This window comes from Patella vulgata, chromosome 8 (assembly GCF_932274485.2).
Source record: "Patella vulgata chromosome 8, xgPatVulg1.2, whole genome shotgun sequence".
Classification (NCBI taxonomy): domain Eukaryota; kingdom Metazoa; phylum Mollusca; class Gastropoda; family Patellidae; genus Patella; species Patella vulgata.
Window position 1 is genome coordinate 44,786,476 of NC_065886.2, and position 72,089 is coordinate 44,858,564.

A 72,089-nucleotide genomic window follows, 5' to 3' on the forward strand; every position below is an offset into this window, starting at 1 on the left:
GTCCCGGTAGTACTGGCCTGTAACACGCCCTGCAATAACATGTAAAGCCGTTCTTCCAGCAACAGTGATGCCTCCCCACACCATAACAGAACCACCCCCAAATCGATCATGTCTGATGACGTTAACGTCTTGGAAGCGCTCGTTTCGACGACGCCACACCTTATACGTCTGTCCAAAAAATCAACAGTGAACCTTGACTCATCTGAAAACATCACATTGCTCCAGCGTCGATTATCCCAGTGTTGACGATCCCTACACCAACGACGTCTTGCCTGAATGTGATGATCTCTCAAACAAGGGATCACGCGAGGACGTCGGCCGCGAAGGTGACCCCTATGCAGTCGATTCCGAATCGTCTGGCCACTCACTCTCACACCAGTGTCTGTTTGAAGACGAGCGCTGATCTGATTTGCTGTGATGACACGATTTCTCAAGGCCAAGGTACGGATAAATCGATCCTGGGCTTGAGTTGTCGCCCTTGGTCGACCTGAGCGTGGTCTGTCCTGTACAGATTGTGTATAACGGTATCTGGACCATAGCCTGCTTATGACAGACTGAGAAACATTCATCGTCCGCGCCACAACCGCCTGTGTTGTGCCGATCTGTAGCATGCCAAGGGCACGTAACCTTTCATTTTGGGTAAGCCGACGCATATCAAAATTTGTTTTCTGGTCACTAAAACAATTAAACTGATGTTTCCACCCTGGAATTCAATGCCACAATGACTGTAACATTCAAAGTCAGAGTCGTGCAAATCTTGGGTTGGACCCCCATGATGGTCCCAAGCATCACCTGCATTCCATGCGGTAGCTATTGGTGCGTTTGGGCGTCACATGTAACTGGAAATGTTTCTTCTGTTAGGTTCTATAGTGACTTTTTTCGTAGTCATTTGCATTTTTTAGTATTATACCCCCAAAATCAAATATCCCCTACTTTTTTTGAATAGTATATATACTATTCAAAAAAAGTAGGGGATATTTGATTTTTAAGTGTTATTAAAGTCACCTAATGAAACTGACGAAGAAACAAATGACAAAATGAAATGAAGTTCACATTCATCGATTTATTCCAAATGATCGTTAGACTAAGTAAGGCACAGACTGACCATTATAAGGGTAAAATGATACCCGGGGTCAAACAGCAAAGTTACCACAGCATCACAACCAAGTCAGTAACGGGTAAATCCTCCTCTGTTTGCCAAACAAGCATTGATCCGACGTGGCATACTCCTAATGAGACGTCTAAGGTCATTTTGGTCCAGATTGTCCCATTCCTGTTGCAACGCAGCAGCAAGTTCTTGGACATTGGCAGGACGTTGTTGACGTTGACGTAACCTCTGTCCAAGCATGTCCCAGACATGCTCGATGGGGGAGAGGTCGGGACTCAGTGCTGGCCAAGGTAATGTGGTTATGTTCTGTTGTTGGAGGTAACCTGTAACGATCCTGGCCCTGTGACATCTTGCGTTGTCATCCTGGAAGATGAAACGGCGGCCATGACGTCGTGCGAACGGCACAACATGGACTGCCAAGATGTTGTCCCGGTAGTACTGGCCTGTAACACGCCCTGCAACAACATGTAAAGCCGTTCTTCCAGCAACAGTGATGCCTCCCCACACCATAACAGAACCACCCCCAAATCGATCATGTCTGATGACGTTAACGTCTTGGAAGCGCTCGTTTCGACGACGCCACACCCTCCTACGTCTGTCCAAAAAATCAACAGTGAACCTTGACTCATCTGAAAACATCACATTGCTCCAGCGTCGATTATCCCAGTGCTGACGATCCCTACACCAACGACGTCTTGCCTGAATGTGATGATCTCTCAAACAAGGGATCACGCGAGGACGTCGGGCGCGAAGGTGACCCCTATGCAGTCGATTCCGAATCGTCTGGCCACTCACTCTCACACCAGTGTCTGTTTGAAGACGAGCGCTGATCTGATTTGCTGTGATGACACGATTTCTCAAGGCCAAGGTACGGATAAATCGATCCTGGGCTTGAGTTGTCGAACTTGGTCGACCTGAGCGTGGTCTGTCCTGTACAGATTGTGTATCACGGTATCTGGACCATAGCCTGCTTATGACAGACTGAGAAACATTCATCGTCCGCGCCACAACCGCCTATGTTGTGCCGATCTGTAGCATGCCAAGGGCACGTAACCTTTCATTTTGGGTAAGCCGACGCATATCAAAATTTGTTTTCTGGTCACTAAAACAATTAAACTGATGTTTCCGCCCTGGAATTCAATGCCACAATGACTGTAACATTCAAAGTCAGAGTCGTGCAAATCTTGGGTTGGACCCCCATGATGATCCCAAGCATCACCTGCATTCCATGCGGTAGCTATTGGTGCGTTTGGGCGTCACATGTAACTGGAAATGTTTCTTCTGTTAGGTTCTATAGTGACCTTTTTCGTAGTCATTTGCATATTTTAGTATTATGCCCCCAAAATCAAATATCCCCTACTTTTTTTGAATAGTATATATATATATATTAAAATGCCACGCTAGTTACTTACAATGTCACAAACCTCTACTCAAATATTACTTTTGATTTAGGATTAACAGCTATCGAATTCTTGGTAGATAAATACCCACAAGATCTCCATGAGCGTTTCCCAAAAGATTTTATATTATGTAGTTTGAAGTTCGTACTTGAAAATAACTACTTCTATTTCGATGCAAAGTTTTATAAACAGCTAGTTGGCACTGCTATGGGAATTAAAGGCGCACCATGTTACGCAACATTAGTTCTTTGCTATTTAGAATTTGAAATTGCGGATAAAGTTGAGATAGCATTTGACCATGAAACAAGAATATACTTTAAAGAACAATGGAAAGATTTCTAGATGATTTTTTTTTTTTTTTATTTGGCTCAAAAATCTAGATCAATTATCCATCTTCAGTGATATTCTAAATAGCCTCCACCCAACAATACAATTTACAGTCGAAACAAGTGACAAGAAAATATCATTTTTAGATATTATGGTGCTAAAAGCTGATGATAATAAAATAGAAACAGATAATTTTTACAAAAGTACGGACAATATTTATATTTTGACTCTTATCAGCCGAGTCATACCAAAACAGCATCGACTTACAATCTTGCAAGGAGAATCTTCACCCTCGTATCAAATCCTTTAACTTCAGGTCTCAGATTATCAGAATTACGAACCTTATTCTAAATCACCGTAAATACCCATTAACTTTAATCAATGACGGTATAAAGCGGGCGAAGGCATTTGATACTTTCGAACAGTGGTTCGTAACCTTATTTGCCAACGGCACACCTTGGAATATATGAAAAAATAGCGGCACACCTGGCAAAATATATAAGAAAAATATTTGAATTTTGCCAAATAAAAACATGCTAAGTCAGACGGAATACAACCGTAGATAGAGACTAGTCATAGACACCTAGAATGACTCAAACTAAATAAAGAAAAACACAGCTATGAACTTATCAGAAGACACCAGTAAATATTCAATTGGGATCACGTGATTTTCACATTTTCGTAATGTGCCGTACATTAATCTCCACGTACAATACTCGAAACCCTAATATGACCAATGTACTCCGAGATAACTTTGCTCTACTGAGACGTAGTGAGCGAATGAACAAAATCCTTAGTGAAACAAGTTCATTCCTTCAAAGCACCAACCACCAAGCTTAAAAAAGATGCTAACAAGAGCAAAATATGATAGTCTTGAAACCGAGTAGGCGGTAACAAAATGTGGACGAGAAAACTGTGGCATGTGCGATTACTTGATTGAAGGCAACTCTTTTAACTTTAATAATTTTCTATTTAAAAAAAATTGTAGTATGACATTCTCTGTCACTAACGTAGTATATGTAATTACATGCCTTGGGTGTAATGAATTATACATTGGACCCACAAATGAATTACGGAAACGTGTTACAGTACATAAACAGCATATAAAAGAGGAAATATACCGCAAAATCACATTAAGTGGGCATATCGCGGAGTGTGCTAAAAATAAATCGCCACATTTTCATGTTGTCTCCTTTTATAAACTGTCTGATAATAATATCACAAAATTAAGAGTTAAAGAAGAATATTTTATAAACAAATTCAAACCCAAACTTAACCAGTGATATTATTTCGTTTTAATTTATATGAAAAAATATTTCAACTATCTCTCCATAATGACGTTACAGAATGACGTAAGGTCATTATTTATTATTGCCTTGAAATCTTGAAAACCTAACGGCGAAACATGTAGGCATTTAAATACAATTTGTTTAATGGTATTTTCTACTTAATTTTTTAGAATATATAAAATGTTAAAATATTATTAAACCGGTGTTGAAATCATTTTGTGTCGGTATACCTTTTATCTTTTCATCATTTACTGTGAAACAAAGCTGTGCAGCTTTGCCGTTGTGCTATATGTATATATCTACCTATTATTCTTTTGTTTCTTTTTTAAAAATAATAATAATAAAAAAAAACCCAAATAAACAATAAAATATCACAGACAGAAGAATAGGGCGAGGGCTAGAATAGACAGACGCGCATTGGGTTCTTTAGAGATCAGACTATCATTGGGTTGTGTAGAAGACCGGTTGAGTCTCATGATGTAGTTGTTTCCTGGGTCTAGCCACGGTGGTTGGACTTTTACAGGACTGAGGATGGAGAGAAAGGCAATGTTGTAATGTAGACTACTGTGTAACTGTTGTGACATAAAAACGTATAGCAAAAACACTATCGTTGTTCCTGTTACTTTTTTGATTTCGGTATCGTGAGAAAACACAATGGTGAAGTCCTTAAGAAGAGAGATACAACAGTAGCCAGTCCAGAGTCAAACCAATCCCAAGACGATCAAGCCAAAACAAAGATATGTGGTATCAGTAGTGCTACACTTGAGCTTTGGTTTTTTTTAGCAGTGGTAGGAAACCAAAGAAGCCATTGAAAATCAAATGGGTTACGAAGGCGACACTATGAAGGCGACACTGGGATCGAAACCATGGCACCACAACATTGAGATGTAAAGTATGGAAGGCCAAACAGCTCTTTATTCAGTGTTCTTAGTCCTTATTCTTAATTCATAGTCCTTAATTCTTATTCATTTGTTGTCGTATTTCGACATTATTGTACACTAAAATTAACATTTATATCTTAAATTAAATATTGGTTTTACAAATCAAACATTTGTCATATCAGATTTGTAAAATGTATTTTAACTGTATTTCAATATAAAGATAAAATTTATTTTAGAAAATCAAAAATTAGCCTACATTTACATTTCATCAGAAAAATACAACGAAAAACAAATCTGGAACAACAAATTTCTAAATACAAATCTCCAAAAACATTTCTCCAAAAACATTTCTCGAAATCCATTGAACCGGAATATCATGACGACATGAGCGGAAATCAACCTTGCATACAATAAGTCACCATAAAATAAAGGAGTATCGAGCAAGCGTATAAGAAAAATTGCTCGATGAGCTCGACTCTAGTGAAACCACGTGCGTAGTACGGCTAATCGAGAAAGAAAATAAATTGAAAGTAATTTAATATAGAAATTCTTTACCTTTACCTGTCTTTTCTGTAATGTATATGTCACGGGGTCGTTAGTTAAAAACACGCCAAAACATGTAGGATTCTTTATTTAGGTTAATCACATAAATATATGATCGTAAATGACCTGCAAAACAATTTACACCCAATACAAATAAACAATATTAAGGAAAATATTATACATAACACAGATGCACCACTTTAAATTATAGCCTTTTACGAATATAGATCAAACACGTCATACTTAAACTCATCAGCAACTATAAAGCTATTGATGATAAATATAAGATATTGAATATAATCTTACCATTCAACGTGTGGTTTAATACTATAAATACATATGGAATATGTTATCTAAATACACACACATGTAAATGTGTCTATTCCATATGTCTAGCCTGTGCGATGTTCTATAGTGGAGTGCAGTTGAATCTCCGTGCATTTCGCGGCTGGAGTTAAAAACCAATCAGATCATTCAAACAATCACACGTGACAGACACACCCAAGCTTACCGACAAAGAACAAACTATTATGGACAACCTCAACACACAAAAATAAAACACGCTAGCGCAATATTAATATACATATTAACCCTGCGACATATACTAAGAATTTAGGACAACTAATCGATAATCATTGTTTCTAGGACGACATTCTTATACAGATGGTATACAGCTGATTGCAAATTACTCCCTTTCAAAAACTGTTCCATCCCCTAATTATTCTGAAACCAAATTGTGTACACAGAACATTAAAGATAGCATGACAAGGAATATGTTGAAATTAAATGTACGTTGTATTTAGTTCTTTACGATTTTCTGTTCAAAAATTCATCATCTTTCTACTAGTTCATGAGATTATATCGCCGAATTAATAAAATGTTGAAAATTAGCCTAGATAGATTAATTATATTTACCAAGAACAGCTCTTTTGGCATTTACAGTAAATTAAGCTGTTCAAACTTCATCGTTTAAAAGTTTTAACGGTGTAATTCTGAGCTCAGTTTTCATGATTAGATACTTATTAGATAGATAGATAGATAAACAGATAGATAAACAGTAGATAGCAAAGTATAGCGATATTTCATTTATTGGTAATAAGTATTTGTAGTTTTGATAATAGAACATCTTTTAAACGTGAATTGTTTGATGAAAGTATATAATGCGTTTATATTTATTTGTTTATTTTTATTTCTATCCTGGCTTGTTCTTAATGGAACTGGAACCCACGTTAAATTTGATCCCAGTGCCCTGTCACACTTTTCAGTGTGTAAATAAAGCGGGTTTTTTCTTTCGTCATTTTTGATCAAAATCGTTATTTTTGGACAAAAATGGAGATTATTTACTATTAAACGGGTCGGGTGCCGCCCATTTTTTTTCTTGATCTTAATACTATAGATCATTGCCTTTTCATTAGGCATTTCAAAAAATGTCTTATACTCGCAGTGGGTGAGCTATAGATAGAATAAAATGACATGCCTAAATTGGGCTATTTTGGTACCTTGCAGCAATAAGTCCCTATACCAAAAACCCCTCAATGAAAGTTCATCAAACTTTTAGAATGTATACTCACTAGCCATATCTCCTACCCTATAATGTTTCATTAATCTACTCGCCGTAGTTTAGTTGTACCCCATAATTGAAAAATGGCCTGAAAATGATGATTTTCTTTTACCTTTTTCGGTCTTAAAGTTTCATATTTTTTTTCTACACTCTAGAATGGTTCGATTGATCTAAAATTGTGGCAGTGGTCTTTGGAGGGGTTACCCATCATACATAAAAAAAATGGTGAAAATCGGTCACCCACCATGCCATGTGCCGGTCCCTGCATTCTTAAGCCCCACGCACCCCCTCCCAATCAATTAATAGAGTTTGATAGCGTACAACTTGTCAAGTTATTTTTTCTGGCACATTTATATATACATATCTCGAAAAAAGATCAAAGTTCCACGGTACTAAACTTTATCAAGTGTGTGTGTGTGTGTGTGTGTGTGGGGGGGGGGGGTATTTAAACTAAAAAAAACCCCGATCTTAATAAGAAATTCTCGATATCTGATTATGTAAATCATTTTCTTTACATTTGTGTTCATACCTTGAAAAAAGAACAAATTTTAAATGACACTTACACGTGTCAAATGAGAGGGTGGGGGTATTTAACGTCAAAATACGGTCCATGACACACAATACAAGATATCCGGATGCATACCAGTTAAAAGGTCCGTATACATTTTCAAAATTGTAAAATATTTTCTGATATATTCATATTTGCTACCTTGTTATAGCAAATATAATTGTTATCGTCTGAAATCTATTTAGTGAGGGGAGGGGGTATTTAAAAGATAAAATACGCGTCTTAATACGAAATTCAAGTTATCGTATAATGCTTCACCGGAAAATATTTGTCTATCGCTCTTTGAATATACGAGTATTAGCTATTTTACTGGCACATTCATGATTACACGATTTAGAAGAGATAAAGCCCTCTTTTGTTTGTCCAATCAGACAAAACCTAATTTCTGAAAATAGACTACTGACAATTTATTTCATTTAATTCTAGATCAGATTAATCAATATATATACTCTTCAAAAAAAAAGTAGGGGATATTGAAATGCAAATTCCTATGCAGGTTATGATATGATAAATAGTCATGGACACTTGACATGTTTTGAGAGTATGTTCACAGATGAAGAACTTATCACCCCAACAGAACCACTTAGCTGCCCATGCGACACGCAATAGCGCCATACACGTGGGAGGGGTTCATTGTCAAATTTGACACTTCAAGGAAGGGTTGATGAAAACTGCCGCGTGCTAGTTTATCCTATCTATGTTTGCTTTCCTATCGGTACTTGCATAAGATTTACTGTTTAGCGTATCTTTGCTTTCGTGTGTTACGTTTAATTTGCAATGAGACGTCTTCAACATGATGAACGCCTACGTGCTCTTGACATGCTTCAAAGGGAAATGAAATGGGGTTTAACGTCCTACTGTTCTGCTTCTATACTGGGCTAATGACGGGCATACGTCATACAGTGTGCTATGAGGGACATCTTGCCCGGGCAGCGACACTATCGCCTACTCTTATATCGAATTCCAACTGCCAAGGGATCTTTTACGTGTACTCCAATGTATACACGGGACCTCTTTACTTCGTCTCATCCGAAGGACTAGACAGCTGTCCTTGTCAGGCCCTCGGTCCTGCATCACTGACAAGGGGGAACCACACCGGAAATCTGGATGAACTTTCTCGGCCAATGCAGGGATCGAACACCCGACCTCCAGGCTAGCGAGCCAGCGTCTTAGCCACTTAGCCACGTGATCCCCGAGAGAATTACAACATCTGCTAGTAAACTTGTTGACTCAGCAAGGCAGTAAGCCGGAATCAAGACAGGGGTTCTACACAGCGAGCAGTAGCCAACATGCTTAATCTGTCACAGTCTGTGATCAGCAGACTGTGGGACCGGCACCAACAAACACACAATGTTGATGATAGGCCCCGTTAAGGTCGTCCTAGAGCCACTACACAAGCCCAGGATCGATACATTCGTACACAGGTATTGCGAAATCGAGGACAAACGGCCAATCAGTTTTCTGTAAACTTGTACCAAGTTACAGGAATTTGAGTTACACCCCAAACGATTAGAAATCCATTTGCATGCTCGACGACCGCGTGTTGTGCCTCCGTTAACTCACCAGCACATGGCAAACAGGCGTCAATCGACAGGTGTGGGCAGCGTAAAAATTGCGGTAATCGTCGATGGGCGCGTGTAATGTTCTCAGATTTCACCGATAGTCGGGCTCGCGTTTGGAGGCGTGTAAATTAGCGTCATGCTAATGTTAACGTTAGACAGCATGACAGATCGGGCGTGGATCTGTTATGGCGTGGGGAGGAATCGTCATGACTGGCAGAACGGACTTGCATATTGTTCAAGGAAGGGTCACTGGTGTGTACTACCGTGACCACATCCTGGCACCAATAGTTCTGCCCATTGCTCAACGTGCAGGTCGACGTTTCATATTTCAAGATGATAATGTCCGTGTCCACCGTGCTCGTGTCGTGAATGAATACCTCCAGCGTCACCATCATCATGTCCATTAGCCTTTGCCAGCCAAGAGTCCTGACCTTTCCCCTATAGAGCATGTCTGGGACATGATCAGGAGACGTGTTCGTCGACGTCAACGTCACCCGACAACACTGCAAGAATTGATCGAGAGGAGAGGAGTGGGTCCGATTGCCCTAAATCGTGATTGGACTGTTGATTAGGAACATGCCACGACGAATTACTGAATGTCTGGGTATTGGTGGAGCAATTACTCATTATTAAGACAAAAATCAAAAACGTCCATTTTTACTTTTGACAGTGTATCTCTTTGCGAGTGAAATGGGCCGTCAGATAAGCCGCCCATATGAACTGTTTATGTTCATGTCATCATGTGTAGGCAATTGGCCTGTTATTAACATACACAGGTTACCTCTAATAAAAACAGTAGTGCATTTCCGCAGTTTTGTATTGTTCTGAATATCCTCTACTTTTTTTGAAGAGTATATATGTAGAGAGAGACATAAAAGTCACGGTTCTCCTTTGTTATATTATTATGGTGACTTATTGTATGCCAGGTTGATTTCCGCTCATGTCACAATGTTCCGGTTTGATGAATTTCGAGAAATGTTTTTGGAGAAATATTATTGAAAAAATGTTTTTGGAGAAATATTATTGAAAAAATGTTTTTTGAGAAACGTTTTGCAAGATTTGTATTTGGAGATTTGTATTTAGAGGTTTGTTGTCCGAGATTTGTTTTTCGTTGTATGTCTATGATGAAATGTAAAATAAATTTTATCTTTATATTAAAAGAAAATTATGTTAAACAAAAATACATTTTACAAATCTGATATGACAAATGTCTGATTTGTAAAATAAATATTGATTTTAAGATACAAATGTTAATTTTAGTGTACAAATGTCGAAATGAAGTAATAAGAATTAAGGATTATGAACTAAGAACTAAGAATTACGAACACTGAGTAAAGAGCTGTTTGGTCTTCCATAGTAAGACGCACGCGTTAAATCATTGTGCGGAAGATGTTTATGACTGTACAGGATTGGGACGAATTGGAAGGAAGAATTAAAACAACGGATGTGGGATATGAACTATTCTAAGATTCAAGTTTAGATATAAATACAACACCCGTTAACCATTTAATTAATATTAAATGAAATAGTCGCAATAAGGCATGATTTTGTTTAGAGTCCTGAATCAATATGACGCTCTTTAACTGGTTGTTTTGGGTCTGCTATGGTGTAAACTTATTGAAAGTTTCTTCAGGTAAGGAGTCCGGTTTAGAATACTTAAGGAATTTAAATTGTTTGAACTATGTGCTACACAAAGTTTTTGTTGGTGGTTTGTTTTCTCCAAAGAAGCGTATGGAACAGGTTGTAATAAATTACATTCTTTTCGATGTGTCTTCCAGCATATTTTGTGGTCAGGCTGAAAATCCTTTTCAATCATACAATTGGTCCTCCTAATCATCAACAAAAACTGACAAGAGCGCTGTTTTCGTTTGTTTTTGGTTGATAGTTGTCGAACGATAAAGGGAAGAACCATGGGAATTATCAAGCTATTCTCACACTTGCCAGGGATAAAGTTTTGCTTAGTCATTCCATTTGAAGAAACACCGTGTACACATTGGTTTGCACGTAAAAGAACCTTTGGCAATATGATAAATGTATTTCCCAAGCCTTGCAAAGTATTGCACTCAATACCTTTTACCTATTGCCTATTGCAGGTCTTTCTTTAGGCCTGAAATTTTATATAAACTATTAATTAGACATTAACTTATCCAAACTATAATTAACTCTCGATGTCATCTTATGTGTCGGATTTTCACTGGATTGGAATCCAATCTGCTGCACAACACCCATTGACGATTAAATCCAAAAATGGATAATCGAGACGATGTTTTTTATCGTACCGACTTTAGTAATGATGATCGAAGCTAGGCTTAAAATTCAAAAGCTAATATCTCGGTTCATAGGGGGATCACGGTGGCTAAGTGGGTAAGGCCCACGGGACCTCGGTTTTTCGTCTCATCCGAAGGACTAGACAGCTGTCCTTGTCAGGCCCTCCGTTCTGCATCACTGACAAGGGGAAACCACGTTGGAAAATCGGGATGAACTTTCTCGGCCAGTGCAGGGATCGAACACCCGACCTCCAGGCTAGCGAGCCAGCGCCTTACCCACCTAGCAACCGTGGCCCCCACTCCGTATACAGTATACACACATCAATGCTTATTGTATACAGAAAAGATAAAAAATTAATACGTTGTTATAATTTGGGCAATAGCCTAATTTCTTGTTATCTTCTTGTTTACGGTAGATCAACTTTTGCTCGGAGTCTCACCAGATGAAGTAAGATGTAACTATTTAGTTCTCACCTGTTTAAGTTCACCTGGTTTTAGACGAAGTGATGTGGGGATTATATCGTGGTTTATAAATGATAGTTGGATTGGGAATACTAAATTAAGAAGTACCTGTATTACAAAGTATAAGATACCAAATAGTTATGAATGTAAATCTAAACAACATGCAATAGTTATTAAATCTGTAGAGAAAGAAATTGGTACAGAATGGAAATGTCAAGAATTTGCAGACAGTGGTAGTTTTGCAACGTTAAGAATTACATCTGAATCAGTTAAAACTGGTAGGTTATGTCATGTTTTGAATATATATAAAATATAAATTGATAATTTATAAATTGTATCTATCTACACCTTCTAATTTATGGTGATAAATACATTTCTCCAGTCGGCCCCTTCGCTGCCAAGTAGTTACTGAAAGCCCTTGTCAGCAGTTTTGCCCTGAAAATTGTAATACTTCCTTAAATATGGGATTGTTTTTAATTTGATGGGGAAAAATGTAGTATGTTCAGAACAAATGAATCCTATCTTACGACAATTTTTTTGTATTAGCAATAGAAAACAAAACTCGATAAACTTCTCGTCAAGTTTTGTAATATGAAATATATCTCTTGATTAAGATTATATTTTCTAGTCAAGGGTTATTTAAGTATGCTGATTGCTCATGTTAACACTTGTATGCTAAAGAAAATATTCTCTTGTCTTTCAGCTAATCAAGCAATTGAACCCGTATCTAACTCTCAGATTATTACTGTAAATTCTGTTGAACCAGTACAACTAGCCTCGGAATTTCGGCTATACGGCCATTACAATAACATTACCTGTTTCAGACGGTTATTTTCCTCAATGACAACAGAAAGACATGCCGGTAGTACATATAATATTACAGATAAAGTTCTAACAGTTACACATGATATAGTTGAGGTAACAGAAAAAGATGGTGGGTTCTACTATTGTAAAGTTTGTAGTAAATGTATCTGTCGTACCTCTCAACAAATTGGATTGATAGTTAAACCATTTATTGACACAGGTTAGTAGATATATTTTTTGTTTGTAATATTTTTTATATTTGTGAACCTGGCTTGTTTCTACATTAACCCACTGAAGAGACTAGTGAGCCACACCCCTGCCTTTTGATGTTTGATTATTATGATAAACTAATGAATCACATTAGCGCAAAATATTGTTCACTGGAAGTGTTATGAACTTATTTATAAGATGATGGTTGTAAGTGTGATATTGAACATCCAATTTCTGAATTCTGTAATTGTGAAACTGTCTGCTGTATTTGTTTTAGCAACAACAAATACCCCAGTTATGGCAGGTGGTGCATAACATTAACCCAAATGTAAAGAGCCTTGGCTCATCGATTTAATTTATAAAAGATAAAATAATGAATCAAATTAACCAAACAATATGATGATGTTCATCGGAATTGTTATGAACCTACTTATGAAATGATTGGTGTGATATTTCTGAATCTTAATTGGTAGAATGTTCTATTGTATCTATTTTATATATAGAAACAACCAGTACCAGCAGCTCTTCGCCAATTGTTGCAGAAGAGTCGTCTTATGATTCTATGGGACCCAGCACCACTGTTATAGTTGGCACCACTACTTCGTCCCAAAATGTTTCAGAAGAATCTTTTAATCTTGGACCCAGCACCACTGTTATAGTTGGCACCACTACTTCGTCCCAAAATGTTTCAGAAGAATCTTTTAATCTTGGACTCCTCACCACAGTTATAGTTGGTGTTGCTTGTGGTGGAACCGCTGCCTTGATAGTACATATAATCATACTAATTGTGGTTCTGGTAGTCAGACAGATCCGAAGACGTAACCAGGAGAGAACAATGACGGGTAATTGTGTACTTGTGTAATTTTTATACTGCTACATAATATATATTGTCCGTGAACACCCTACATATTGGGCATGTTGCAAATTTTGTGAACACCCTACATATCGGGCATGTTGCAAATTTTTGGGATGTATAAATTTAAAATTTTTAGATGGAATTCAAACCATGGAACTGGTTCCAAAGTTACCTTCAAAATTCTGAAATACATGTATTGTGAAAGCAATACATCACCATATTCTATTTGGACATTTAAGCGGGGTAGTAAATCCCAGTTGATTATTTATGTTGGTGGTTCCTTATAGGAGTTCCATGAAACCGAAATAGTGTAAATCTTAAACCGAAGCCAAATTGTAGACAAACAGTAAAAAAAAATAGTCACAGATATGTGTGTATGTGTGTGTGAACTGCGAATCGTTAAGAAAAAAAAAACATTGTGTGGTTATAAAAGCTACTTGCCACTTTAAATTATCAATGTATTTTTTTTTCGTTTTATATTTCAGGAACGGTAGACAGGTAAATTGGTTTACACATTTCAATATTTTATCAAAAATCAGTAGATTTGTATAAACTTAGTATATTTGTACAAATAGAACTTTGTTAGATATATAATGAACATACAAGCCTCGTGCCCTCATGAGCAAATATGACAAAATTTAATTAAGCCTAATAGTGAAAATCTCTTTAAAGGAGCAAGACGGTGATTTTCTAGCTTTCTTCGCAACGAAATGGGGATTTTTAGTTTTTGAGGAGTAATGTTTGATGTAGAGAATACTATGGGCTTTCAGGCTTCTCGGAACTATCGAGGATCTAGAGCACGGCAATGAAATGGATCTCATGTCCACTGAACAACACAACTCAGTTGTGTCGGCAATACAATTAATGCTCTAGTACGCTTCACAATAAAATGAAATGCCTAGCCGTGTGATCGATTCGGTAATTATTCATTCTTGGTGCAAGAAATAGTCAATCCATCTTAGTAAAAGTTTATAGTAATATTGACAGATTTACAGACATAATGCAGCGAATTTGGACTAAATAATTGCCAAGCCTTCTAATCAAACTAATTCAACTTTTTCTTTTTCCAGTAGAAATCCACCAACAGGAAGCTCACGCCCGACTGTATATCAAGGTACGCAGTATTGCTTTGAAAAATACATGACATACATGTACTATAGAGTACAGACGATATGTAGCAAATTTATAACGAGTGCCAAGTGCAATATGAGAGAGAGAGAGAGAGAGAGAAAGAGAGAGGGAGAGAGAGAGATGGGTTTAACGTCCACTCGACACAGACTAGGTCATTTCGGGACTAAAATACAGTTTAATTATATTTCAATAATTCACTTGCGCGTAGGGGTCTTTAGCAGTGGCAATATGTCTGGTTCAGAAGAAATACGTGACACTGTTTGTTCTACACTCAAAGATGTAAATAAAAAAAAACATCCACAGCAAATAATATTTCAAATTTTCCACAAAATATATATTTCTTTAATATACCACAATCTTAAATGTATGATATGACATCCGTCTGTATTGCAGCCGCCAGTGATAACCAACAAATACCAGCTGAAGGTCATTATGATGATTTAGTAAACACAGATTCTGTTGAATATGAAGAAATACAATTATATGAGAATACAAAACCATAAATTCATGTATTGTAAATAGGTAGACATATGTACTGTAGATGTTTGCAAGTGTTCAAATAAATGTTGCCTTTAAGATGCATAATATAAGAGCTAAATCTGCATATTGCCGATTTTTATTTTTGCTTCGGTTGTTATATAAATTATTATTTTGACATTTGCTTACTTGACAAGCTATAATGAATTCTAGAGACCATCGGATGGTGGAGATATAAACGGATTAAAACAAGATCGCCATTTAATGATTTAATTTAAAAATGATGATTCAAGGCTAAGTCTCGAAAAACAAGTACTGTTGTTACAATAATAAACAATCTTGTCAAACCTTCAAACAGTGATAACTTCGGTCAGAATAAAGTACTTTTCATCGGCGAAAAAGTCGGTCTAATGCAAATGTAAAGGGGCCGTTTTCATGTAACTAACGAAAACGGGCTTTAGAACTAATAGCATGGCTATTAAAACAAGCCGTCTTTCATGTCCTGCAAAAAATGGTTTGAACCGGATATCAGATTTTGGAGTAGACAAACCGCTCCTAATATCCCAAAAGAATACAAAATAGAGAGAGATTTGCCAAAGGAAGTGGCCCTACACATTCTAGAGATCTATCTGTGTCATAGTGGTACTGCTAAAGCTCTCTTTTAACTATGTGAACGATGACTGACCTTTAAGTTCAAGTGCAGGAAAGGTCTACTTGTGAAATCACATCACAACACGTGCTATGTTTACATTAAACGTATTAACACAAACTGATCCGGGCAGAATTGGCGCTTTTCACTCACTTTACGCCTTCGCGCACTATTTTATGTACCCATTTATGCTACGTAGGAAATATTTTTTTATCCAGATAGGGGATATGATATGTTATATTTTGTTCTAATCTCCTAATCAGTCGTTTACAACAGCTTTTGTTTTAAGGCGGATAATTTAATTTATTGACAATTAAAACTAGTACCGAGAATTAATAATAAATTTTGAAACAATGTAAATTATATATAGAAACATATAATAAAATTATTATTATTAAAGGCTCAATTCCACTCTTGTTGTAACTGAATAATATGTCCCAATCTTTATTCTGGTCAACAAATTGTACTATTTTACAATATTCCAATTAATTGGTGATACAAATTTCATCTTAACACACCTAATTTAAAAAATTGGAAAAATTCAACTAAATGATTTGAAAAGCCTAAAGTAAACCTTTTCAAATGTGACTTGGATTTAAAAATATTTTCGAACCCTCTGGACAAGTAAAATAGGATTTAATGAATAATTTACACAACAGGTAGGACACTAACACATCTAGTACTTAGAATAAGGCTATTATTTATTTTCTGGAGCTGTCAAGCTAGCAAGAGTGTTATTGTTCCTTTAAGTCTATATATTAACTAATTTCGGGTTTATTTTTCAAGATGTTGTATCCGTCTACTGCGTTGTATATTATTTCAGTTTTCGCTTCTATGTATGAAATACAATTCTAGTATTTTGACCAGTGTCTTTAATCTTACAGAAATGAAATAAAATGAAATGGGGTTTAACGTCCTACTGTTCTGCTCCTAAACTGGGCTAATTTTAATCTTACATGGAAAATATACATTAATGAAATAAGTAAATAAACAATATTTAATCATTTTTCATTTTTTAAATTGTCATGTGTAATTCTACCCAAGTGTTTAATTATACTGGTGATATTTATGTAATATTATAGACTAATATTTCACGCAGCTTCTGCCATATTATCGAATGAAGATGTGTATTTGTTTTTATTTGTAGAATTACAAAAACTCACACAGTAATGGGTTAGACAATTTCATTTTATATAAGCGATTGTTTAGGTTAATTATATGTAGAATCTAAAATGAAATATTACCATTTTTTTAATCTTTAGTTATTCTTCGAATCAGTGCAAAAATGTGTTTAACGTAGTCCTCTTTTATATTAATATTATAATTTTGTTATCGTTTGACAATAGCTGGCGGTTTTGTGTAGTTATTTTGTGTTTTATAAATACTTTTGAGGTTATATCTGATATATAACAAATGGTTTCGTTATATAATATTTATATAAAGTTATCTAGCTTTTTTTTAAATTAATTTTTACAAATTTTAGTATTCCAAATATATTTCGTTTCCGTTTTCTTGATTGTCTCCTTTAATTTTTTAATGCTAAATAAAAATCGATTAATCTCCATGTACTTTATATTATTAATAATACGATCGTTATCATATTTGGAGTGACAGATGTCGGCGATATCCCCAAAAATAAAATATTACCGTTAATTAATATATTCTTAATGGAGGACCTAACTGTAATTCTTAAATTAGATAATCATATACATTACCTCTATGAACGGTCGTTTATAGCATTAGAGATTTTTTGGTAAGTCGATATGGTGTACTTTAACTGGAAAACAAACTATGTATTTTAGTGATCATGTATAAACTCAGTGCTTAAACGAATATTGTACACATACCCGCCACACCCCATCCCAATAAATATTATCTCCCAAATATCTATATGTGATTACCGTGATTTTTATGAAGTAATTCAATGATGTGTAAATGATACTTGTAGATTATATTATTGTAGTTGGGTATAGAGAGCGGAGGCATGGATGAAGGTTCGATTTAACTACAAAGTTATTCATAGAAATATTATTAAAGTTTCAAATACCAGAATACTAACTTTAGACTATTTAAAGTATATATTGGTATACATTGATTTCACGCAGTAATCTTTGTGTGCTTTAACACTCATTCTGCTGCGATTTGTACAAGTCAATGTTCAAAATTCACACGTTTCATTATTGAATACATATATACATGACTCTTAAAGCTCTATTGTTTCAAATGTCGTGTCGTGAAAAAGTCATTGTGACATGAAATAATAGAGAAGACGAGGAAGGAAAACCAAGAGTCTACCCAACACAATTAGATCATCGCATAAATTTAGTGATTTTTTTTCTTTACTAGCTACTTTGTTAATCACAAGAAATAGGTGCCTTGTAGCTGGTTTATCATTTAAGACACCCACGTGACTCCACTGCTATTACATTGGTTCCCCATTAAACAGCGAAGTATGTTTTATATCATTATGCTAACGTGTAATATTTCTTTTCCCTGAAAGCCCTATTCACTGAAAAAAATATGGTGCGGAGGGCCAGACAGCCCAGTTTGATCGTAACAACGATATTTTAAAATGCCTTCCCACGTACAAACTGTGTGATTTGATTATGGACTATTAAAACATATTCAAACTAATTAATCTATCAAACGTTTTCTAAAAAATCCCTTCAAACACATTTTAATCGAAAGAAACTAAGCCAACCCAATCTATTTTAAATATCCTTGTTTTTCACGAGACTTGATTGAGGAAGGGTTCAATTAGCTTGCATTTATCGTTAATCGCTGTTTATTTACCATAAATGTTGAAGCCTAAGTAAATTGCTGGATTATCCTCTGCAAATTTCTTTGTCCGCCGTTTAATAGCAGAGTCTGCTGTGCGTTCTCACAACCTCTACCCATTCGATCAACACATAAGTAGCTCTCTATACGCCACTCAAGCAGTCCCACGTTGCCAGTTAGTGATACACTCATAGTTTTGTCCCGTGCGCTCGGCATAGTTTGGTTTTTCTTCTGGGAATCCAGTTTTTCTTCTAGTGAGATTGGGTGTCTCTACTTTCTATATATACCAAATTTACCATGCTTGTATTGGAGAGAGAGAGAGAGACATGGGGTTTAACGTCCACTCTACAAAAACTAGGTCACTTCGGGACTAACATATGATTTAATTTTATTTCAATAATTCGCTGTCGCGTAGGGGTCTTTAGCAGTGGGAGGAAACCGGAGGACCCGGAGAAAACCCACGAGGATGGACAGGCGACCCTACTCCTTGCCACGTACAACCGATGATTCGAAACCACGCCAGTTGACTCAATGACAGACTTTATGGTACAGCGCGCACGTGCTAACCATTCAGCCCCCCCCCCCCCTCGTGCTTGTATTGGAAATAACTATATACCGTATAAATACTTTCGTGGGAATGCATCTTTAAGTAGTATAGAGATGCTATAACTTAACGGAACAAGCGAAAAGGAAAGTGACGATGACTGTATAGAGGATGTAGATATTGTAATTATACTATTCAAAAAAAGTAGGGGATATTTGATTTTTAAGTGTTATTAAAGTCACCTAATGAAACTGACGAAGAAACAAATGACAAAATGAAATGAAGTTCACATTCATCGATTTATTCCAAATGATCGTTAGACTAAGTAAGGCACAGACTGACCATTATAAGGGTAAAATGATACCCGGGGTCAAACAGCAAAGTTACCACAGCATCACAACCAAGTCAGTAACGGGTAAATCCTCCTCTGTTTGCCAAACAAGCATTGATCCGACGTGGCATACTCCTAATGAGACGTCTAAGGTCATTTTGGTCCAGATTGTCCCATTCCTGTTGCAACGCAGCAGCAAGTTCTTGGACATTGGCAGGACGTTGTTGACGTTGACGTAACCTCTGTCCAAGCATGTCCCAGACATGCTCGATGGGGGAGAGGTCGGGACTCAGTGCTGGCCAAGGTAATGTGGTGATGTTCTGTTGTTGGAGGTAACCTGTAACGATCCTGGCCCTGTGACATCTTGCGTTGTCATCCTGGAAGATGAAACGGCGGCCATGACGTCGTGCGAACGGCACAACATGGACTGCCAAGATGTTGTCCCGGTAGTACTGGCCTGTAACACGCCCTGCAACAACATGTAAAGCCGTTCTTCCAGCAACAGTGATGCCTCCCCACACCATAACAGAACCACCCCCAAATCGATCATGTCTGATGACGTTAACGTCTTGGAAGCGCTCGTTCCGACGACGCCACACCCTCCTACGTCTGTCCAAAAAATCAACAGTGAACCTTGACTCATCTGAAAACATCACATTGCTCCAGCGTCGATTATCCCAGTGTTGACGATCCCTACACCAACGACGTCTTGCCTGAATGTGATGATCTCTCAAACAAGGGATCACGCGAGGACGTCGGGCGCGAAGGTGACCCCTATGCAGTCGATTCCGAATCGTCTGGCCACTCACTCTCACACCAGTGTCTGTTTGAAGACGAGCGCTGATCTGATTTGCTGTGATGACACGATTTCTCAAGGCCAAGGTACGGATAAATCGATCCTGGGCTTGAGTTGTCGCCCTTGGTCGACCTGAGCGTGGTCTGTCCTGTACAGATTGTGTATCACGGTATCTGGACCATAGCCTGCTTATGACAGACTGAGAAACATTCATCGTCCGCGCCACAACCGCCTGTGTTGTGCCGATCTGTAGCATGCCAAGGGCACGTAACCTTTCATTTTGGGTAAGCCGACGCATATCAAAATTTGTTTTCTGGTCACTAAAACAATTAAACTGATGTTTCCACCCTGGAATTCAATGCCACAATGACTGTAACATTCAAAGTCAGAGTCGTGCAAATCTTGGGTTGGACCCCCATGATGATCCCAAGCATCACCTGCATTCCATGCGGTAGCTATTGGTGCGTTTGGGCGTCACATGTAACTGGAAATGTTTCTTCTGTTAGGTTCTATAGTGACTTTTTTCGTAGTCATTTGCATATTTTAGTATTATGCCCCCAAAATCAAATATCCCCTACTTTTTTTGAATAGTATACAATACATCTCGTTATACATCACTAGAATATCTTCCTAGTTTCGTGTTTATCACAAACAACAGGCTTATACAAGATATTATCAACTTAAATGTATTCATTTCATTAAAGGAACTGTCTAATATATCAGATATACTATAGTGAATACACTCTAAAATTCCTTGTGTTAAAATAACACAAGTTAGGTGTTATTTTCATCAAAAAAAGCTTATGAAAAGTTTTACCAAATAACACAAGTTTGTGTTTAAACTGTGATGAAACTGCGTGAAAATCATCACATAGCCCGTGTAAAATTTTAAGAAACGTTTGTTGTTTTATGGTAGAATATGTGTTGTTTCGTGGTAGAACTTGTGTTTTCCTACACAAACATGTGTTTTCCTACACAAACATGTGTTGTTTTTACTTACAAACTTGTGTTGTCTTTCCCCATTATATACCTAGTATACCAAAATATCCCATGTCCCCACGCTTTACCCTCATTTAGTTATGGTTCAACTTTAATGCTTTATAATTAATATACATGTAATATGATTTTCTATGAGTTTCTATTTTTTATTCATTAAATTATAGAAATAAATAAACATGTCAATAATAAATTAAAATATGAAAGGTTTTATTATTGCATGCAGTGACATTAAAAAGTAATTAAGTAGAAATTATGGAATAGGAACATATTGGTTTTTTTTTCAATTATGCTCTAAAGGCTAAATAGCCATGGTTTTATTCCCCATCAATGAATTAGTAACACACCCTGACATCCCTACGGTACTATTTTCCATAGGATATGTAAACAAATTCAACACCATAGTGAAAAAGATATTATGATATATATATATATATATATATATATATATATATATATATATATATATATAAAGAACAGTTCCTAAGAAAACAATAATAGCCGCCTTTTAAGAACAAAATATTCATTGCAGAAGATTATGAATTTTCTTTTTAAATACCATTATAAAACTTGAGCATTAATGGTTCAGATGAAAGCAAAATAAATATAGGCTGATAAAAATTAGTATTTTAGAGATCATTCCCAATTGTCAAAATAATAAATATTGATTTAACCATACATTACACCATGGTCTTCAAACCAGACTGTAATGAATTTACAAAAACTTATGCGCATTGTTTAGTGGGTTTGGCATTAAAAACGAAAATTCATCAGATAAGTTTTGAATTTCCACAAACAATCTCATTTTCAGATTTATGAAAGAATTTGAAGACTTTATATTGAGAATGTAAGGTCAGCTTCTTTCATCGAACCATGATTTACTAAATGCTCCTTCGTCGATGTTCCAATCTGAAAAATATAAATGGTTGACTAAATACCCTTTCTATAACTTGAATTTGACGCAAGATGGGTGTCGATTTGACTTGAACTTGGCATCTGGTATCGTGTCTAGTCGAGTTATGAACCAGGGCAAGTTACTATATGCTAGAAGATGAAAGGGGTTATAAATACATGGCATTTAAAAAATAAATCATTATCTCTCTGTGTCTGGACTATGTAATTGTAAGTCCATATACAGAATCACAGATAGTAAAAAAAGCAACAACAGTTGTGTCATTTCTGAAATGAATTTTGCTTTCTTACTTTAATTTTGATTGGTAATTTCCAACTAACCAATGAATGTTAATTGCCATTTAATAAACCAATTTCATTAAATAAAATAAAAGATTAACATAACTTTTCCCCACTCCAATTCCATTCTAACCTGACAATGTCTTGGAATTTAAGTAGGCCTATAACACCATTGATGTAAAGTTTTATCGGGGTCAATAAAAATCCCCTTGTCAGAAACTGTAATTAGTGAAGTATGTTTATCTAGCTATTGTCGTAGACAAAATGTGAAAATACACACAGGATATTGTCAAAATAATGTTTTCAAACTGATTAAATAAATAGTTCATAATCAGAATATAATAGACTAATAATTATATCTCTTTATCATATCTCTATTTCACGGGTACTGTAAGATTTTAGATATGAGAGAAAAAAATAAACAAATGAGCGCCATGGAAAACGCATCACTTATAACAAAATGATCCTGTAAACATATCTTATTTATTTTGCTTCTTATTGTGAACAATATTCAAATGGGAACACATCAATAACAACACATTTGTACACTTATGGATGTTTAATCTGTAATCAACGGTACAAAGTCAGAGGGGTCAAAACCAAAAGTACGACACAGATGTCAGTAGCGCGTGTGTCCTCCACGGGCTTATACGCACGCTGTGCAGCGACGTCGCATGGAATTTACCAATGTTTGAAAGAAGGCCTGGGGCAAATTGTTCCATTCTTGGACAAGACATGTTCTATCGGTGCCATGTCCAGAGACATAGCTGGCCAGTCCAAGACATTGATGTTGTTAGCAGCCAGGTAGTTCATACTAAAACGGGCGGTATGCGGACGTGCATTATCCTGTTGGAAGTGCTGAAGTTGTGGGTGCGCTCGAAACATCGGAACAACAATTGGTTGCAAGACATCATCACGGTAGGCTACAGCTTTAACGCGAGGCCTGCAAATGTGTAGGGCGGTCCGGTGATGAACTGGAAGCCTCCCCACACCATTACACTTCCCCCACCCCATCGATTCGTTTCGATGACGCAGCAGTCTGCAAGACGTTCCCCAGGACGACTCCACACACGTTGACGGCCATCAGCGTGATAAAGATGAAAGCGACTCTCATCACTGAAGAGCACACTTTGCCAGTCTACTCTTCTCCATGTCTGGTGTCCTTGAGCCCATATCAAACGCCGCTGACGGTGATGATCCGTGAGGATAGCTCCAACATAAGGTCGTCATGCACGGAGTCCTACTTCTCTTAGACGACGTCTTACGGTGTTGGCACTTACTGGTCCTTGTCTTCCGACGACTGCTGCATATGTTCGAGTCGCAGGGCGGAATCTGTCACGCAGATGAGTGACCCGGATGTAGCGGTCTTGAGCCTGGGTTGTAACGCGTTGTGGACCAGGACGTTGACGGTCACGTGTTGATCCAGTAACTCGAACACGTTCCACCAACCTTACAATAGTGGACTGATGACAATTGAAGTGTCTGGCAATAGCACGTGTAGACATTCCCATGGCTTCATTCCGTTGATTTTCAGTAAGTCTCGGCATCTCTAGCTCGATTCCTTCACACGTCCAACAACAGATTACGACAGATTGACGTTTCACAGTTCATGTACTGCAAATTAAGTTGAAAACATGCTTTTAAAGGGCTCGCACACAATGCTGCACGTGAATATTGGGGTTTTCATGTGCATCTCGTGCAATTTTGTTTTGCGCGCACGGGCTGATATTTTTTGCGTTTGGGAGCATTGTGTGAAACAATAATAGTTCATAGTATTGCATAATATTATACATACAAAACCACCTAGTAATAAAATATTTGGGAAAAAAAAGTGATGCGTTTTCCATGGCGCTCAGTATATAATGTGAACAGTGGACAACACATAACAGTGGATAAATGTATCGTTCGCCGATCACGTGTTTAATCACGACAAAGATGATTTGTATTTTGAGGTCACGTCACAACATTTTTATTACATCATTAATAATTTGCACATTTTTGGGCGTTATCACAAGTCTCCAGGCCCCTTATACCATATAATATATCAAATTATCTTTGTCGACTGTGGCTCATGTTTAAAAACACAAAATATGTGTTGAATATACACATCATTTGTGTTAAATATAAAGGACAACACAAAATTTTATAATTATAATTTTGTGTTATGATATAAGAAAAAAACACACGTTTGTGTTACTGTATAAGAAAAGGACACACGTATTATGTATATTATTTTCACACAACTCCCTGTGTTGAAGTTCAACAAAAATTATTTTGAAGTGAACGTCCATTATCTAAATCCCGGAAGATATTTTGAAGCTGTTAAACATTCGAAGAAAATCACGTGGCCAGGATTCATAATAACAGTAAAACATCAATAGACAGATGGAATACTTTTGGGGTAAGTGCTTTAATAGTGCATTGACTAAAACCATCCATATTTTCGGAGACAATCCTTTTTTTTAAAATCCTCTTATAGCCGTTCGTTGTTTTTCACGAATGTATTTCCTGGTATGAGTATTGAATAAAATATTTGGAACTTACTGGGCTAATCTTATTGATAGAACTTTTAGCATATACTTGTAACAGGCACTAAGTGTATACAAAGTATATATACACAGTATAAAATCATAGTTTCCGTACTTTGATACATTGGTTGGGTAAATTGTAGTCACAGCAAGTATTAAATCCGCTATACATTTATATTGTAGTGCAATGATACCGAGGTGAATATCGATAAAGTAACGTTCTGATTAATACAAACATCATGTTATTTATTCTATATTATATTAAACATCGATATGAATTCAATATGAAAATCTAGAGCATGATCCTTTATTCTTATGAGAAATTCGTCTGTGCTATAGCGATGCCGGAATGGTGTTTATTTGATTAATGAATTTTCTATTATTAATCCTTAATTTAACAGCATGTTATTATTTTAATAATTTTAATAATAACAATTTAGCAGCTTGCTTAGAAAATAAAATGCCCTCAATCCAACAAAAGAAAGAATGCACGAAAGTGTATAGGGGTCATGAAACATTTTGTAGAAGATCGGTTAACGATCTTGAGAATTCGAGTTCATGTTCGTTAGATCTTGACATCATGTGTAAATTTTCTCGAGATCTCGGGAAATTTTTATCTTATTTTTATGCCAATTAACACGTAGTATATAGTTTTGGGGTATGTCATCGTCTCCGTCCGTCGATCAACAATTGCCGGGCTAGATAGTAGTTGAGACATAGCAATTTGCATGTCTTGTACTCTATATAGATATGTGGTAGATGTTCAGGGTAGTTTTACCATAGTTGCTCTTAAATAAACTATAAACTTCCATTAATGAATCTTTGCGTAAACGACAATGAGAAGTTTCTGTATTAGGATATTTAGTTATAAAGTCGACATCATGACCAGATCCACCAAATAAACTTCACCTTTCTCCTTTGTCTTGTATAAAGTTTCAAACAACACCTCAGCCGTCACTTCTCCCTGTTGTATTTATATGTGTTGTTACATACACAGTCTTCACTTCATTCTTATATTCGCTTTTAGAAACTTCACCCTGACTTAGCTTTCAGATTCGCTTTTTCATTTACTGTGTCAAACACAACGTTAACAATAACGACAGAAATATTTGGAGGAAATTATGTTCAAGGAATAATAAAATAAAATAGGTATACATATAATTGGATCTATTAGAGCTCACCGAGAGAGAGAGAGAGAGGGGGAGAGAGAGAGATCGGGTTTAACATCTACTGTGTGCAACTAGGTACTTCCGGGAGTAACGTATGATTCAATAATTCGCTTGCGAGTACAGGTCTGTTGCATTGGGAGAAAACCAAAGGCAGTGGAGTAAACCCACAGTTGAACGTTTGTGACGTACCTTTGTTGGATCAAAACCTGGTCACTTGATTCAATGACAAGCCCCATGATCTAAATCCTAGAGCATGCTACTTAAAACACAAATAGTTCTAGGTGGAAATTGGTAGAAAATGGAGATCGATGTCGACGAGTTTCCTATTCAGTTCATATTGGATGGTGATGTATACGCAAAAACGCTAAATTTAAATATCTGCATTTAATGTATTAAGAAATGAATTAAATCAATTAATGATAATTATTCTTACGCTGATTAATAACTTCTTCCCGTACCGATTCTCTCATGCTTTGATGATTTAATATGGACATGCCACATTATCTAGTACCTATTTATTTTTGGTATTTTGCATGTAAAGAATAATAGGCTATCTGGTATATCCAACATTAAATGACGCCATGATGTGCAATGAACAGAGCGAGCCCAAATGTGTGAGAATCTGGATTTGGATATTTTGATATTCTGATTGTTAGTCCAAAACTATTTTATATTCGAGAACCAAGCTTTAGCGCCATATTTTAAAAACAAAACACACATATTTGGTAGGGTGTCTTTAAGTTGGATATATAACGGTTCTACAATTCCAACCTGAAAGAAGATCATATAAAAATGATTTGAATTTAGGGAAAATTTTAAATTTCATATCTCTATAATATATTACGATTATATATACTCTTCAAAAAAGGAAATGCACAGCCCATTTTTCATCATTTTTTATTTGAACGGGATCGTTGTTTTTGATGCCACTATGTAAGTATAAAAGAAATTCTTTATTGGTTTTAAATGAAGGGTCACTAATTCTGATAGGTCATACTTTTTGCCGAAATTTGTTTTCGCTTCATTGCACCAAGATTCACGAGTTTAACAACTTCGCAAGTTTTTCGCATCAGACCCAAATCTAAGGCCTTTAAAAACCCGGGGTTCTCGGTTTTAAAATCAGTTGCACATGTAAACACTCAACGAGCCATCTGAACGAAGACCAACGCAACAAGGCTATCTGTTGGTTACAAGCAGGTGAAAACCAGGCAGATGTAGCCAGACTGCTGAATGTTTCCCAGAGTACCATTTCTCGCCTTTGGGATAGGTACCGCCCAAGCTCAGGCAAACAAGAATGACCCCACTTGTCCTGGGTCGTCACATCCGGTTACGTTATTTGCGAACCGGTTCGCAACAGCGACATCTATTGCAGCAGCAATTCCTGGAAGGCGTAGGATCTCAGACCAGATAGTCCATAGACGTCTACGTGAAACCATATTACGAGCCAAAGCTGTTATTTTGAAATAGGCCGACACCGTCAAATCCAACTTCAATGGGCCCAGTGGCCACAGCAACACTGGAGAACAGTTTGGTTCAGCAATTAGTCGCGGCACCTGTTGCAGCGAGGCGATTGTAAAGCAAAGGTATACCGACGACGAAATATCACCATGCGTTTATTTTTTTGAAATGTATATATATAATGCGCCATTTTCAAGACTAAATGTGTCATATGATGGACATATTTTATATTTTTATTATTTTATCTATGTTACAATTTATTGATATAGTTCTCAACTGGAATTTTATTTGAACGATTCATGACGCTTTAAAGTCAAATACAACTGACTGATTTCTTAGGGTTTATTCAATCCAAAATCAGAACTATTATAAAATATGCAAATAAACAAGGGTTACATTTTTCAGCAACACATATATTTCATAATTTAAAATTCCTATATTTTAGAGTTTCAAAGTTTTTTAAATTTTAAAATATTTTACCAGAATTGCTCATCGCACTTCCTGGAATGTATCCGCGCTTGCGACCATCAAGTTAGTTGATATTATTAGGACGCCATGTTATTGTTACTCTTTTTATTGTACTATTAGCTAACACTGACTGCAGTAAACATGCTGTTGTGCAAGGAATTGGTGTTATTTTACTTCTTGTGGATTTGGCATTATACTAAAGCAGGTAATATTTCAAGATTTGTTTCTAAAGTACCCTATTTTCTTATCCTTGCTCTTTCCATACTAAATGTTTTAATTAGCTTAACGTTGATTAAATTATCATCTAATTAAAATGCTTAACAAAACATGGCAGCACTATGGATTAAAACATTGTCCCTTTCATGAACACATAGCACCACTTTCTATTATGGGATTTTATTCAAGTGGTCCGTCACCTTGCGTTCGTTATTACATTTAGTCGAATTCGCCCTCTGGTGTGTGTATCTGAACACTGATTTCTATTCCAATAATTCACCGCAATACGCAGCCACGTATACCAATATAGACAATACTATGTTTATGTTTTTAATCTTCCAGGGAATAAAATAAATATAATAAGAGTAGTTTAATATATATGTTTATGTTTTCAATGTTTCAGAGAATATTATGAATATAACAAGCAATGCAAGAGTAGTTTAATATGTATGTTGTTTTTTTTTTAATGTTTCAGGGAATATTATGAATATAACTAGCAATGTAAGAGAAGTTAGTATAGGAGATTCATACAGTGTCACATGTAGAACTTTATACAATCTAGTTGATTTCTATAAAAATAATACAAACATAGCTAGACCAACACGTCTTTATCCTTTTGCACCTTGTATTGTAAACAACATGAATAGTTTCAACTGTACCATAACCAGATATAACAACCGTACATATGACCATCAGTTAATTATTCTATCTGCTGAACGTACTGGTACAACTCAATGGCAGTGTGGACATATCTCCATAGCAGCCTTTTCAAACATTCTCTCCGTAACAATAACTGGTAAAGGTATGTATACCATTTAATCGAGGGTACTGTGGTACATCTCAGTAGCAATGTCAATTCTAAAGATAGCACAGTTGTCTCTATACTAATGATATATAATGGTAAAAGGTAGCACAGTTGTCTCTATACTATTGATATATAATGGTAAAAGGTAGCACAGTTGTCTCTATACTATTGATATATAATGGTAAAAGGTAGCACAGTTGTCTCTATACTAATGATATATAATGGTAAAAGGTACCACAGTTGTCTCTATACTAATGATATATAATGGTAAAAGGTACCACAGTTGTCTCTATACTAATGATATATAATGGTAAAAGGTAGCACAGTTGTCTCTATACTATTGATATATAATGGTAAGGAGAGCACAGTTGTAGTTTAAACATATTTTATTGACAAATATCAAAAGGATTGAGCACAAGTTTCAAAAACTTAGAAAAGCCCTTTCCATACATAGAAATAATAGACATTATTTAATACTAACAAGATTTCGAAATAGTATATACAATAATAAATAATTTATAAGTAATATAAGTAAAGTCAGATGAATTATATCTCAAAGCTCTATATAAAATAAGTGAAGAGGTGATAAAGAGAATGTAAAATTATATTTAAAACATTGAAAAATAAAGTTTAATAAATGGGATATAAATGAACTGATGCATGTATAAAATGATAAAAAGAAATAATAAAAAAAAAAATAAAAAAAATGGGGGGTGGGGGGTGCGGGAAAAAAAAAAAGTTATCCACCAAAAAAGCTAAAGCTAATAATTTATTCTAAGATGTAACTACTAACAATAACTTTTATTTAAATTTAAATCGTTTTGAAAGTTTGATATATTTGTGAACTTCAAGGAAAAGGTTTGTATTCATCTCAATTGACAATTCTGAATTGCCGCACAATAGGATATCTATATTTATCACAGAATAACTTGACAATGTATTTAATAGTTCAGCACGAATTACATCATATAAGTGACATTGCAGGAAATAGTGTTCGGCATTTTCTATAAATTTGCCACAAGAACATGTGGGATCATTCACAACGTTTATTTCATACAAATCATTTTGCAACGAACTACACCCATGCCGTATTCTAGTGTGAATAATATTTTCATGTCTATTACCTTTACAGTAGTAGATTGGCGCTTTCTGTATTAAGGAACGTAATTTTTGTTTGTATAGATATTTGAAGGATTTAAGAGTGGTTGATTGCTTTATGGGGTCCTCTAATAATTCCCAATCTCGAATTGTTGTGGGGAAGTACGAAGTTTGGTGTAATGCTGTTCTACAATAAGGATATCTATATTCGCTAATGTTTCTTAAATTGTATTTTTGTGGTGTTTGTTGATAATATTCTAGAATGTCATATAAGTATGCTGGGTTTCTCTGATTTTTAATTTGAAAAAATGTGGTTAGTCGCTTTTGTGTACGTCTGTCTGACAATTTATTCCATCCGCTTTCAAAATAAAGCGCTTCACGAGAACAAGTTTTAGTTAGTCCAGTCACAATCCTGGCAGCTTCTAGCTGTACCTTTTCAAGTTTTTCGGTATTGGAAACGTTACACCCATCCCACACTTCACATGCGTATTCCAATTTTGGCCTTATGAATATCAAATATACGTTATTTAGAGTTTGTCTATTAAAGGTGAATTTTAGTTTACGCAAAATATTTAATAATTTTGAGGTGGACGAGATAATAGTTTCTATATGGATGGTCCATTTGGCGTCATTTGAAAGGGTAATGCCCAAGTGTTTGTGACATTTAACCACTTCAAGTGCTTGATTATCGAATATCAGACTCGGATAATTTTCTGTTTTTTTGGAGCTAAATAAAATAGCTTTTGTTTTGTTTGGATTAAAGTTTATAAGCCAATTATTCGCCCAAATGTTGAGATTTGTCAGATCGTAGTTTAGGGACTGTTCTATCTCCGAAACTGACTGTTTGCTACACCCAAGTGCCGTGTCGTCTGCAAATAATCTAGCCACATTATGGAGTACATCTTGTACATCATTTATGTAAGTCAAAAACAAAAAGGGGCCCAAAACTGATCCCTGGGGAACTCCTGATTGAAGAGTAATTTCTGATGACACAGAGCCATTTACGAATACCCGTTGAGTCCGGTCTTGGACATAACTAGACAACCACGTAATTAGCATGCCTGAAACCCCATATTGACTTAATTTGTGTATCAAACCAGGTAAATATACGCGGTCAAACGCTTTAGATATATCACAAAAAACATAGCAGGAATATAGTTGCTTATCTATTGCAGATGAGATATCATGATACACTTCTAAAAGTTGATGAACAGTAGAGTAGTTCGGTCGAAACCCTGATTGGTATTTGTACAAGAGATTGTTTTCATGAAAATAGTTAAACAGGTGTTTGAAAACTACCTTTTCTAATAATTTGCTCAAAGAACTTAATAGGCTTATAGGTCGGTAGTTTGAAACTAGAGAGCTGTCTCCTTTTTTATAGAAAGGTAGGACATTTGCTTTTTTCCAAATTGTTGGAAAAACGCCTGATTCTAGTGATTTGTTAAATATATATTTTAATGGTACACATATTGAGGTTTTGGTATATTTTAGTAACTTGTTACTAATATTATCAAATCCATTGGCTTTTTTCAATTTCAGTGTACTTATAATATCTGCGATTTCCTTTTCTTCGACTAAAGGAATATCAAGTTGACAATTTGTTCGCTTATTGAATTTTGGTAATTCTCCTTGCTGAGTGTTATTTGAAATTGATCCGAAATAGTTGTTAAGTAATTCAGCTTTATCAAAATTTGAATGAGCAATTCTTCCATTGGGGTCTAAAAGTGGAGGAATATCATTTGATACATTTTGGCCTAATACTTTCCTTAAATTATTCCAGTAATTCTGGCTATTTGTATCGTTAGAATTCAAGAAATTTGTGATTTCTTCTTTGTATTTTGTTTTTAACGCTTTTTTAAAATTATTTACTTTATTTCTTTGAACTTTGTATTTTCTTAAATCGCATTCATGTTGTGTTTTCAAAGCTTTTTTGTGTAACCTGTTTCTGATTCTTATCGCTCTATGTATTTCTGTATTGAACCACGGTTTGTCAGTTAGTCTTATAGTTATTGATTTCTTTGGTATGCACAATGTAATATAGCTATTTAAAATTTCATAAAATTTTGAACATACTAAGTTAATATCAGAATTTGCAAAGGTACTCTCCCAATCGTGTTCTTTGATAAGAGTATTTAACCTATTATAATTACCATCCTTATATACAAATATCTCCCGTTTAAAATTCCTGGGACTTGAAACTGGAAAATCTAATAATGCATAAACACCCTTATGATCGGATATGTCAGGAGTGACATTAATCGTTTCACTGGAACTAATCTGAATTTCATCATTTACTAAAATTACGTCTAATAAGGTTGATGACGTCCCAGTAACGCGTGTAGGTTCATCAATAACATGTCTGAGATTATTTAAAGATAAAATATCCCGTAGCTTGCAGCGTTGTGCTAGCAAGTCATCATTTAGATCACCTAAAATTACAACCTTAAGCGTGGTTTGATAGGCTAGTTCAATGGATCTTTCGAACAATGACCAGAATTCAATTGTGCTGTTTGGCGGGCGGTAAAATAAGGCAACAAGTAATACGGTGTTTGGAAATTTGCATTCCACCCAAATACTCTCTATACCTGTAACCTCAAGATCATCTCGCCGTTTGCAATAAATGGTTTTATTAACATATAATAATAATCCGCCACCATGCGACGTCCGATCCTTCCGGTATGGAGAATGGTAACCGTCCCATTTTAGAGATGAATCTAACACAGTTGTCTCTACATTAATGATAGATAATGGTAAAGATAGCACAGTTGTCTCTATAGTAATAATATATAATGTTAAAGGTGTGCTTTAATCAACATACACCAACACTGTTCGTTTTTACCAAATGTTCAATGGTAAACATTGTATCTTTAATTATGACTTTATGGCTGATTTTCTGGGAGCTACGGTGGCACAGTGAGAAAGAAATGAAATGAAATGGGGTTTAACGTCCTACTGTTCTGCTCCGAACTGGGCTAATGAAGACGGGCATACCCTATACAGTGCGCTATGAGGGAAATTTTGCCCGGACAGCGGCACTACGGCCTACTCTTATATCGAATTCCAATTGTCAAGGGATATTTTACATGCACGCCAATATGCACACGGGACCTCGGTTTTTTTGTCCCATCCGAACGACTAGACAGCTGTCCTTGTTCGGCCCTCACTGTACCTGCATCACTGACAACGTGGAACTATAACCGGATGAACTTTCTCGGCCAATGCAGGGATCGAACACCTGACCTACAGGCTAGCGAGCCAGCGTCTTACCCACTTAGCCACCGTGACCCAGAAAGACACTGGCTCGGGTTCCCTTCCGATGTCGCCCGGGAGAGTTCCTTGAAATTTTTTCCGGTAAGGCTTGCCCTTGTCAGCGGTGCAGGACGGCGCAAGGCCGGACAAGGACAGTACCTAGTTGTTTGTGTACCACTTATACACAATGGCGTGAAAATACAACAACCTTTGCAAAGTAGGTTGCAGCGACGCTGTCCGGGCAAAATTCCCCTCATAGCAAACTATATGCCTTTCTTCATTAGCCTGGGTCCAGTTTCTCGGACACTGTGTGTAATAGGCAATTATTACAGTTATTATTACTTTGTCAGATGCACCTTCTCGATTGTATACCAGTCTGCAGCTTTTCTACATCTACAACCCATCATAGGAATCTATACAGGGACAGATTTACATATCTTTTAATTCAAATTGGTTTTCAGAGACTTGGAGCTCGGCAATATTTACACCCATGTCCGGGGGAAGGGGGCGGGGGGCATCAACTGTAAATCAGATCTTGGGTTTGTATGATGATTTGTAAAGAAATCAATGATCAGGATTAGGAGGTTTGTTATTGGTACCAAATGCAGCTTTTTGAACAATCTGTGAAATATTGTACTTTCAATAGCCCAAACTATTGATTAGATACAGAACAATGGGGGGGGGGGGGAAGCAGTTACTAGTCCTGTGCCGTAAATATAGAAGTGCAACAAAACATGATTAAAACGGGGTATTCATTAGATGGCACGATTTTAATTTGGTTCCTATTAATGTCCTCCGTGCACGCTTATAATCGTGGAGTTCCTCTGGAATATGAAACTATTTTTAGAATTTATTATTTCTTGAAGGGAATGGCTATACACCAGGAGTGACAACGATGCCTACAACTACAGATAATGATGTCGCTGATATGATCACAGATTCGGCAACCTGTCCTCCATGTCCTCAAATACCTCCACCATCAAATACCACAGTAATAGCATTAATAGGAGTTGTGTTCGTCCTTTTCCTTCTGTTAATATTTACATTCATCGTATTATTTATCAAAATGCACAAAAATAAACCAGGTACATTTTTATTGTATATTCTTTTTTATGGCGTACATTGGTGGGTCTGGTTGCAGTTCTCTCAATACATTTTCTTGGGACATTTATTTGAAACAATACTCATGGAACGTTTCCAAACTTATTCCCTAACATTAAATATTGCTTAAAGTGACTTATGTGCACAAGATTTCCCTTTCCCGCGCATTTTTGTAAGGTAGGTGGAGATGAGGAATAGTTGAGATGGGAACAAAACAAGGATGTCATTATAGAACTATTCTATTTCCGAACAGAAAACAAAATCAAAAATTTAAATACTTTCTCATTGTGACAGAGTTGTATGCAGTAAACCATAACGCCCACTATATTTGTTTAACGGTCCCCTGTATTCTGTAAATTAGAGTTACCCCCCTTTGTTTATTACCGGACAATGAATGAATTTGGACGTCTGTCACGCTTGTTGTGAATTTATAGATGCATTTTGTGATTAGATACTGTTCTCTTCAATTCAACACGTTTTGATTTAACCCAACTATTTAAAGCGGCATAGGTCAAGCACACTCATAACCAAGTAGTCTTTCTTCATGTTGCGCAGTGTTCCTTTAAATAAACTTATTTATGAATAAACTTAATGCAGGTCGTACTGCCCTTCTTAAAGGACAATATTGGTGCCAGTCATTATCACATATGTGATAGAGCTGGTTAAACACATTCCAAATATGATTTTAACACAGAGATCATTGCTACGATAGCTGAGTAATACAGGTTTCCTGAATCGGAAGTGACGAATGCCAAAGGAAAACACGAGTCTTACCTCTATATAACTGACTGATGTGACGAGTGATAACAGATACACGGCCGAATTTCTGCTCACTAATAATTCCTTCCAAGACCAAAAGTTGTTATATGGGACTGTGAGAGGATATCTGACAATTCATAAAAAGAACTGACTGTCATTAGATAAGAGAACACGAAAGAAAAACAGAAAAAGTCCGTGCATTACCATGTTTTCCTTCGGCGTTCGATATTTCCGATTCAGGAAACCTGTATTACACAGCTATCGTAGCAATGATCTCTGTGTTAAAATTATATTTGGAACGTGTTTAATTAGTTCTATCACATATGTGATAATGACTGACACCAATATTGTCACCAATACTAGATAATGTAAAGGGAATTTGCTGAAAATTTCAGTCAAACTGATCCACTCTGAACCAAGATTTTAGCGATTAAATTGTCGGCCTAGCCTCGATCGCCATTAATAAAGTCGGTACGATAAAAACCATAGTCTCGATTATCCACTTCATGATTCAATTATGAATGAAGTCGAACAGCAAATCGGAACCTAATCAAATAAACATCGTAGGCTAGCGTTGCCATCGAGAGTTGATTATGGTCTGGATAAATTATTTAATGTCTAAGTAATAATTTAAATAACATTTCAGGCCTAAAGAAAGACCTGCAATAGGCAGATTTAGCTCTTGCATAATGTATGTTTAGAATAATTACTACCTTCATATTTATGAAGGAAATTAATAGTGATTGTACTTCCCTATCTATTGTGGTAATGTCGTATTTAAAGTTACTCAGTATTCAATTAAAAGAATAATTACGTTCTTCTTAAATTATGAATGAAATGAAATTCTGTTTTATTACAGTAGCCACCCAAAATCAACAAATACCAGCTGAAGGTCATTATGATGATTTAGTAAACACAGATCCTGTTGAATATCAACAATTACAATTATATGAGAATACTAAACCATAAATTCATGTATTGTAAATAGGTAGACATATGTACTATAGATGTTTACAGGTACTATAGATAAGATGATGTACATAGACAAACTGTTTACATTGTATACTTAAAGCTGCATTATGTAAAAGATAAATCTGCATATTCCAGGGTTTCTTTCATGACATACATGACATACATGACAAGCCCATGATCAACTCTCAATAAGTTGGGACGGCCATGATATTGAATCTATTAAATGGATTAAAACACTATCGCCATTGAACAGTTTGATGTAAAAATGGATCATCGTAGTAATCGTACTAGACAATCGAGACTATGTTGACCGAACTTTGAACACTAATGACTTCGCCCAAAGTATTGTAATTTGACTGAAGTTTTCAAAATATTCATTTTTCACAATCTATTGTGCGAACTATTATAGCAAGAACGTTCAGTCCTTTATCTTAATCTTACATAATGCATCTTTAAAGGAGTAAACCACAGATATATAACGGTAAATAAAATATTTAATCAAGGGTGAGCGGCAATTTATTCTAGTCCCTTGGAGTGGGAGATGATATTCTTGACTAGGAATCACCTTGTGGCAGGATAAGCCTGTGATAACTTGCCGCTACATACTTTCATTTTCGAGCGAGTAATGCAATTTTGTTGGTCGTTTTCGTGTTCCAATTTTAAAATTACAAACTGTGTCAATATTTCAAAACTGAAACTCTCTGACAGGCAACCCGGCTATTTTTTGCATTTGATTTGAAAACTGTTTTTTTGTACTGCCCTCTATTTTTAAGCAGACGTTCATGAAGCCGTGGTAGTCGAGTGGTAGGCCAGACATTCCTCTAGAATACCCCGGGTTTAAATTACGTCGAGGGTAGAGAAAAACTTTCGGTATTTTTCAAGACCTGTCCTCACTTGTCAGCTGTTACGGCTGCAGGTCTGAAATGGAAACGGTGCATTGTTGTACTGATAGGACAAAAACCGTTGTCCATTCGTGTATACGTTGGCATACACGTACAGAATCCCCAGCCTAGCAGTTGAAATGCGAAGAAGTGCGGGTGCACGCGCCGCCGTCCAAGAAATGTCACCCCCTTGCATTGCACACATAACCATTGAAATGAAATGACCATATTTTATTCTCAAAATGACCGATGTATTGTATTAACCAAACATTGAACCCTTCTCTTCGTTCCATTCATTGAACCCTTCTCTCCCTTCCATTCATTGTGAAATTTCATTAGAATAGAAACGTAATGACTATAGAAGACCACTGTTTATCTGTGGGCTATGGCTTGTTCTGTGCATGGCTAAAAGTTGAACCCTACTCCATTCAATTCATTGTAAAATTTCCTTAAATTAAATTAAGACGTCCGAATATTGTTTACTCCACTGGGGCAAAAGTAATCGGGTATGTACTCAAACTGCAAAAGAGTGTTTGATAGAGAAATGCAGTTGAACGTCGACAAACTTGGTCATTTTGGGACTAACATAACAACAATATGGTTCAAATTTATTCCAACAATTCACCTACGTGCACATTAGCAGTGGGATGAAAACGGAAGATGCACAGAAAACCCACGAGGGTGGACAGAAAATCCTGCTCCTTGTCGTGGTCAAGCTGGGAATTGAAACCACGCCTCTTGCCTTAATGACAGTCCTTGAGATCTAAAGCGCCCCCCCCTCCCTAGTCCGAAGAAGACAAATAGTAATGACCACTAAATGACATTCTTCAAATGAATCAGAGTTTAAAATTAAGCATAGCATAGCATAGCATAGCATAGCTATGTCCTGCATAACTTACGATGGAAAACTACGTCGGGAAATCTTGAGGAACTATCACAGCCAATATTAATTGTGGTCATAACGAGTATCAGCTTTCATTTATTTGTTTATGACGTCATAGAAAAAACACGTCGAGTAATACGGTACAAATATTTTATCAGTACTGAAAGATACCGCAAACAAAGATCACAACGTAAGGAAGTTCAATTATGTTTTCAAATTTAATGTCATGCCTGTCAAACTATCTAGCAGAACCGATGGTCACGTGCGCCATGTCACAGATATTGATGCTCTTCAGCTTCAGCTAAACGAGCTGCAAGAAATGTATCAGCAGAATCCACCGTTACGTCTTCTCATTCTTCACCATATTCCACCGCCTTTAGACACGGGCACCAAAGGGTCCAGTAGTGAGAAATTCCAGGCTATTCTGTATGAGAATGAGCATCCCACAGATGATAAAGTATACACCATCGCTGTGGAGCATGTGGATATTTTGGGAAAGATCGTTGGTGATGGCGGATTTAATGATCAAGAATTTGAGGTCAAATCAAATACTGAACATCTTATTAATCTCATCCATGATAAAGCTAAAACTGGTGCCAGATTTGTTACGGCCGCTTTAACCGGATCATCTATGTATCAAGGATTTAATTTCAGTTTAGATGGAAGCAAGCCGGTTGGTAACAGATAGTGTCAGTCTACCAGACGAAGACAGACACAATTAAATTTATCGTTCATCTCCCCGTTTCTACCCTATTGCATTAAGAGGAAGGTTTGAATTAACATTTTTTCTGCCCGATTTTGTTAAATATCCATGATTTAGATGCGGAGAGGCAACAGTGTTAATAGGTTGATTACGGTGATAAGTACAGCGAGTAGTTACATGGCATTTGTATGCTAATTCGAGTGTATCTCAAAATGCCATTGGTCAACAGTATACACAGTTTGTAGCAAAGACATGGTCAGATGTCATTCTATAGGGAAAAGCGTTCAGCCCACAGAAAATTTGAGGAGATGTTGGAGCCGGGCAAAGAGGCCAGAATTAACATTAAATTCAATGGGGGAAACTAATTGGCAGACATTGTTTTAATTCGGATATTCCTAGTAGTGTGACAGGAGGTATTCATTTTCATATAGTTTTTTAAAAGCCGCATTAAACTGTGTTCGAATATAATCTCTACTCCCCGCCCGGTCTATATTGATTTTCAATTTGATCTATTTTAAAAGCCCCGTAGACACACTAAAGCCTAAAATTATCACCGAATTGACTAGGAATTTAACTACAGCGCTAAAGTGTTTGGACCGATTCTCGATAGTTGCTGCCGGAGTCAGGACACTTGATCAATTGACCTCCGTGTTATATATACATTGTAATCGTAATTTCAGTTCTCCAGATGGACTTCTTCTTCGACACACCAACCTTCCTTGATCCAGAAATGTATGTTTATCTCATTGAACCAGTCTCAGTGATACAAAAAATGAACGAGGGAGCTTTCGGTAAAGGTGTTCGCCTGGAATGCGATTGGAGTAACCATTTTGAAAATCATTTAAAACAAGGTTGGCGGTTAATTGATATATTTGCTGATGGTAGCAGCAAATCTGTAAAATCCAACTCAGGAAAGGAAATACAGAAGACGTATTTATGGGTTTTTGAAAAACCGTTGTCGGGAGGGAATGAAAGTATTGCGCGTTACGAGGGTTTTGTTGCAGAGCAAACGATACACACACAAGCAGAGAAAGCATTGTCGATCATTGACAAAAAGGCTTATTGGGAAGATCAGATAGTTCAGAAAGGCCTAGATGGATGGGAGTTAGCTTGCATTATACAGAATCCAGCCATTAGACGATCAATGTTCAAAGTTGTTTTTGGAAACGTCATGTTTTTTCAGAGATTATTAAAATAAGCATTGGTTTGGCACATTGAGCAAAGTGTCATTAAGTCGCAATTAGGAATGTCTTATTTTAAATAATTCACGACATTTTAGAATTAATGTATTTCACAATCGGCTGTTATATCTATACGGTATTTTCCATTGAAATTTAACTTCAATATTTCGATAAAGTACGACTTCAATAGGATGTTCAAGTCCAAGGGAGAAAACTTTATTTAGCAAAATTGGGGTGTGGGATGTTTGCGAACTTTACAAGTAATGTGTGCAAATGGGATTTCGGGCTGCAACGTATGTGTCGATTGCATAACAATATATCTCAACCAACCACGACAGTTGAAAAAAAGTCGTTGAGTTTAAGAACAGCATAACTCTACTCTATGGCTTGCATGACTCCACAAACGAAATTAATAACCTTATCTTTACAACAGTTCAATCATACTTCAATTTATCTAAACGATTTTAAACTATTATTAAGCTTTCATATTACATATGAAAGCTTATTGTTTCTGTTAAGATTATTATTGTTATTTTTTTTTTTGTGTTTTGTCCACAAATCGGATTTCTCAGAATCTAACTATAGGATCGTTCTGAAACTTTTACCTATCCCCCCAAAAATGGGTGGTGGCTGTTGATTAAATATATTTTCAAAACGTTTTACGAATCCGAAATCACCGAATTTTACGAAGGAATGCATTTTACCTACAATGCTGTAACTTTGTGACTGTTTGACCTATTTTACTAATTCTTTTTTCTTTGAGTATCTTGAAACATTTACTTCAAATCTGCAATTTCGGATTTTGGCATTTCGAAAATTCGTCGCTGTCATTTCGAACCGGAAGTTATTACCAATTTGACAACTTCTTTAATAGTTGTGCGATTTTCGTGAAATTTAAAATGTTAGTAGATCTTGCCAATGCGACTTCAATGATGTCCTTGGAAATTTTCTAAATTATCTCCCCTTGGTGAAATTAAGGATCAAAGTTTTCAAAAAAATCGTCGAAATATAGGTCAGAATGACCTAAAAAAAAATTTGATACTAGACAAGTAATTACTGATTCGTACACAAAATGTGGAGTTTGTCGATCGAACCAGAAGTGCCACCATCTTTAAACGTGAAAAATCAAAAAGGCTTTTTTGCTATTTTACTTACAGACTCGGGCGTCATATTTTCGGAATCCTGGAAGGAATGCCTAAAAATCTATCGGATCAGAATTTTGATTTCGGTCACGTGATGGTCACCATTTTGAATTGAAAATGAAAAATAGAAGCAATTTGAAGGGCCGGGACTTTGGAACACAAGAACTCTCCTTCTAATTAAGCTAGAATGTTCAAACTTGGTGTAGGCGTTCACTAGGTTAATGTCATGATTGAGTTCAAAGATGAGCATTTTTTGCATAGGGTAAGCAGAGATAAGCAAGCTGATTTGTTGATTCTTTAGGGCACGATGACATTGGTTATAATGAATGGAGGGCGATGAAACTCCTGTCAATCGAGAGGCTAATAGCTGGCCTGTTGTGTGAAATCATTGTATCATTTTTTGAAAATGTCCGGGGTAGCCGAAAAAAGGAGATCGAAATCCAAAAAGTCGTATTTTTACGATTTGGGGCATTTTTAGAGGTCGTGTAAAGTAAAATAAAGCATGCATATACATATATTATTGATATTAAATATATCATATAAAAAACTAAACAGTGAATCAGCTGTCATTGACAGATTTTATATTATAAGCATGGTCAGTGGAAGGTCAGCGTATTGTCTAACTTGAACTCACTGACTCCGTAACATTATTGTGGGTATGGTATAAGCTGAATTTGATGAGATGCACATATCTCGTATGACTATTTGGTACTTACAGTGTTAGACTTTGTCGTAACGTTACGGTCTCCATTCATCAAATCGTCGTTGGGGCTATAATACGATTTTGAATCAAGTTATTTATCACTGAGGAACTCAAAATTAGGTTTGATGTAGCTCTGCTCATTTACAGTGGCGAATTTAACGGGCTCATGGGTTCCAGCTCCCTCCTCTAGAAATTTCACAGCACCCGCATGGATTGTGGCTAATTTTGTGGCAGAATTTTATTTTTCTGGGGGAGGTACTTCTAAATGGCTCCGACACAAGTGCCTGAAATGCCATGAAATCACGTTTTCGGCCTCCAATTAAAATTTCTTAGCGGGAGAACCCCCTGACCCGACCCCCTTGCGGGGCTTCACGGTCGGTATCAGCCCCCCTCCCCACCACCATGGTTAATCCGGCGTTGATGTTCCCTCTTGTGCAGCTGCAAAAGAATGTACAAGTTCATTGCCTCATTGTCAAAGATCCCACTTTTCTACCCCAGTTCGGGTAATGAGGTCGAGCGTATATTGTATAGGGGATATTAAACAAGCAAACAGTATGGCTGATGTCTCCCGCCAAAACCCCAAAGTAAAAGATGACACATTAATTAATCGCACTTTCATATTTTTTTCAAAAGTATCGAGCAATCAAACTATACTGTAAATTTCATCACTCTCTGTCAGATAGAAATCAAGGTTATCTTGTCCCAAAGCATCGACCAATGAAATTGCCAAGCTGTAGCTCAAAATGTTCAGTCAAGACCTGATGAACATCTACACCAAGTTTAAACATTCTAGCTCAATTAAAAGCTGGGTTGTTATGTTCCAGTACTTCATTATAACCAAAGTTATCATACCCCAAAGCATCAACCAATTCAAAGTCCCGGCCAATCAAGTTGCTTTGCTTATCCTGACTAAGAGAATGCTCATTGTCGAACTTGGTCAAGGTAATATGGTCAAGGTACTAATGTAATGAAACTATACACAAAGTTTCATCAAATTGCTTATGGCTAAAGTTAATATCCGATTACTTTAAATTTATACACAGTGTTTCAGGTCATGAGACGAAGAAGCCTATTGATTTTCAGCGATATCCGATAATTACTGTCAGACTTAGGGTCCTTGACCACTTCAAAAAATCTTATGCGCGCTCTAGAGGTTAAATTCAATATCCGATTGACTTTAAATTTATACACAGTGTTTAAGGTCATGAGATGAAGAAGCCAATTGATTTTCAGCGATTTCCGATAATTACTGTCAGAGTTATGGCCCTTCATCACTTAAAAAAAATCTTGTGGATGCTCTAGAGGCCAAAGTTAATGTCCGATTGACTTTAAATTTATACACAGTGGTTAAGGTCATGAGACGAAGTAGGCGATTGATTTTCAGCGATATCTGATATTTACTGCCACAGTCGTGGCCCCTGATCACTTCAAAATATCTTGTGGCCGCTCTAGAGGCCAAAGTTAATATCCGATTGACTTTAAATTTATGCGCAGTGTTTAAGGTCATGACACGAAGATGCCTACATTATTGATTTTCAGCGATATCTGATATTTACTGCCATTTCCGATAATTACCGTCAGAGTTATTGCCCTTTATCACTTTAAAAAATCTTGTGGACGCTCTAGAGGCTAAATTCAATATCCGATTGATTTTAAATTTATACAGTGTTTAAGGTCATGAGATCAAGAAGCCAATTGATTTTCAGCGATTTCCGATTAATTCCTGTCCTGCGTACTCTGTATATAATATACGGTTTTCTAAATATGCCTTGGATGGTAGCCATTTTGTTCATAAGGTAAATGTAATTTTTCAGATACCTGATGACATTTATACTTATTGTTTCAATAGATTCTAATAACCCCCTTTGCAGTTCATATGAAAGCTTTCATATCTGCTATGCAGATCTAGTTGTTGTTGTTATTATTATTATTAATATTAGGTGGAAAAGGTGATTTTGAGATTATGATTATACATTTGATTTTATTAGCTTTCCAAGTAGATCTCATCATTCTTCTCACAAAACTTTTTACAGATTCAAAATCGGATGAAAACTTTTTTTTTTATTGAGGCTCAAAGTTGCGATTTTTGACTTTTCGCGGAAGAAAGGTTTTTCAACACTTTGAAAAAGCCATTTTTGGTGTTTTTTGTGATGCCATATTTCATTTCATATCAAACCTATTAAAAATGAAGATGTTAATTCATGAAATACAACTTTAAGGCTAATTATGCTTCAATTTTCACATTTTTGTAATAATTACACCGATTTCCACAGTAACTGCAAAATACATAGGTTTTCTCAAAAATTCCATTTTGTCAGAGCGATTTTGGTCACTTTTTTCATCAAAAATGGTCTTGTGCATGTTATATCTGAAATTTTGAACCTGGTTGTTATGCATTTTAAAATCAGTAGCTATCAAGTATGATTAACGAAAAAAAAAAGAGTAAAAATATATATATGCCTTCTCTCAAGAGCTGAATATATGTTCATTTTTGAACAATTTTCCGCGGCACACAATTGCCTATTTTTGGGGCGTTTTTGGGACATTAATAAAATAGGAAGGAATGGAGATACACATGTGAAATTATGGGAATATGTCAAAAAGTTTGTGAATTTTTAAAATCACTTATTTCCAATCCGCCATATATTATCAATTTTGGTTGTCATAGCAACCAAAATGGAAAAAATGCAATTTTTGACCATTTTCAACGCTACTTACCATAACCCAAAAGGTCATCACCACATTTTAAAGTAAGCAGTTTAAAATATTTGAAACCCATGTAATATTAAATGATATGGATTGTGTAAGTTTGAGAAAAATATGAAGGAGTTTGGGCTGTTACCATAGCAACCACATTTATTTTTTTCCGAAAAGCATTATTTTCCAATAATCATGACATCAATATTGATAATTGTATTATTTTAAAAACAGAAGCTATTGGGCAAGATTTTAAAAAATAAATAAAATGAAAATATTTATGTCTTCTCCCAAGAGCTGGAAAGGGGTTCCCTTTTGAAGAACATTCTGCAGTAGCTAGTTGTCCATTTTGGCCATTATTAAGACATAAATAAAATATAAAAGGAATTAAGATCTTGAAGAGAAATTTTGTTTACAAGTAAATATGTTTGTGAATTTTTAAAATTACTTATCTTTACTCTTGTATATTACTTAATATTTGGTTTTTATAGCAATCAAAACGAAAACAAACACCCCAAAAAAGGCAATGTTATTCCATTTTCAATGATGTTTACCATGACAAACCAATTGATCGCCACATTTTAAGTACAGTAGCAGAAAGCTTTTTAGCATATATTTATAGCCCATGTAATACAAAATATTAAGAATTATATAATTTTAGTGAATTATTAAGGATTTTGGATGGTTGTCATAGCAACCACATAATTTTAAAAAACGGACAACTCTTGTTGCATTATCATTGTTCTCAGCATTCCTTGCTTACATTATTGTTAGAATTCTGCTTTTACATATTTTCTACTCAGAAGATAACACTGACCAATAAAAAATTATTCTCTAAAGACTAAAGAGTAAAAGTAGGTTACTCAGTTACTGATAGGCTATGGTAGGCCTAGTCATGTTTATAAAGGCCTAGGCCTAAAAGCAACAATTTAACTCAAAGAATTGTTATGTTTTTACTTCACTTTTGAATATTTATATTATTCCTTCAAATTGGTATGTAGCCCATTGAGCAGCTTCCTTTTTTGTATATTTTAATCAATGTAAACAAATATCGAATCAAGGCCCAATTAAGGCCTTAGGTTTGTCGGTTCATTCAATTGTTTAACTGGCCAACAAATATGTGATACTCGAGGTGTTAAATATATTTTCCTAAAAAAAAGAATTAAAATTATAATAATTAGTATGACAACTGTTATATAATGCTAAATTATTTAGTAAAAACTAAAACGTTTTGCGAAAATTTGGTATCCGTATCAATACTGAGTGATGATAGTAATTAGTATTGACATGACTGACCTAATTCATAATCTATGTCGGTTCCATCATCTCAAACGAAATGTTGCAAATTGAGCCATTTTTCAAATTATTTCAGCTAGTTGGTCCAACTTTATATATTTGGGTATAATATCCGTTTAAGTGGATAGAAATCGATGTACTAATTATCAGTAGTACCTATACTATCTTCCTCACGCCTGCTGTCAGTACCAAGACCCGTGTGGATCTTTTCCGGTTTCATTTCCATTCGTGTGCACAGAAATGCTTTAAAATTGGGCTTGAATAATTCAGTCAACAGCGAATTTATGATTTCAGAGCATTGAAACATTCGTCAATTTTACGGAATTGTTCAATTCTTGAAAAATGTTTGGTGTTAAAAGTAAAGACGTGTGGTTGCCGATAGGAAATTTCCATTCGATTTTATATTTGTATTCTGTCACATGGTTATAAAAGCGCGCGAATATGAGTCACGTGATGTAAACAGTCAACCCAGCAAAGTCAAAAGGCGTGAAAAAAATGGAATTAACTATCCTTATTTATTTTCAGGCAAGTCCTTTATTCATATAACATAACGCTTACTTCATAAATAAACATCGGAGTTGCCTTTCGACGTAATTTACCGCGAATATGAGTCTAAGGAACATGGAATACATTTTAGTTTTGGTGTTGAAATGACGTCATAACAAGGCTGAACTACGCGATTTATTTTTGACAAAATTTCTCATTGTATACCATTTTCAATTGCTTGGCGGGCGCACTTGCCATGCTCCGATTTTGTTGATTTTAATAGCATCAAAACGACAATAAAACGAACTTTCAATCGGTCGGGGGTGCTATATTGACAAATCGCCTAAAAAAAAGATTGCGTGAATTGAAGCGTTCAACTTGCAAAAAATGCATGGTATTTCGAAATGCCAACAAAGCACCCCCGACCAATTGAAAGATCGTTCATTTATCTTTCTAATGATATTAGAATGAAAAAATAATATTAATAATAAGTGCGCCCGCCGAGCACTTGAAGTGGGGTACCCTCGTTTAAAAACGTGACAAAATTTTTCAGCGTAACGTCAAAACACGGGAAATTAACGTTTTTCAACTTACGTTTATGAAATTAATAAAATGAACACATATATAAAAATTATATCAAACAAAAGAACAGGATATCGGCTTCCAAAATATTTAAAAATTATTACAAAATATTAAATAGCCACCGTATGACGTTAAGTTGAAAAAGGGTTACAAATCGGGAAAAAATGACTTTCTTCCAACGAGGGCAATGGAGCTGTGACACCTATTAATATTATTATTATTATTACATACTATAATACTTTAGGTGTATTCAACTAAGTAAGGGTTGTATATATTGTATATACTGCTTTTCATTATTAGTATATAGTTTGTATTGTAAATAGGGATAGGGGTCTGACATAGGCATTTTGCCCGTTCCCCAATTTCCCATTCATTTATAGTGAATAAAATATGTTTATATAAAAAAAGAGTTTAATTACGTGACGAATTTAAGCGTGAATTCCGCGTCACTCGATTGCACTCCTGTCAATTCGAGACGTTCTGGACTGACAATCCAGCACCCCCCTTGTCAGTCAACGCGACACTCGGGCCACAATCATGGCATCTTTATAATATTTTGGAAATTTATTGTTTTGTATGAGGACGAAACTTTGTATCATGTCTATTGATAAGGAAATATTTATGGAATTTGGGAAAGCTGTTCGTGGACGTATGTTTCGTTGCCTAATAACGTATGTTTGATTTACGGTATATTGCAAGTCACGATTCTCAGTGCAGACGTTAAATGATAATTCAATGAATACGTCAGCCACCTGTTGACATCGGGCGTTTCTATTTTCAGACCGGTTGGGGAGTTGGGAAATTCCCACACACCTGTTTAACCATAATATAACCTAGAAATCCGATACCTGAATGTAGTAATATGAATGAACAGTAGCAATGTTTTATTTATAGTGTGTAGAAATGTGAGACGTGATTTGTTCCAGCCGAAATATCTCTATAAAAACAAACTTTACATGACCGATTTCTTATCTATAATATTATACAACACCCAATCGTTTAAAAAACGACGTTTCACCCTAAAGATATATATACATTCTCGGCCGTTAACAAGGATCTGAACGCTTGACTTCATATGAACTTGAGAAAACAGAAAATATAGGGTATTTTTTTAAAGATACATGATGTAAGATTTAGTTAAAAGCGCTGACTGTTCTTGCTAAAAAAAATTTAATAATAGATAATGAAAAATGAATTATATTGAACATTTCAGTCAAAATACAGAATTCTGAGTGTTTGAAGTTTGAAAAGAAATAGCCTGTTGTCAAGTATCATTGCCATGATAATACACGAAGTCACGATTGTCAACCCTGACAACCTGTGGAATTTAGCAGTACAATATACAGTCTTATAACATCCTGTATACATGATATGGGTGCCTTTATCAAATAACTGATTTTTAATGATAACTTTAGTGATTTATGGGCTTTTCTTAGAACTTAGAAGTAGGCACTGTACTCAGATCGGTCTGAACGTATTTTTTTTTTTTGGGGGGGGGGGGGGGGTCAACACTTGAGTGTCTAGGTAGTCTTACGCGATATATATTGCTCTGTCATATATAAAATTCGTTTCCACATTTACCTTTATTTTTCAAAATAAAGAAACATTAGTATTTTAAAATGAAATTCTCATGTCATACTAATTTTTCTTTATTGTGAAAAGAAAAATAGAAATATGGAAACGCATTTTTTTACTGTTTAAAGATAAAACAATATTTATAGTGTTAGACTACATATTACCTTAATAATCGAGTAATACATAAAATGAAATGACAAGTACATTCATCTCAGTACATGGCCAAATGAGTCTAAACAGTTCATGAATATATATATCTTTTGTACAAATATAATAGTCTATAAAATAGTGAATGCTGCAGATTTTCACAATATGTTCACATCCAAGTTTTCATTTTACATCACATCTTCTGAAATAGATATTTAAAACAAAGAAATTGAACACCAAATCCATTTATATACTAATGCATCTGTAACCGTCCGATACTACAAATGCCAAATTGTCTTTTAATGGGAAAGTTGGGAGAGTGCTTTGAATAGAAGAAAAGTTGTTTTTGTTTTTACTTTGCCCCCATCCAGTGACTACTATGAAAATCGCACTTGAAAAAAAACCCCAAAAACATCTGTCCTCCTAAGAGTATTATAGCTAAAATCGACCATTCTGTTGGAGACAAGACATGATTTTGGAGGCAGTTTCGGCACACAAGTTACAAGTATAAAGTTGATATCATGTAAATTGATAAGATAGTTGCTGCCGGAGTCAGGACACTTGATCAATTGACCTCCGTGTTATATATACATTGTAATCGTAATTTCAGTTCTCCAGATGGACTTCTTCTTCGACACACCAACCTTCCTTGATCCAGAAATGTATGTTTATCTCATTGAACCAGTCTCAGTGATACAAAAAATGAACGAGGGAGCTTTCGGTAAAAGTGTTCGCCTGGAATGCGATTGGAGTAACCATTTTAAAAATCATTTAAAACAAGGTTGGCGGTTAATTGATATATTTGCTGATGGTAGCAGCAAATCTGTAAAATCCAACTCAGGAAAGGAAATACAGAAGACGTATTTATGGGTTTTTGAAAAACCGTTGTCGGGAGGGAATGAAAGTATTGCGCGTTACGAGGGTTTTGTTGCAGAGCAAACGATACACACACAAGCAGAGAAAGCATTGTCGATCATTGACAAAATGTTGAAACAACACAAGACTTGTGTTAAAATTTACCAAACAACACAAATTTGTGTTGAAACTTGTGTGAAAATCTACACAATACTTGTGTCGAAACTTGTGTTGAAATTTCTGAAACTTGTGTTGAAATTTCTGAAACTTGTGTTGAAATTTCTGAAACTTGTGTTGAAATTTCTGAAACTTGTGTGGTTTCATAAAAACTTGTGTATAACCACCAACAAAAACTTGTGTTTTATTTTCCCTCAATTTAGCAATCTTTCCCATGCAGCCCCCACCCCTTTTGCTCTGTTTAACCTGTAAAGTTTGATAAATGAGGTAACAATAATTTTATTTGTTAAATTATCATTTATTCATAAAATGATAGGAAAAAGTAAATTAACACCACCAAATCAAAACTAAATAGACATCATTTGAAATGTTAACAGAAAAAACAGAGATATAATTCTAATAGTAATAAAAAATTTGTTATACTTTGCCCCCCCCCCCCCCCCCACATCACAAAATACAAAATAGCTATTTAATTTTTTCTTTACCCGAAAACAAGAACTGAGAAAAGAAAGATCCCTACCCCATACCCCAAAAATATATAATTCAAATATATCTAAATTTAATAACATCCAAACCAAGCCCTAATTAGATTAATTATGCACTAAATTGAAATACTTTCAGAAACTGAAAAGTGCTACAAAGTCATATTACAAGTGATTTGTGAGGCATCTAGAAATAACTAGCATACACAGAAAACTAACAAAAGAAAAATGCACTATTTTGCAGGAGTAATAAAATGATGTAGAACCTTTTCCTCAAACAAAATGAATATTTTGTACATAAAAGGAGCAAAGCATCAAGATTACAGGATTGAAAAATAAAAAAATATCAGAGAAAATCGCAAACATTAAATAATATGTACAAAATATATATAAATAATCACAAGTCAAAAGCAAGGAGGAGCCACTGTGGTTGAGTGAGTGCATTGGCCGAGAAATTTCAACTGGATTTTCCGACATAGTTCCCACACGTCAGTAGTGTAGGACATGGCAAGGGATAATTGGGTATAAGCCCAAAATTGAAACTACCCCCACTGCGTTTACTTTAAAGAACCCTTGACAATTGAATTATCTGACTCAATGACAGACCCTTCTGATCCAATGTGCGTGTGTTAACCATTCGGCCCTCCTGGGTTCCCTTTAAACAACCCTTGACAGTTGAAATATTTGATATAAGAGTAGGTTGTAGGGCAGAATCACCATAATAACACAGAAAAGTAGGATATTAAACCCTATTTCATTTCATAAGCAAGGGAAAGTCACCTTAATGTAGGTCAAGGTTTTTTGTAATTCTGGGTATATTTGATCTACATTTGGTTTCTAGACTATGCCTATTAAATACTTTATGATTTCCGACCAAATTCTAAGTGATTTATATGTCACTTTACATTCTATATTATACATAAATTTCTGTAGAGAATTAAAATCTAATTGTGTTTGGGATGAATATTTAACAGTAAAAACAAAAAAAAATATTCAAAAATTGGGTCAAATGCATTCTTTTCCAGAATTATAAAATAAATTGATGCTTGGGATCTCTTGTTGTTATCATACATCAAATAATCTTCCAGCCTAAAAAATAAAAAGTAGGCAATAAGAATACTTTCTTACTATTTATGGTTCACAATGTTTAAATAAACAATTTATTTTGCCACATCGAGACTGAGTCTCTATTTTGTTTCATCTTTGGGTAACACTTATTGTGTCTTGTCCAGTAACAGACCCAGGCAGATTATCATATTTTATTTCCATCGACAACAAATTGGATATTACCTATTAAAATCTATTTGAAAAGTAAAATATTGTCCATTTTTATACTGCTATTTACTGTAAAAATACACATAGGGTCTATCACAACTTGAAGAAAATCAATGGATGTGATTGTCAAAAATCAAGAATGCCAAGACTTGAATAGGAGAGTCCTAGGCATTGCCACAAGAAGAATAACTAGATTACCAATCAAGTGTATAGAACTAGTTGATGATTAAAAATACAAATATGTATGTTACTTACATTTTACCTGATTATCAAGCTCTGTGAGAAAAAGTTTCCATAATATGAATAGCCATTTCCAACTGTCTTGATCTTTCTGATGTAGTTAACTGAGAAAAAAAACATACTATGTTTTAGTTGACTTAAATCGATTCAATATTTAAATAGACGAAAGTTTTAATTTAATTAAATTGTATTGTAATGTGTTGGTTTGCTTTGTCACAGATGAGACAAAATGAAAAAAATGAAATGAAATAGGGTTTGGCGTCCTACTGTTCAGCTTCGACTGGGCTAATGAGGTTGGGCATATGCCATACAGTGTGCCACGAGAGAAATTTTGCCGGGTACCGTGACCCTAAGGACTACTCTTGTATCAAATTCTAACTGCCAGGGGCTCTTTTACATGCACGCCAATGTGTACACGGGACCACGTTTTTTTGTTCAATCTGAACGACTAGACAGCTGTCCTTGTAAGGCCCCCCGTACTGCATCGTCTTACTGCAAACCCGCGACCTTAAAATATGCAAACCAGTGTCTAACCCACTTGGTCACCATGGGTCCCCACAGATGAGATAGTCATATCTACATGTATCTGGACATAAGTAAGATTCTGTCTGTGCACATACATGTACGTGTACAGTTTTACTATACTAAACTGAATTTTAAATTTCAAAATATAAAAATGAAATTGAGGTTTATGTCACATCAGCTCCAACCGGGCTATATTGTGCCAAACACATTATGGTGAGATTCTAAAATACCACAACAACAATCTTTTCTATTAGAATTGAACACTCACCCTCCAAAAACACCTATGAGAAATCATAGGTGCTCAAATCACCATTTCTTCAGCTCTTTCTTTTCCCATATTTGGGTTTTTTGACTTATTTTATTATATGATCTTTGATTTGCTATGGCATCTAATATGGAAACTGAAAAATATGAATATGTGACATGTAATTAACTGTTTAAGATACCTTACCATATACAAACTGTGTGATATCTAAAACCATTTTAATCCCGAAGATCTTACCTAAACCGTGAAAATCTGTTTTAATAACCCTTGTTTGTCATGTGACTGGAGAGTCACAGTAATTAAAAGAGAGTCATGTGGCTTAGTGTGTAAGGAACTGGCTTGCTACCCGGGAGGTTGCGGGTTCGCTCCCAGTGTTGACCGAGAAAGCTCATTTGGATTTTTCAGCATGGATTCCCTTTCTAGTCGTCATGGTGGCTAAGTGGGTAAGACGCTGGCTCGCTAGCCTGGTGGTCGGGTGTTCGATCCCTGCATTGGCCGAGAAAGTTCACCCAGATTTTCCGGCGTGGTTTCCTCTTGTTAGTGATGCAGGACGGAGGGCCTGACAAGGACAGCTGTCTAGTCATTCAGATTGAACAAAAAACGTGGTCCCGTGTACACATTGGTGTGCATGTAAAAGATCCCCTGGCAGTTAGAATTTGATACAAGAGAAGGCCTTAAGGTCACGGTACCCGGCAAAATTTCTCTCGTAGCACACTGTATGGCATATGCCCAACTTCATTAGCCCAGTCCTCCGTACTGCAATGTCTTACTGCAAACCCGCGACCTTAAAATATGCGAGCCAGTGTCTAACCCACTTGGCCACCGTGGTCCCCCACAGATGAGACAGTCATATCTACATGTATCTGGACATAAGTAAGATTCTGTTTGTGCACATACATGTACGTGTACAAATTTACTATACTAAACTGAATTTTAAATTTCAAAACAATGAAATGAAATGGAGGTTTATGTCACATCAGCTCCAACCGGGATATATTGTGCCAAACACATTATGGCGAGATTCTAAAATACCATAACAACAACCTTTTCTATTAGAATTGAACACTCACCCTCCAAAAACACCTATGAGAAAGCATAGGTGCTCAAATCACCATTTCTTCAGCTTTTTCTTTTTCCATATTTGGGTTTTTTGACTTATTTTATTATATGATCTTTGATTTGCTATGGCATCTAATATGGAAACTGAAAAATATGAATATGTGACATGTAATAAACTGTTTAAGATACCTTACCATATACAAACTGTGTGATATCTAAAACCATTTGAATCCCGAAGATCTTACCCAAGCCTTGAAAATCTGTTTTAATAACCCTTGATTGTCATGTGACTGGACTGTCACAGTAATTAGAAGAGAGTCATGTGGTTTAGTGTGTAAGGCACTGGCTTGGTACCCGGGAGGTTGCGGGTTCGCTCCCAGTGTTGACCGAGAAAGCTCATTTGAATTTTTCAGCATGGATTCCATGCCTAGTCGTCATGGTGGCTAAGTGGGTAAGACGCTGGCTCGCTAGCCTGGAGGTCGGGTGTTCGATCCCTGCATTGGCCGAGAAAGTTCACCCAGATTTCCCGGCGTGGTTCCCCCTTGTCAGTGATGCAGGACGGAGGGCCTGACAAGGACAGCTGTCTAGTCATTCGGATGAAATGAAAAAACGAGGTCCCGTGTACACGTTGGCGTGCACGTAAAAGATCCCTTGACAGTTGGAATTCGATACACCGCAGTGCCGCTGTCCGGGCAAAATTTCCCTCATAGCACACTGTGTGGAGTATGCCTGTCTTCATTAGCCCAGTTCGGAGCAAAACAGTAGGACGTTAAACCCCATTTCATTTCATTTCTAGTCGTTTCAATGGAACACAAAACCTGAGGTCCCATTGGCGTGCATTTAAGCCGATAGTATGGTAGTTTGAATTTGTTGGCTGTAGCACCCGTGTCACAGTTCGACTGCTAGTTTGCGATACCCACTCGATATGAATGAGTGGTGATTGGCTAATGAATTCTAAAATCAGACGAATGCTTCGGCGAAGCGGACACACCACTCAAATACAATTCGGCCAAATATATCAAACATGTTTGATTCGGGCGTATGTCAGTGGATAAACTAGGTGAAGTTTAGCGCCAATTGATTCAGCCAAATCCTTTGGCTAGTTTATCCAGCACTGACGATTTAAGTTTGTACTTTCTTTATATGCAAATATCACATTTGAAAGAGGCTGTAAGCCTTCTTTCTTTATATGCAAATATCTTATTTGAAATAGGCCATTATTATGTGATTCCCCACTTGAATGTGACTAGGAATAGGGTCGCCTGTCCAGCCTTGTGGGTTTTCTCCGGGTCCTCCGGTTTCCTCCCTTTCCTAAATACCCCTAGGGTGTATTCGAAACAGTGTTCCGGTGCAGAGAACGTTCACGAACACATTCCCGTTCTCAAATCCCACACTACTTCATAGCTGGTGTGAGGGAGAACAAACATGGTCGACGTATCGATAACTGCTGAGAAAACAGCATCATGGGTGCATTTATTAATTTAAAAGTTTAATACCGTTCGAAAATTAGATGTAGTATGTGGCCAGTATAACATCAAGTAAGTTAGGTTGCCAGGCAACGAAACGTATGCCCACAGCAGTTTAATCGTTTGCGCAGTCAACAGGGATTGTCGCATATTCATTCTTTTGTAGGTAATGTGGGCATTTACAAGAAAATTTCAAACAAGATTATAATTTTCGTCGTTTGTGGGTTTACAAAGGTCGACGCATCGATAACTGCTGAGAAAACAGCATCATGGGTGCATTTATTAATTTAGAAGTTTAATACCGTTCGAAAATTGGATGTAGTATGTGGCCAGTATAACATGAAGTAAGTTAGGTTGCAGGGCAACGAAACATATGCCCACAGCAGTTTAATCGTTTGCGCAGTCAACAGGGATTGTCGCATATTCATTCTTTTGTAGGTAATTTGGGCATTTACAAGAAAATTTCATACAAGATTATAATTTTTGTCGTTTGTGGGTTTACAAAGGTTCTACAAACTGAAACAAGGGCCTTAATTGTTGAAATTTGACAGATTTTTTTGTTTTGTGTTTTACTAATTTAAATAATGCATACAATTTTCATACAAATCGGATGATAATTTTGTTGTTCGTGCGTTCACAAGGTTCGAAAAAGTGAAACAAGGGCCACAACTCTAGACATAATTCACAGAAATCGCAGAAATTTAATAGACGTCTTCGTTTCACTAATTCAAAAGATTCAAATGAATTTCACAAAGTGAAACAAGGGCCATAACTCCAGAAGAAACTAACAGAAATTATTGAAATTAAATAGGATTCATCTCATTAAAATAAACAACATATCAATTTTAAAATAATCAGTTCTGTAGACGATGGACAAACCTACGGACGAGAGCGTATCAAAAGGTGATGTAATCGTCATCCAAAGAATTGAAAAGGAGTAAAACGGTGTCATAATTTATCAAAATTATGCTTAATAGCGAAGTAAATACTAAACAAGTTATCGTAACAGATTGTATGAATTTAATTCATCTTGTTACCATGGATACCGTTCTCTCATGTTCGAGACTCATGAAAGTGTTTTCATGTTCTTCAGCCGTTCTCGGACCTGCGCAAACACTGTTTCTAATACACTCCTACGGTACGCGCAAGCAAATCATTCAAATAAAATTGAACAATATTAGCCTCGAAATTACCTAGCGCCAGTAAGTATAAAGGATCTATCCGACAAACACTAACAACAACTCTAGGTTGATTACATGTCATTTGGGACTCACATCATTTGGGACTCGCGTCATTTGGGACTAAAAAAAATATGACCACGACATTTGGGACTCCGGTATACGTCGTTTGGGACTCAGGTTAACGACGTTTGGGACTCGGGATAATTTATTAGAAATAGGCCAATTCAAACAAAACACGAAAGAAAATATTTATTAACATGAAACACGTGGTTAGTAAAACTGACCTACACAATGACCTACACAAAAAACAAAATAAATATTTACACGACATGCAATCTTTTTTTACAAGCCCCTAGAAATTGTTAACGATAATCCGTGAGCTGCACGTTGACATGCTTGTCGTAGATGGCAATACCAATTGATAAATTAGTGCGTACAAGGCAAAGTTTTTTTGTGGAAAATATAAGAAATGGCAACGATCAAAGCGGGATAATTAAAGCTGATTAACTGATAATCCCAATGTTATTACAGTATGTTCAAAGAAACCTAACGGTTCTTTGGTGGATGAGGAAAAATGTGAGTTGTCAATCATCGAGAATGGCGGCCGTGTGTTATACCGTTTCACGAAAAAACATTAGCAGTGGTCTGTCAATCAAGCTCGTTTACTATTTATAACGCAAATTTTTCGTTTCGGTTAAAACAAAATATACGTCCATTTTAATTGGCCGAAGGATGTGTGACTAATAGAAATATGGCGGGCGGACAAACTGACCAAACAGTATATTTCGAGGTATTTGAGGTAAGCTAATTTAATATTATATCATAACTGCATGTGCATACTTGTGTTTCTGTGTGATTAAATATTCAAAAAATCATTCTTAGGATACAGCCTCGACACCAGTCAGCCCTGAATTGCAATGTTTGTTTTGTGTTCTGGGCGCCATTTTGAAAAAAACTGACATGACCTATATAATACAATCCAGCAATAGTGCAGTCAATTTCCTTTAAAAGGGAATCCGAATTTGTTAATTTTCTGCAATATCACTTCGGTGGTAGCGGACGTTAAATAAAGCTATTTCACGTGCAAAGACCTACAATAAAATCCAGGTGAATTGGGAAAAATATTCATGTACCGGTATTTTCTTATTGAAGAGTAGCTATTTCAATTTGTAAATGCCCAGTCATCTTAGACAAATAATAATTCCAACTTCAAATCAGTTGTATTTATTCAAATCATACTATGAATAATTGTATTTTTCCACTTGCATAATAATAAAAACTTGACTTTTATTATTTTATTTCTTCAGGCCAAGAACATGGAAAATTGGTAATTGCCTTGTATCACTGCTAACTATAAGGCACAGGGAGCCTTGGGCAGAAATGATAATAATATGGTTCTCAGATATGTTACTGTGTACAGACTGAACAAAAAATATATATACACTTGCTATTACATGTACATTATATCATTGGCAATAATAAGATCCAATTTTAGTTTTTAGTTACACACTGTTAACCACCAATAGATGAAAATAAATCATAAAATGTATTCAGCTCGACGTAAGACTTAAATAAATAGATACAGTTGGTTTAACTTGAATAGAAGTTTTAATTATCTATGCTGCATATATGCATATATCACCTTGCAGCTGAATCACATTACATATCTTTTTAGTTGATGTTCATATCGTCCTACGTATTTGTCAACATCAATGTGACCTTGTTCTATGTCACATTAGCCTATTCACGTTACCACGAATTTACTCACCACACCCTCGCATAGTTATGTATTTATTGTTTCACTTGACTAAAGAAACATTTTGTAGGAATGTATGCTTTAAAAGATTGGACACTTGTTTGCAATATCATTGTCGGTGGAAACTGGCACTATACCTAAAGAATGACTGAACAAATAGCGGAGACGGGGTTTCAGCCGGCTGATTTAAATTATTTCTTTAAATACAGTAAAGCTTGAAATATGTCAGTTTTCCCTCTTTAGAATGTTTTTGTAAATAAGTTTTTATTGTAGTTTCCGTGGCGTATTCCCAATAAGCGTTAGAAACAAAGATATACACCCTTAATCCCGGTACTGATAAATGTTGGGTTGTGTGGAACATGCTAACAAATCTCAGGTACGATATATGTTTGATTCTGGTTGAGAACAGCATGAGAGCAACATGATTGTTTTCATTGGAGATGAGACGCAAATATTCAAAGGGGTCAGACAAACTCTAAACCAACCGCGTTCCCTTCACTGAGTCCCTTCAAAGGAGGCCCTGTCTGTCTACCTGTGGAATAACATGCATTTGTATCTGTTAAATTTGTGTGGTAGACAGATTGATATTATTTATATAACGTCTTACCCCAAACAAATTGCAAAAGAAACCATGAAGTTTCTGAGAGCGATATTTCGTAATTAGTGTGCTTTAATGGTGGGAGAATAAATAATTAAATTTTTCAAACACAAACTGGTCATATATAAAATAGCATTTTCTGACAAGACCAGCGACAATCTCGTAAGATATGACTTTTACTATGTCTATTAAATGGTTTTCGACGTCTCTTCAAGGTCACCGTCTTGCGCCAAAGTCGTGAAACGCACCGTCGGGGGATTTGTTGGGGCCTGTCTCCCCCAGAAAAATTTCTAGAAATTTCAAGTCGGTCTTGCCTGGCCGTGAATACGGCAACCTGAAAGTGGTCGATTTTAATGTAGACATCTGAACTCCAATCAACAAATCAATCAACCAGGCTGTTGTCGTTGCATTCACATGACACCAGACGTGTCACCGATGAAACAAATATGTTAGTGCGACCCATTTGTGACAATTTCAAGGTCCCAAATAATAGTCCTTTTTTACTATTAATAGTAATTCAATCAGTAAGTGCTATTTACCTTATAATAGTCGTCTTGGCTTTTACCCGACATTACACAAAACACCAATGGTAACTGTCGGGTGGTCTCTCCAGTCTTAATGAAGGCGTGTATGGAAAACAGCTGAGACCATGGCTTGTTCACCACCCGAAAAGTTGCATCCATATACCAAGTTTTTGCGCGTGCGAGTAGTTGCATCTGTCTATCAGTACAAAAAATGTGATGGCGCCTTTCCCCAACTTTTACTCTTTTTTGATAAAATCCCGGTGCACTATGATCGATGAAATCTTCGTCAAGCTAAAACAAAAAATAAATAAAAAAGTACATTTAAGTACATGTTAATAAATAAATAAAATTGTACACTTAATTACATGTTAATAAATTCTTATATACATGGGTATTTAATTGCATGAGTACTTACGCTTGACGACACGTCAGTGGGATCTTTTCGTCGCAGAGTCTGTCGGGTTCTTTATAGCGACCTTACAAGTGCTGCAATGGGTGGTCTGCTATGAATGGGTTCTTCTGCAGAACCGACACTGGATAAAACTCTCTCCGCTATTGAGGAACATGCCTTGGTAAAAACATTTCCTTTGGCTTCATGCTTTGCCTGTAATGATAAGATAAAACATATTAAACTACAAATATATTATTGGTTTATTTATATTTTATTTATTTATTTATATATTAAATTCATTTATTATTATAGAGTTAACTAGGTTAACTAGAGTTAATTATGCAGAATTAATATAACACAACATACACAGATGGCAATAGAATGAGACAGTGTTCAGAAAAAGGGCGGAAGAAGACTACCTGTCCTACTTGATTCTAGGACATATATATAGCATGGACCTACTTGATTCGACCAATTTAATACAAGGAAATGAATGGCATAGTTTGTGTCAAGTGAATTTAGTGAACTTTAAACCCCATTTACTCGCCCTCTCTCTACAGAGATAAATACTTTTCGTGTTACATACAATAACAATTATTGGCCATTATTAAAAAAATATATTAAAAGGAAATTAAATTCTGTTACCTGTTTTTCTTTGTGTAGTACATGCTAACATCAATGACTGGAAAAAAAAATAACGAAACTGTAGAGAAACTAGTGAATCATTGAAAGTCTAATATTAGGCCTACACATTGATGACATTGATATAAAAAAAGGCTGATTTGTTTGTTGTTGTTTTTTTCTTTTACAGAAATAAGATTACATTTCAACTAAACAACTAACACAAAAGTTAGTATCTAGCTATAGTCCATGTCTGGATATACATTTCTCCTTTTGCCCGAACGTCTATAAAAATCAAAGATGGCGGCCAATAATTGCAACCGGGTATTACTATAAAATCAAGACAGATTCTTACCTACTGGTCCTAGTCGGGGGTTTCTTGCAATTATAAGTATTTGAACAACGGTGTAGCGCCGATTAGCTAATAATAATTAAGCACGATTTCAGAAAAATTAAGACAGATTCATAAGATTGCTGAATTAGCGGAACACTTTTAGAACACATCAAAAAAATTTTCTTTGTGGCGCCATTATATAAATAGACTTCCGGTGCAGTCAGTGGCAGTAGTTCTAAATCTGACTGTTTTAACCGAACGAATTATTATATACATAGAAGCAATATATACATGCTAAATTAAATACACGGTTTTATTTTTTGTAAAAATTTATAAACCTGCGGTCTGGTATTCTATGTGACCATTATAATTTTTTTTAAAATATCACGGCTAAAGCACCCTGTTGATGCTAACTTCACTACATCTATCTAACCGAATGTCGCTGATATAATATCAAAGAAAGAATTTGTCGCAATGACTAAAGTATAGATATTTCTTCTTAGTTAGTTGTATTTTACGTCCGCTTCCACCGAAGTGATATCGCAGACAAAAAGTATAGATAACTTGGAGAACCATTATATCAATAAGTCGATTATGAGATACACGTGGATGATCAATTAAATTTGATTGGTTACTTTTCAGTTAACCAATACTGTCCAATTTCGATTACATCAACCAATTACATTATTAAGAGTTTTACTAATTTCTTTTGTTCATTGTACATTGAATCAATTTTCGAAAACACCAGGGTGCTGAAAATCACATGTACACTATATATTCATTTGATCTATCAGTTTATTGGGTCAATAAAAAAAGACAGACATTTTAACTTTACAGACAACTTAACATCAATTAACATTCAAGTCTGTCTGGCAATTGTCTGATTAATTGGTACTCACACCCTTCCAGTGAAGAACTGCATGTGATTTTCGAGATGTGAATTAAGCCCTTTAATACTTTTCTTAAAACTTGACGACTCCCGAATTCAGACTTTGTATGGAGTTTTTTTTTTAAAAAGAAAACAAATCTTGGAAGGTACACATTACTTGTGTTAATGATATGAAAAAAACACAAGATTTTATAAATCGACACAAGTTTGTGTTAATGCAATGCAAAACAACACATAACTTGTGTAGATTAGTTTTAACACAAGTACTTGTGTTGAGATCCAACACAAGTGTTTTTTCAGTGTACAGTTACTGATGCATGTCATACATTTAAAAAAAAAAAGCCCCAAAAACCTAAAAGTTATTTATATCATTGATGTGCACGAATTAAAACATAACTAATTATGACATGGGGAACCGCGGTGTCCCAGTGAGTAGGGCGCTGGATGCTAAGGGTTCGCTCCCGGGTGTTGGCCGGATACGTTCCCCGGGTGTTTCCGCTGCGACTTCCCCATCTCAAGATATAGGAACTCTATATCCCCGTGTCGAATAAAGCAGTCTGTACTAATGGATTGTAATGCCAGTGCCTGGGCAAAGTTCCACCATAGAATAAATAACCCATGGGGTTCTCCCAAAATGGCCGAAGTAATATGTAGACGAAACGTTTAACTCAAATCTATCTTAGTTTTAAAAAATTAAAGGAGCATTAGGTAAGATTATAGTAAGGGAGCTAGGAAAGATATTGGCGGGGGCTTTGGACACATGCTCCTTACTTGGGTGGTCGTTTGAATTCATCAATGTAATATTCTCCACATCTACAGTTAATTTGGTAGACACAGCCTTTCTGGAAGGTAGACTTTGTGAGGTTTGAATTTCCATTAGCATTTACTAACTCCTTAGTTGTTGCGCCTTTGGGGAATGTGGTTTATATGCCTGCTTCTGTTATAAATAACCTTCTAAATTGGTTGGGGGTGTATGATTTGTTGGTTTATCAAGTTTTGATAGGTTGGATAATGTGGCCTTGGTGAATTTGTTTACCATTTCTGAATAGTGGTTGTGTTGAATGAAACGTCTTATAGGTGTTGTACTCCCAGGTTGAGGGATTCAGGATCACAAATAGTTTTGGCTCTTTTAGTAAACGTGGTAATAAGGGGGACGGCAGTATCATGACGAAGGTGTTATCTATCTTTCTGAACCAGAAAATAGGTTGTAAAAGAGCGGTTAGGGTGCCTTCTTCTGGTGACATCATGTAAAGATCTACTTAAGCAGAGTTTTTGATGTTATCTGAGGTAAGTTTACATAGGTTTCTCGTCCTTATTCGGGATAGAAGGGGATTTCGCGTTCTTAACAGTTAGTGTTATGTTCTAGTGAACCAATAGTGAAACTTTAAACGAAAAAATTATTGTTGTACGCGGAATTCGAATTAACTCATCTCTAAGGGGGAGGGGGGGGACGGTTCTTAAGGGAGAAAGGAAGGGGCGTGGGTCTTCTTAAGCCGTGAAGTTGGTCGACGCGTGCACGAAAGTTGATCTTTGTGCGCAAAAGGCGAATTAAATCGTCATTTTGGTCATTTCACCCATGGGCCACCCGTTTTGTCGTTCTTATTCGGGATAGAAGGGGATTCCGCGTTCTTTAACGAAAAAATTAATGTTGTATGCGAAAGTCGAATTAACTCCTCTCTCAAGAGGGTGTTCTTAAGGGAGGAAGGAAGGGTCGGGGGTCTTTTTAAGCAGTGTTTTGGCGGCATCTGAAGTTGATCGACTTATGCACGGAAGTTGATTGTTGTACGCAAAAGTCGAATTAAACTCAAAATTTCGACGTTTTGTCAGGTCCCCCACCCCCATGGGAAGGGGACCCGCAACTTAAGAATCATGGTTCAGAGTATCGGAGACCGCTGTCCATTCATCTATAGCATTGTAGAAATTTTGTACACGATGTTGATAATACATTTATAGGGTCTAACAATGATAGTTTTTGAGTTAGTGGCTGTTTTTTTTCTGATTGGTCGACCGCGACCTTTGACCCCGTCCCAAAAATTTAGGTCATTTCTTTCTGGAGTTACCTACGAACCCCACCTTTCATTTGAGACCAAGTTTGCTTTGATGGGACTTTTTTCCAGGAAAACACATAAATCTGTGTTTATCCGGCAGACTATAGGTTTTTGTCGAGTCACTTTGACTGGGGCTCGAGGGCGTTGCTGATGTTATCAGTTGAGTCCTATCACTCTGTTAGTTCATCGAGCGGGTTTTCTACCCTTTCGGTTTTCAGCAGTAGATTGTCGCATTGATAACAAATCGCACCAGGAAGATCTATATTGGCAGGGTCATAATTTTCTATAATTATAATACAATTTCACCTACTATTCGCGTCATGCTTGAACCCTTTTCAAAATAGGTTATACATACCTAGCTTATGTGGGGGGGGGGGGGTGCATCTGATTATGTCTCTACAGTCGAGTTTAGGCTATCTTTTATATGTTGAGTCAACCATCATGTCTGTACACCCGTGTAATTTTTCGTTCAAATTTTCCCAGAAAATATTTTCAGGAAAAATCCACGTGTCCCAGGATTCCGGCACTTTTTGCAATACCTTTGCGTATGTTAACAAAAAAAACCCCCCAAAAATCCAAACCCCCAAGAAAAAATGGTGTAAGCGGAAAGAAACTGGAGAGAGATAAATGGAGTTTAATGTCCACTCAAAACAAAAAAGGTCATTAAATTTTGGAGACTAATGTGATACAATTTTATTTCAACAATTCACTTGCGTGTAGAGGTCATTAGCAGGGGGAGGAGCGCAGAGAAAGCACGCGAGGTTAGGAAAACGACCCTATTGCTTGTGTGGGATCGAAACCACACCCTTTGACTAAATGACAGACCTCATGATCTAAAGTACACGCATTAGACCCAGGCGACCCCGCACCCGGAAGAGAAAACGCATACATATACATAATAATGTTAAATAAAAAAGTTCATTAAATGGTGTTTGATAAACGCTCGGTAGCGGGACCAAAATAATTAACTAGATTTTAATTCATTTCATCTGAACTTATCTTTGCTGTACGTCATTGTTATAAATAGCTTTTAGGGGATTTTTTGAGGTTTTTCTTCTTCGAGCGTCACGTATCATTAACTTCTAAAAAAGATATAAGAAGCCCTGGGTTTGACATCTGACGTTATTGAGACTCCAGCCTTGTTTAAGGAATTTTCTATCTGTTATTTTAAGTTTGTCATCAGTTTATCAGCATGTTTAAATATAAATTAGTTCTAGTCTTACTTTTACTGATTATAATGGATTGTGTTCACAGTGACGACATCAATAAACGTTCTCATGACGTTAAGAGATTCGGTGAGTTCCTTATATTGTTTTTTTTAGCCTGATAAATTATTTACTTTATAAAACTCGCATCATAGTAATGCTGATATAATTCTGTAATCACTTTGTTAAAGGTATCACAGGATATCCATTGTTACAACTGAATTATCTAGAGTTAAAACCGATATCCCTGTCTTATTACACACTAAAATATATTTTCATGAAACATATTTCAAACCCGCTCTCCGGTTCTAACTTGAGGGTAAAGCCAGATTCACACCCCCTTTATCTAATTTTTATAGCTTAAATGAAAACAAAGTCTGGTTATAAAATATTTCAGTATTTATTAAATTAGTTTGCAGTATAACCTGTCTCATTCAATAAAATAACTGTGTGTGTGATCTACTAACACTTCCTAAATGATTGTTACTCTGATTCAGAATATGAAAATATCTATTATTCACCTGCTTTAGTCACCATCACCCTTCCCCACCATAGTCGTTCGGATCTGACGATAAACAGAGGCCCCGTGTACACATTGACGTGCACGTAAAAGATCCTTTGGCAGTTAGAGTTCGATATAAAATTAGCGCCGCTGTCCGGGAAAAATTTCCGTCACAGTACACTGTATGCCCGTTTTCGTTATGTCCCTCATAGCACACTGTATGGCAGGTGCCCGTCTTCATTAGCCCAATCGGAGCAGAAAAGTATTTCCCCCACTCATACTTCTATTGTGGGGTTTCTTTTTTTTTTGGGGGGGGGGGGGGTTGTAGCGTAAATAGAAACATACCGCAGGTTGTGTAACTTGCCCCAGGTCGAAACTTCCATTAGCCAAAATATTTTTAGCCCCAAATTCTCTTGTCTGTCTTACATGTGACATTTATGCGTAATTTTTGAAACTGATAGATGCCAATATAATTAAATAAGGGAGACATTTTAAGTCATGGAAATTTTTGTGTTTTAGTGGAATTACATTGTAAGGTATAATGTTATCAGAAATAGTGATGTCGTTTTTGTTACATTGCAGCAAAGGCCGCGAAAAAAACGCAAAGACCAGGCATACAGTTTCTACAGAATTTGATTTGTAAATTCTACCGTTCATGGTGGGGAGTCACAAAAAGATATTGTTACTTTAGCAAATAATAATGGTAAATAAGATTTTTATTTATTTTCATGTTTTAAAACAATATTTTATTCAGGCTCCCTAAATAATTATATATATATATATCCAAAATTATTAGCCCATCCGCAAAGCTGCACTACTTTGTTTCACGGTAAATGATGAAAAGATAAAAAAGGTATGCCGACACTAACTGATTTGTAAAGTGGAGAATTTTTTACCTGGACGTATTTTTTAAAATTTTTTTATTTATTTATATACATAAATAAATAAAAAAAAATACGTCCAGGTAAAAAATTATCCATTTATATGTATAAATAGAAAAAAGTACGTCCACTTAAAAAATTCTCCACTTTACTTCATTCTGACATACATTAAATAATATAAGCTATAGCTGCTTGCCTTCTATGTGAGTGTATATAGACAGTTAAAATTGCGAACACATAACATATTATATAAATATAATAATGGATGAAAATGTACAGTATATATACATGAAATAGGTTATGGTTGTATATACACAAGCATACATAAGTTATTGTCGGACTATTGTCTTTAAAAATCCCCACATTTTGGATATTATTTGCTGTTTCATAGTAAAATTTCCCTTTATATCGCCCACGTCACAGGAAATAAGAAATGAAATGAGTTTAAAGTCCTACTGTTCTGCTCCGAACTGGGCTAATGAAGATGGGCATACGGTGTGCTATGAGGGAAATTTTGCCCGGTCAGCGGCACTACGACCTACTCTTATATCGAATTCCAACTGTCAAGGGAACTTTTACGTGCACGCCAATGTGTACACGGGACCTCGGTTTTCGTCTCATCCGAACGACTAGACAGCTGTCCATATCAGGCCCTCCGTCCTGCATCACTGACAAGGGGGAACCAGGCCAAAACATCTGGATGAACTTTCTCGGCCAATGCAGGGATCGAACACCCGAACTCCAGACTAGCGAGCCACCGTGACCCCCGTCACAGGAAATAAGGACTCATATTAAAATGAATTTGGTTCAAGCTGTTAACGTTACACACAGTTTTATTTCTCTCTTTTATTTTAATTTATATTTCAGATGGTATGATGTAAAATAGGAACATTTATTTGTGCAACAGTTATATGAATATAGTCATTGAACTCTTTCGACTTACAAACAGCAACCACAAAACTCACGATAGTAGAAATTGGACCCTTTGATTGGTTTGTAATTCGTAAAATACCATGATTTGTAGTAGTAAACTTTAGGCCTATAAATCACCCAGTTTACTTTATAAAAATCAGTTATTGTATTGCTTAAGAATGTGGTAAATGTATACTGTATTACTAACAATAATGTCTAGACGGTAAATTCCGCAATATATACAACTTCGTTTATTTTATGAAAATCCCCCAAATGTTCCGTTTTCCCAAGTTGATATGAAGTCAAGCGTTCAGAGCCTTAGAAACTGTGTCTATAATTAATATAGTGTGAAACATGACTATCAAACGTTTGATCCCGTATACTATTATATACAATTTGGATGATGGAAATTCTGTTCTTATCGAGTATAAGTAATTTACAGCAGGCGTGAATCACGTCTCCTATTACTACACACTACAGTGAATGAATTGGAAAATACCATTTATTAATATATCTTATTAAAGATACATTATGTACGATTTGGATAAAGAGCTGATCGCTCTTGCTATAATAGTTCAAAAACAGATATTGCAAATTTTACTCAAATTACTTTATTCTGAGCCAAGTTATCACTGCAGTTTTGACAAGATTTGTGCATTGCTAGGTTATTATCATTAAATTAAATCATTAAATGGCCGTACCGTTCTAATCTACTTGAAATCAGAGCCATCCGATGACATCGAGAGTTGATTATAGTCTTGCCATGTTAATAAATGTCTAATAAATAATGTATATAACCTTTAAGTTCCACAGAAAGACCGGCAATAGCTCTTGAATAATGTATCTTTAATTATGATTAAATAAAATTCACTGCACAATTAAATATCCCAACGAATGAAAATAAAACTCCTTATAAACTTTGACATTCCTGCATTGGTTAATATGGTCCTTTTTAAAATGTAGAGAATGAAATATGAAAGGGCTAGAACGACTGAAATATATACCAATCGAGACAAAGAAGGCTGGGTGCTCTGTTTGTTTTGCCAAATGTAACAAAATCAGATATTGCCGTCCTTTGGATATAAGGTATCAATATGCCAAGTGCCAGAAACATCCATTCGGAATTGCCGCATGTAGACCATTAACACAAAATTGGGGCGTTACTGTGGGCCCGGGGGTCGGGGTATGCACCAAAACCAACAGTTTCCGTCCTTATGGTGTAAGAAATAATCATACCAAGTTCAAAGATGATCCATTCAGAATTCCAGCCTGAACACAATAAATACAAAAAGTGGGTGTGGCACCGCCCCTGTGGTTTGGGGCATGAACCGAAATCGATATATGCTGTCCTTTCTGTATAAGGAATAAATACATGTATACAGACAATATTCAGACAATAAACACAAAAATTGGGCGTGGCTCTGCTCCTAGGGGTTGTATATGGGTAAATATTGAAATGATTGATCACGCCGAATTTGAACAAAATCTGGTAATATATGCGACCTGTAGAGAATTTATAGACAAAATGGCCATGCACCAAAATCAATAGTTGCCGTCATTACAGTACATGTATAAGGAATCAATATGCCAAGTTCCAAGACAATCCATTAAGTATTGCGGCCAGTAGGCAACACACGGGCACACAAGGAAAATGGGCGTGGCTCTGTCCCTGGGTGATGTGCATGTATCAAAAACAAATAGGGGTCTTCCTAAGGGTATAAGGAATAGGTATGCAAAGTTTCAAGATGATCTGCGACAAACAAATACAAAAAATAAGGCGTGGCTCTGTCCCCTTCGGTCGGGCATGCACCAAACATAATAGCGTGTAATAGGTAATATTTTTTTTATCTTGATATACTTCAAATAACTTTATTTATTTTTGTAATGCATCAAAAAAAAAAAAAAAAATCTTTGGAATTTAAAAGTTAATATCGCAAGCTCATTAAATCACACCGATGTCATCCCACTCAGTGACTGTTGAAGCGGCCTAGAGAATATTCACTGCTGATCAGTGGATCATTTCGTGCAAGGGGCTGGCTCAGTGAGTAAGACGTTGGCTCGCTAACCCGGAGGTTCCGTGTTCGATCCCTGCGTTGGCAGAGAACGTTCATCGGGAATTTTCCGTCGTGATTCCCCCTTGTGAATTGTGCGGGACGGGGGGCCTGGCAAGGGATACCGTATAGAGGTTCGGATGGGACGGAAAACCAAGGTCCTGTGGACACATTGGCGTACTCGTTAAATGTTCCTCATAACGCACTGTGTGACGTTTGCTCATCTTCATTAGTCCAGTCGGGGTAGGACGTTAAAACCCATTTAATTTCATTTTATTTCATTTCATTTGTGTTTGGTTGGCGTACAATCTTGTTTGACATTTTAAAGAATAAGACAAGTTGTATTACCTTCTAGCTTTGAGAGATGGAAGGCCAGATTCAACATAGACCTGTCTGTGCGAAGTGCCTCTAACAAGGCCTGTAATAGTACGCAATGTGTCCAAGTGTAGCTCTTCAAGTTTAGCTGCGTCGTCTTGACTACAATTATTCCACACCACGTCGGTGTAATCAAAGATTGGCAGAATAAAACTTTTGTAAATAATTTCAAATGATTTACGCGAGATTCTGTGTTTGAATCATATTACTGGCTTTGGTAATAACCTAATTTACATGGGAAGACCATGTACAGCTTTTATGTAATATTATTCCAATATGTTTATTTTTATTAACGTCTTTATGTTCAGTCCATTAAAATTCAGTTCAACATTTGTTGGCATATGTTTTCGGGGGAATGTCATGGAAGTTATTTTTGAAGGGTTGAAGGTAACTTCCCACTTGGCTGCCCAAGTCTTAATTGACTCCAAATCATTATTAAGAATATTACTACATCCAAGATTATCTTCTAACCATGTATAATGACGTATTATTAGCAACAAAGCGTATACTAGACTTGAAATCATTTACTACATCGTTGATATAGATCAAGAAAAGAAGGGGTCCTTGAGGGCAGTTTTTATGTTAGAATATTCACCTTTAAGCAATAGTTTTCGATGTGCAAAAATAATTTAGCCATTTTGCCAATGGCATTTAGTTTTATGTAGTAGACCTTTATGCCACACGCGATCAAACGCCTTGCTGATGTCTAAATCCGGGTTGGAATACGGTTAATACAGCATGAGTGAGAACAAATATTATGAATTAACTTTTAAATACACCTCTCGAAAACCTTACCTAAGGTACTAAGCAAGGGCATAGGTCGATAACCAGAACAATCATGTGGATCGCCATTCTTAAATATAGGAACATGCTATTTACCATATGTTGGGAGAAGTTGCATTTTGCTGACAAAGAGTGAATATTTTACTTAAAGATATATTATGAGTGATTAGATAAAGAGCTGACAGTTCTCACTATAATAGTGAAAAGCTAGATAATGTAAAGGAAATTTGCTGAAAATTTCAATCAAATTGATCCACTCTGTCCCGAGATTTTAGCGATTGAATTTTCGGCCTATAGCCTCGATGATCATTACTAAAGTCAGTACGATAAAAACATAGTCTCGATTATCCATGGAAGTCGATCAAGAAATCGGACCTAATCCAATAAACACCGCAGGTTAACTATACCATCGAGAGTTGATTATGGTCTGGATAGGTTAATTAATGTCTAATTAATAATTTAGATAAGATTTGAGGCCTAAGGAAATACCTGCAATAGGCAGATTTAGCTCTTGCATTAATGTATGTTCAAGCATATGTTGCATGTCAATAAACCAGTAGTTGTTATTCCATAAATAGTTGTTAGTGTGTTACTAATCAATTACTAAATGTCACTCAAAAAAGTTATAAATTCATCAACGCGTATTAACGAGACTAGTGCGACGCTACTTGATATTTTAATAATACTCGTGAGTTGCCCAGATAACATAAACTCAACTGAAATCCTCAACGCAACACTCATTGATAATTTAATCCAAAATTGGATAATCGAGACTAGGGTTGCATGTCAAAAAACCATGAAGCTGTTATTCCATAAATAGTTAATTAAACCATGTAGCTGTTATTCCATAAATGGTTGTTAGTATGAATATATAAGTTGTGTTAGATCAAAGCTGTGCATAATACTGCTAATCCTTGAAGAATTTTTATTAACTATATTAACAGTAAAATCACCTAAAATTATAATTTTAATATTTTGGTCTATGGTTCTATACTTTGTTCGATTAGATTTCAGTATTCCAAATTTGCTGTTGGGGATCTATAAAAAGAACCTATCAAATATATATTGGTTTCATTTCCTATTTCAACCCAGACTGCCTCTTGTCCGACTAGGCTAATGAAGATGGGCATACGCCATATAGTATGCTATGGGGGATATTTTGCCCAGGCAGCGGCACTAAGGTCCACTCTTATATCTAATTCCAACTGCCATGGGAACTTTTACGTGCATACCACTGACAAGGGGAAACCGCGTAAGTCTAGCTTTAAAATAAAGCTATTCGGGTATGTAAATAGCCACGCCTCCACTGGGTACAAAATGTCTAATTACATAGTATAGGTTTATGATAACCAATGAGTTCAAGCAGTTCAACAATTGATGTATATATCACTTAACCCAGTTTCAGATATAGTGAGGACATCAAAGTCAGACATTTCAGCAGGGGCGCAGATCGCCAAAAATAGACGCTCTAAAACGCACTCTGTGGGTATTTTCAGCATCATTTTCTGGCAAACCATTCTAATCCCCGAGGCAGCAAATGATACGAAATCTAATCTAAAGACAAATCTTCAAGCCACCGTTCACGATTTATTCTCTCATGTACTCTACAAGAACTAGAAATATTTACACCACTGAGATTGCAGCTACGTAAAGTCTTTGAGCAAAATGTGTATTCAATTGGATACACAAATGTACAGGCCTACAAATCTTTTAATTTATATTAACTAAAACAAGCCACACACACAGCTAAACATATCAATATTCAATCCCAATTGAAATAAATGTAACATTTTACTGTATAATTCATTGGTGATTAAAAATCGGATGGCAAAGGCGAATTTTCCCACGTTAAAATTCAAGAATG

The 72,089-nt window shown here is 36.0% G+C and overlaps 1 protein-coding gene and 4 long non-coding RNA genes across 7 annotated transcripts; 4 read left to right on the forward strand and 1 right to left on the reverse strand.

Annotated features, from left to right (window-relative positions):
• Positions 1–10,680: 10,680 nt before the first annotated feature.
• Positions 10,681–18,067, forward strand: LOC126829743 (uncharacterized). 2 transcript variants are annotated; one of them, XM_050559857.2, is made up of 7 exons: positions 10,681–10,872; positions 11,923–12,246; positions 12,672–12,992; positions 13,486–13,824; positions 14,324–14,336; positions 14,912–14,952; positions 15,363–18,067. In XM_050559857.2, exons 1-7 carry the CDS (start codon positions 10,809–10,811, stop codon positions 15,470–15,472), a joined length of 1,212 nt encoding a protein of 403 aa, XP_050415814.1. In that variant the 5' UTR covers positions 10,681–10,808; the 3' UTR covers positions 15,473–18,067. The 2 variants fall into 2 exon arrangements, with proteins under 2 accessions (XP_050415814.1, XP_050415813.1); XM_050559856.2 differs by having other exon boundaries at positions 14,909–14,952; positions 15,363–18,066.
• A 6,951-nt stretch (positions 18,068–25,018) lies between these two features.
• Positions 25,019–37,057, forward strand: LOC126829742 (uncharacterized). The gene is made up of 5 exons (XR_008789007.1): positions 25,019–25,132; positions 28,475–28,559; positions 29,046–29,372; positions 34,589–34,807; positions 36,442–37,057. It is a non-coding gene; the product is annotated as an uncharacterized LOC126829742 (long non-coding RNA).
• A 13,251-nt stretch (positions 37,058–50,308) lies between these two features.
• On the reverse strand, positions 50,309–60,582 carry LOC126830075 (uncharacterized). Of its 2 annotated transcripts, none has more exons than XR_007683693.2 (7): positions 60,270–60,582; positions 59,649–59,837; positions 59,249–59,524; positions 53,720–53,852; positions 52,653–52,785; positions 51,875–51,963; positions 50,309–51,433 (listed from the first exon to the last, which is right to left on the reverse strand). It is a non-coding gene; the product is annotated as an uncharacterized LOC126830075 (long non-coding RNA). The 2 variants fall into 2 exon arrangements; XR_007683694.2 differs by lacking the exon at positions 60,270–60,582 and adding an exon at positions 59,991–60,221.
• Positions 56,659–57,949, forward strand: LOC126830077 (uncharacterized). Its single transcript, XR_007683695.1, has 2 exons — positions 56,659–57,154; positions 57,663–57,949. It is a non-coding gene; the product is annotated as an uncharacterized LOC126830077 (long non-coding RNA).
• A 4,033-nt stretch (positions 60,583–64,615) lies between the features above and the next one.
• On the forward strand, positions 64,616–67,941 carry LOC126830392 (uncharacterized). Its single transcript, XR_007683831.2, has 3 exons — positions 64,616–64,811; positions 65,806–65,926; positions 66,972–67,941. It is a non-coding gene; the product is annotated as an uncharacterized LOC126830392 (long non-coding RNA).
• Positions 67,942–72,089: the final 4,148 nt, after the last annotated feature.

Excerpts from the sequence above, each read along its gene's own strand:
- LOC126829743 (XM_050559856.2), top strand. The coding sequence starts at position 10,809 with ATGACGCTCTTTAACTGGTTGTTTTGGGTCTGCTATGGTGTAAACTTA. Across the intron at positions 10,873-11,922 it reads CTTATTGAAAGTTTCTTCAG|ATCAACTTTTGCTCGGAGTC; the intron begins GTAAGGAGTCCG and ends TGTTTACGGTAG. Across the intron at positions 12,993-13,485 it reads TAAACCATTTATTGACACAG|AAACAACCAGTACCAGCAGC; the intron begins GTTAGTAGATAT and ends TTTTATATATAG.